This window comes from Callospermophilus lateralis, chromosome 6 (assembly GCF_048772815.1).
Source record: "Callospermophilus lateralis isolate mCalLat2 chromosome 6, mCalLat2.hap1, whole genome shotgun sequence".
Taxonomy (NCBI): Eukaryota; Metazoa; Chordata; class Mammalia; order Rodentia; family Sciuridae; genus Callospermophilus; species Callospermophilus lateralis.
Genome location: NC_135310.1, coordinates 160,588,485 through 160,660,573, shown reverse-complemented (window position 1 = coordinate 160,660,573; position 72,089 = coordinate 160,588,485). Strand labels below are relative to the sequence as shown.

Below are 72,089 nucleotides of genomic sequence, written 5' to 3'. Positions count from 1 at the left end.
TAACTTTCTAAGTTGTTCTTCTGCATCTTACTAGCAGAAGTGCTGGTAGTGAAAGAGCCATCTCACGTGCCCGAGAACATCAGCCCCTTCCTGAGGGGTGGCAGGAAGGAGAATGGAGAGTTGGCTGGGCCCCTGCAGCTCCCAGTGGTCTCAGGGTCAGCTTGGAACTGTCAACAGCTCTGTGGAATGAGGATGTGCCATTGTGTAAATGGGCTTCTCTTACTGGATTTTTAAACACAGCACCACAAACCTAACAGTAATTTCAAACTTGTTTATGGAAAGTACCAATGAAGTAGATATTTTCTCAATGCCTGTTTCTATGACTGAGCACACCGACACTTAGCCAGGTGTCCATCTCTGTGAATCAGCACCAATGGGCTAAGAATTGCATAACCAAGGGTCAGGATTTCTTGAGCAATTTCTGCTATAGAATCATGGTGTATGAAGAAATTTGAATATAAAGAAATAAAACAGTCTGCCCAATAGAAGAAGAGAAAGCAGAGCATCAGAAGGAGGACACTCTTTGCAGCCTTCATCTCAGGGGGTGTTTTGTGGAGGAGCTTGGAGGTCTGAAGGTAGAGCACCTGCTGGTGGTGCTTGTGGAGGAGGAAGACCATGTAGCCACTGGCCCAGCCCATGGCACCCTGGAACACAGCATCTCGAAGGACCATGAGAGTGAGAAAACTCCATCTGATTATCCCACTTCCTGGTAGAAAATAGCAGTAGTTATCATTTGTACTGATTTCTGATGTGTTCATGCTGCTGATATTTTTGATGTAAAATAGTAGGTTCATGCTTATCAAGGAATTGAGAATCCAACAGAAGAGCAACAAGGGAAGCAGGTGCCATGCAGACCTGGGCTGCAGCCTCCCCCACCTGGAGGCTCTGGGGCTGATGGTGATGGCCTGGACCACTGTGAGGAGACTGGTGGTGCTGATGGACAGGCCCCGGGCCACCCTCTCCAGGTAACCCAGTATCTTACAGCCGACATCATACAGAAAATTCATCAAAGCAAAAGCTGCTAATGTCTTTGGCATTCCCTTGGAAAGAAGCATTATGATATGTATAAAAGTCAGATGAATGAGAATAATGTGTATAGACTTCCTGTCAGAGCCCTTCAAAATGCACATATAATTCAAAGAAACAAAGATGTTCCCCACAATGCCCAGGCCTGTTAGAATGACAAAAATTGTTCTCTTGACAAGATTCAAAACCATGACTTATTTCAGTCAGGAAAAAAAAAACTTAGATGCAGTGGACTCCTTTTTGAGGAAAGCCGTAATAACAATCATATGTACTGCAATATCATTTTATATCCTAGCAAATTTCTCCTGTAAACGGGACAGTCAGGAAACATGCCACAGTGCCTACTTTTCCCCAGGGGTATTCCTTTTTCTGTGGCACTCTTAGGGGTAACTCTAGGTAATCATCAGCCCCATCTTGAGTAAAGATATTCAGAAATCTAAATTTCCAACCTAGATTTTGAGACTTCATATTGGCAAAGCCAATCTACTTCAAAAGCTTGCACTTCCATCCTGCGTGAACTAAATCCACACTCCCCACACTGGAAATTCTCTCTGGTTTTCTTTTCATTTATATTCTTATCATCAAATTCCAGAAGATTTGATTTCATGCTTTTGGAAGGAACGGTCTTCCTTCTCCACATCCCACCTAGAGACACAAAAATAGGTTACTTGGAGTTCTTTACCGTCTCATAAACTCAAACATGCCTCCATTCCCTCATTATTGTCTCCTAGCGCATTGACTAATTCTCTCTCTCATTTTGGGGAGCACAACATTCCCAGCTTTACTTTCTGCTTACAAGGTATTTCATCATAGAAACTTAATAGTTTGTAACTTCTAAATTTTAAATTGATTCTGTAATTTCAAAGTTTTCAAATATTGAGGGTTTTTGTAGTCGTCAACATAAGTCAAACTGCGTAACTTCTCTAGACAGCATCCAACACTTAAAGTTGAATCAGCCAAAGACATTTAGGCAATGACTGTCTTTCCCTGAGAAAATCAGGTAACCCAGGGATGCAGCCAGGGAGGGAGCCCAGAGGAACCATGGAACCAGGGAATCTCCCTCTGAGGGTCTTTTGGAGAGCGCTGAGTTCCCACCTTGACCTCAGGCGACTGTCAGGGCAGTCTGCGTCAGCTCTGGATGTGGTGATATTTATCAAAGGAAGATACCTTTGGGTGACCTTGGGCTGCATGTTGTCATGCGATGAGGGCAGTTTACGAACTAGGAATCTCCACTAAAGACGTCTAGCGGCAAAGTAGGTTGGGATATGTTTGACCTGAAAAGAAATCATCCAAGCAGGGATCAGGAGGGCATTTACAGTTGCTGCGAACTTCGGGGAAAACAGATTGTGGTCAAGTCTGCAGCTGGCTTTACCTGTCCCTTTTTTTTTATGCTGGTCAACTATAGGTCCATCCACCCATGATGATTTTTACACGAGCCTGGTGTAAATTTTCTACCAGAAAGGGGATGATGACAAACCATGTCCCTGGATGCCCCGATTCTATTTCTAATAACATTAGTGAAGTTGTGAGAGCAAGGGGCAGAAAAACAGGTCTGGGAAGTCCAGACACATATTACCTCGGAGGACAGTGGCTTCTCCTTATGTACACTGTGAACCAGATTGAGTTAGTGTTATCCAGAGAAAACTGGGTCCTTGCATGTACACCAGGATGTGTTTTTCCCTGTGGCACTTATGCAAACTGAAGGAGCTGATCCTGACACTGTCCCTGCTTCTGCAGCCTCACCTGTGACACTTCTCTAGTGGTCACTGGTGCAAACCAGGGCCAGGGTGAAAGGCACAGGTGACTCACCTGTCTCGCTACCTGAACAGAACTCAGTGGCAGAGAGGGGTCGACTCTCCGAGATGCATCTTGAGGGATGAAGGTGCTATGGGTTTGGCCTGTGACCATGGAAGTCCTTCTGGAGCAGAAATTGATCTCTGGATTCTATGATTCCCACACAAAACCCAGTTCTCAAAGCTGTCTCCAGCACCTTCTTTGCATTCAGTCATGGCCCAGCCCCAGGCCTTGGCACAGCTGAGGTGTGCACGCGACACTAGGTGTGACCTTTTCCCGTGTGAGAGCTCCAGTCTCAGTCTCACCTGAGAACTTAGTCGCGCTGTGGTCAGTTTCCCCAGAAGGGAACAAGCCAGGATGTTGGGAATCAGCACAGGATCCGATGTCCTCTATGTACTGAAAGTGCAATTCTGCAGGCCTCCCCTCCACTTCCTGCTGGTCAGGGCAGGACAGGCCTAGGTCTCTCTGTGCTGAAGGTCTGTGGCAGCATGAAGGGCAGGAACACAGGCCTGTACCCAGGTTTGACCCCAGGCAGACCCTGACTGTAAGAAGAAGAGCAGTTACTGCCTTTTAACTTCCGTTTCCTCTCCTGACAAATGGGGAGGCTGAAGACTGTGCCAAGGCAGGAGGGCACAGCACCACGTGTCCAACTAACACTGCCTTAGGCTCTGGTTGCACTGGGAGGCCAAGCACTTTGAATAATTGTTCAAGGATAAAAATGGACTGGGATTGAGTGTATTAAAAAGGAGGTCTCATGGCAGCTCTCAACGCCCTGATGGGCTAGTCCAGCACTTATCTCTCAGATCTTTCTAATGAATCTCATTTTCCCAGCCCCCGCTCAGCTTCCCAAAGCTCTCCAGCTCTGAATCAGATTCGGGATCAGCTCTGAGAGGCATAATAGCTCACTTTTCTTTCACTCTGACAGGATAAAATCAGGAATGTCAGAGTGTGGGGACAGGTGCATGGAGCACTCCATACATGGCATCCATTAGGGTGTCTGAGTGGCAGGCCACTCCCCTGGGCTAGGCATGTGAGCAGGCTGCTCACCCCATAGGCACACCCTGGGCGTGAGGCCCTGTGTGGCCGTCCCTGTGCTTACTCCACGGCCCACTCCTGGTTTGGTCACTGCAAGGACAGCAGAAATTGCACTGGTGGCTGCCTGTAATCTGCTTGCCTACTGCCGGGTGTATATCCATGGTAACTGCGCAATAAAATCAGACCTGCTTCCTGCTTGGTCTCCAGAGGTCTTGATTAGCAGCTTCGCAGCCACACTCTCCTCTACCCTGTTCTGTGGACCTCCCCAATGGATGACACAGAACCCACACAGTTGTCACCCAAACAGGGACCTGAGGTAAGCCCATAAGACATGGTGTGGCCCCTCACAGAGAGATGAGCAAGGGAAAATGGGGAACCTACCGAGTTCCACCACAGACTCGAAGCTGCAGGTGCTGCCCACTCTCTTAGATTGTAGAGGTTCAGCCCTGAATAAGAGAGAAGTCCACCAGTTCTGGGTTGCTGTGATTGATACCAGTCCATGGATAAGGGCTGCTGATGTATTGGATCCTAGGATGTGGGACAAGATAATGGCAAATGTGCAGCAAGCTGAAGGGAGACAGGGTGTACTTTACCACTTCATTTTTTTCTATTGTGACAACCATTCAACAAAGTTTAGGCGACCCTGCAACAGACCTTGCCTTATAATGATGGCCCTGAGGGAAGATGAGGTGGTGAGAGACAGGGGGGAAAAGTGGGGGCGACCATCTACCTCAAGGCAAGCGACCGCAGCAGGCCCAGGAAAGCCGGGGCGGGAATCTACTTCACAGCAAGCAACCACCAGGGGTGCAGGAGGGAGAGAGGCAGGAAATGGTGCCCCTGACCTTCATGGTGCCGGAAGAGGTGACCACAAATGGCACAGTGTACCTTCTGCTGACAGGCAAAGATGATGTCCTTCTCTGAGTCAATGACCACTGCCTCCTATGAGGAAATGCCAAAGCCAGTAAGGGACTATGACAGCTTAGAGATGACCACGCCACTGAACAGGTCCAGACCATGGTCTCCAGAAACCCATTCCAGGAGGCCAGAGGTCCTTCTGAAGATCTATGTAGGACAGCGATGAGAAGTGGGGTAAGGGAGTACAGGCCTTCCCAGCCAACATGGCCCCACACCACAGCACCCTGCCACTTGGTGTCCACATGCATTGGGTGCCCTGAAGGAGTTAAAGAAGGTGGTCAAAGAGGATGGACCTAGCAGATGTTTTCAGAGCCAATGCTCCAATCCCTCAGTGTTGAACTCAATTGTCCTCAAGGCTGGAAAGCCCTACCAGAGAGGCTCCTGAGCCTGAAACATTTTTGAGGTGGAAGACATTCTTCTATGATGAATGTGAACAGCAGGGGATCCTAACCACACCACAATGTCAACCTCCCACCTGAGTGCCTGCAGGAGAGGGGACCTACAGTTCTTAGTTACAAGCCCAGGCCCAGCACATTATTTTGATCAGGTGCTGCTTTGTGCTCTGAGAGACTGGAGGAAGTTACCAACTGGGGGAAGTACAGTCTCTATACAGGGCTTAAGTCCTCTCCCGAGGACTTGCCACAGTTTATTGACAGGGTAAACAAGGCGGTAGAGGGAAATTGAACTTTGGTCTCTAGGCCACCACCTTTAGCAGTGGCTAATCAGGAAGGGGCTTTACCCAAGCTCTCCTCTAAGAATTCCAACCTTATTGATCCTGAGTTATCCATCTAGGAGGTAACCGTACCCTAGAATACCAGCGTTTCCATACCTACTCTGCCCATTTGTTTCTGCATAGTAGATAATAAAACCTATAATCCAGCCAGCCCCCTCTGTTTTGCTCTTGCCAATGAAACTATTAATAGATAACTATAGGAAGTCACGTGTTGGGCTGTCTCTCACTGACCTTAGAGGTATAGTTAATGCTACCTATAGCCACAGACTCCCCATGGAAAGGCAAGAAATCCTTGCTGCCAACATGCCCAATAATGATTTTTGGAAAGTTGGGCCCTTGGATGATGATAGCATCCCCTGGAATCAGTGTGTCACTGCTGTACCTTATCTCCCAGATAAGGGAAATCTCTCTGGGGAAGAACACATCTATGTGCCTGATGAGTGCAGCTCCCTGGATTGCAGCTGATGTGCCCAGAACCATATGGGCCACTGCAGTACCTGCTACACGGGACAAGCCATTAACAACCAGTGTGCAGGAAATCAGTACAGCATGAGGGATATCACGCCTATATTGCTAGCGGCTAGATCCATCAAATGGGCAGTAGCCAGCTGGATGAATGGGTCTACATTGAGTCCAGACCCTGACCATGGATTTTCCTTTGTGCCAAGTTATATCCATACTCACGATGCACAAGCTTGTGTTTCACCATCCTTTGCCATGCTAGTAATCAATGATACTGGTGGCATAAATATCACTCACACAGAGATCCCTTGTGCAGCCAAGACATCCTCTGACTCACAAATGGTCTAACCCCCGCTGTGAAAGCTAAACATATATTCATCCTCAGAGTTCCCCCAGCAATCTGGCTTCCAGTGCACCTGGCCAGAGAGTGGAGAGTCCATGGGACATGGAGATGAAGAATCTTCTGAAGGAGATCCCCCACTGGACACGGTGTGCACTTAGCCTCATCACCACTGGGATTATTGCCCTGGTGACCGCCATCGCTGTCACAGCCACTGCCGCTGCTTCACTCACTCAGAGCATCCAGACGGCTCAGACTGTAAATGATTTGTTTACTGCCATGGCAGAAGCCTTTCCCATCCAACATGACTTAAATAAACTGCCCTGAGCTGTTTTTATTCATTCAGCAAGACCTAGACCTCCACCAGGAACAACTTGATATTCTGTTTATGTTGCAGAGGCTCACTTGTGACCCTGAATTCCTTAGTATTTGTGTCACCCAATATGCTGTATCTGAAAATGTGACCTTACACTTCTCCAGTTTTTCTCAGTATATTAAGGGAGCTTGGGATGCTAACTATGTTAAGACTGCGCATGACCTTACCAAGGCAATTGTCAAGATCAGTGAGACTAAGGTGTCTATCTTGACAACCTCTTCTTTCTTCCAGGGATGGACTGAATATTGGAAAACCTGTTGGCCAAGTTAACTAATCCTTATAATGCTATTACCCCAGTCCTGTTGTTTATAATAGTGATAATATTTTCTTTTGTTGTGAGATGCTTATGTAACCATGTAAAGGCCACCAAACAAAAAACAGCAATGCTGGGTGACATCCTTGCAGCACGTCTGAGTGGCAGGACACTCCCCTTGTGCTAGGCATGTGAGCACCTGTAGGCACAGCCCTGGGCATGAGGCCATGTGTTGCAGCCCCTGCACTTGCTCCATGGCCCAATCCTTGAGTGGTCACTTCATGGACAGTGTTGCATTAAATATAATCACAAACACTGACATAAACAAACTTCTCACAAGAAATAATAAATATTGTTAATTGATCTTCCAAAAGTCAGATATATAGTGAATGAAGTAGATGTTATCATCCCCGGGTAAAGACTTGATATTATCACATTGTACACTAGGAGCATATAGCATAATGTCACCTCTGGGAATGGGGGAGCCTAGGAATATATGCAGAGAGATATCCTAGTGCAGGAAGATATGGAGGCTGAGCAAAACTGAGTTTTCCTAGAAGCCTGAAAGCCCTTCTATCTTGCTAATTTTGGGACCCACCACAGAACTCAGGTGACTCAGGATCCCGTTCACAGTGACAAATGTGCTCCAGCAGATCTGGAAGGACGTCCACTGTAAATAGGCCCCTTGCCTTCAGAGAGCAGCAGAAGAGTGCCTGAGCTCAGGACTCTCTCAGCACCTGCTTTTCTTGGCCACAGAGAGAGTAAGAGCTGTGCTTCTGAGGAGATGTCCCCAGGGCATGAGAGCAAGTCAGAGCGGCCAGGCCCACGCACCTTGCAGCTGGGGCCACTCAAGCTCTGTGCTGGTCCCTTTGATGAGGGCTGATCCCCAAGTTGGATCTGCACCTTCTGGATCTGCAGCAAGCTCTAGGCTCACGCAGACCACCAAGACTCCAGCTGCAGTGTTGTCACCTGTCAGGGAGTAGCAAACCCCTTGCAGGACCTCAGTCCCTGGAGGATGACTTTCCTCTCCCTCCACAATTAATGCATTTGTTGGGCTCAGAAATTATCTCGAGTTTGATTAGGGGTTTAATCACATTGAATTATGGAAGGATATGTACCACTAGCCACGTTTCTGTCCCTGGTGTTCCCAAATCTCTGGCCTTCTCCTCCTCTGCCCAAATTATCTACATGCTGGTGGCCACAATGGGGACAGCTTCTGAGACACAGAGTGAGTCACTTCCTTCTTCCTCAAGTCCTTCTTTAATCTTGGGAGTAGACTAAAGGATGGCCATCACTGGGGACTCTGCCTTCAGAACAAGTCCCAACCCCAAACTTGTACATCGCAGGAGTCACCTTGTTCTTCATGCGCACAGTGAATTGTAAGAGGTTGGCCCCAAGCTGTTTTTTTATTCCTTGGATATTAACTATGAATTGACCTAAAAACTAGAAGACCACCTCTTTTCAAACACTGAACCTGCTGCACGAACCTTCAAGGGCACTTGATCATGATCCTCTGTCCATCACTCATTCTACAGCCCAGGAGAAGCAGTCTTGCCCCTTTATGCAAAGGAGTGTAAATAGATGAGGGCACGGGGCTGGGACAGGGGCGAGGGCACGGGGCTGGGGCAGGGGCGAGGGCACGGGGCTGGGGCAGGGGCGAGGGCACGGGGCTGGGACAGGGGTGAGGGCACGGGACTGGGACAGGGATGAGGGCCGCTGTGTTCCTTAAACAGAGAGGCCTGGGGCTGTCCTGGGCAGGGCTCCTGGTCTCAGGACTTCCTCCACATCTGGCACAACTGCATCCTCATTACCTAGAGGTGTATGTGGCACACAAAAAGAGGCTAAAATTCTTGTGCCATAAACAAAAGGGTCACCTGTTCTACATTCAGTGACTGGAATGGGGAAATCCAGACACACCTTGAACTGAGCTGAGAAAGCTTCCATTTGATATTGAAACTTAGTTTTGTTATTTCCTTTAAAAACTTTTTAAAAAATTTCTAAGTAATTTTTGTGCTAGTTTGAGATATATATAAATGTTTATAAAAGCTATATCGTGTTCTTGCTAGTTTTAAAAAGCCAGGAAAGTTCCTTCAATGCCCGGGAACTGTCATTAGAAGTGTAGTCATCAAGGAAGACAAGGTCTTATCCTCTTACAATTTATGCCAAAGGGTAGGAATCAACTCTGCTCAGGACTTTCTTCAAGTGAGAATTTTAGTTTTTAATACAGACACCTATAAAAAAAAGTGCAAAGTATTGATTATGTCACAAATGCCAACATCAGGAAAATTTGTAATAAACATTTGTAGAGAAGTATTAGTGTGTAATTTATATTTATTTTTAACAGATCCTGGGACATAGCATCCCTGTTATCAGGAAAGTCATGAGATATTATCACTTTAATGTACTTAGTGCTTACAGTCTGCTGGGCGCTGTTCCTCATGTTGGCACACATGTGGGCTCACCTGAACTTTCCACCACCCACAGGAAATGCGTCTACTACTACAGTGTCCCTTGGACATGAGAAGAAGCAGAATTCTGAACCGTAAAGGCAGCAAGCCTTGCCGTCCTGACTTGGAGACGCCTCACCTCTCCAAGCCTGTGACATAGTTAATACATGAACCTTGACTGCCTTTTACCTCCAAAACGTCTCCACTGGTCTTTCCATTGGTGACATTGTGCTGACTGGATCCGCTGGAGGGAGCACTTCAGGCATCAGGTAAGAGAGACAGGAGGAGAGTAGGGAAGAGTGACTTGTGGTGACCACTCTGCCACATGTCCTGAACGTCCCCCTTTGAGATGTTACGATCATCCTGAGATCCCAGCTCTTTGTGCTTTCTTTAGAAATGAGAAGCCTGAGGCTCCAAGGCTGTGCACCCCTGGCCCATGGTGGCTCATCGGGGAGTGCTGGGTGTGTGGGGGGTGGCACCTCCCACAGGCACTCTGGTGGTTGGTTGTGAACAGTCATCAGCAGTTTTTCACTAGTTCTTGTGAATATGCCATTCGTCTCTTTTAGTTAATCATCTGTTGTGTTCTACATCATCTGAGCCCGTTTCCTGTGGAATTCTTTCGTTGCCTTCTCAGGGATAGATGACGGATGCTTTCCCAATTGTCATGGAGAAAACAGTTCCCTTGGTTTTTATTACCTCCATCTTTGGGGACACCATAGAATCAGTTTGCCGACCATTTACAGCATGGAGGAGAAATGGGATCACAAAGTAACCAAGGATTAGAGGGAACTTCTCTCTACACACTGCCAGATACTGAGCAAAAGGCCAGCACTATTTTTTCAGACGTTCACTAGTCCTCGTAGAGTTACACATTAGCTGTTGTACATTTCGAGAATTATGATTTCCAACATTAACCTAAAAATGCTGGTTTTCCATCCTTCTGTGGAAACCCATTAGTTTCTTCTGTGACCACTGCTCATGGGTTCTACCTATAGACTTATAAGTGCCTTGGTGGGAAAGATAAAAGTGACAACAGGCCATCCTAAAGTTAAACCTCTGTTTCCTCCAAAGAAGCATGTAAGTACACTTTCATGATATAATTGTGGATATGACTAGTGATAGGTTACATTCTCAAAGGAGTTTTACAAAAGAAAGAATTAAGAAAATGAAGTGATCCTACAGAATAGGAGATAATCTTTAGTAGACACTATTCCAAAAGGGTATCACACTCAGAAAAATCAAAAACTCATCAATTAAGAATAGAAAACAGGTAGCCCAATTAATTAAAGGACAAATGATTTTAAGTCAGCATACTACAAAGAGGCAGCCACATCAGTGTTTACAGCAATCAGTGTTCCCAATAGCCAAGCTATGGAACCAAGAGGTGTCCTTTAACAGATTCATGTATTAAAAAACGTGGTGTATATACACAGTGAGATATTACTCAGCCTTAGTGAAGAGTGGCTTTATGGCATCTGCTTGTAAATGGATGGACCTGGAAAATGCCATGCTAAATAAAGTAAGTCAGAACCAAAATGTCAAAGTTTAAATACTTTCTCATACTTGCATGTTTTTCAATACTGAGGCGGTGAAGTGGGGGGTTGGGGGGGCATATATTTCATCAAAATAGATGAAAGAAATGTGGAGTGGATAAAGAGTATTGAGTGGGAGGAAGGATGAAATGGATGAGGGCAGAGTAGAGAAATGAAATTGCCCAACTTTTTTATGTGCTGCATGAATACACCACAGGGACTCTCACCACCATGTGTCTCCAGAAGACACCAACTGTTGGAATGATCACTCTTTTTATTCCACTTCTATATAAAATAATTGTTATTCATATCTATTTTTATTCTCTTGCAGTGTGATGATATATACTATAGGTTTAAATAATGCCATGTTTATAGTATACATAAAGTGATTTCATAAATTTTGTTCCCCAATAATTTTTTCTTCTTTTTCTTCTTTCCCTTTCTCCTCCTCCTGATCTGCTGACTCTACTCTTTTAATTTCTCTTCTACTATTATTATTTCAAAATAGTATATATGTATATATATACATACATACATATATATATTTTATATATATATATATATATGATTCATTGTGACATTTTTATAACAGATGCAGCATAATTTAGTTGATTCCTTACCTCTCTCTTTTAATCCCATCCCTCTGTTGTATTGTTACCCTCTTATTTTGTTAGATCCCTTCTATATTACTTTTCTCCTTCTCCTCCCCCACACCTCTCTCTCCTCCACATGAGAGAAAACATTTGACTCTTGACTTTCTGAGTCTGGCTTATTTCATTTAGCATGGTGTTTCCAGTTCCATCTATTTAACAGCAAATGACACAATTTTATTTTTTTATAGCAGAGTGATGCTCAATCGTGTATCTATACCACATTTTCTTGATCTATTCATCTGTTGAAGGACCCCTAGGCAGGTTCCATAATTTGGATATTGTGAATTGCACTTCTAAAAATACTGATTTGCCTGTTTCACTATATTAATGCAATTTCGGTTGTTTTGTGAATACCAAGGAGTGGGGTAGCTCCGTCATATTGTGGCTTTATTACTCGTATTTTTGGATGTCCATGTGGCTTTTCACAGTGGTTGTACTAATTTTCCATCCCACCAACGATCTATGTTTTCCCTGACATCTTCACCAGTAATTATTATGATTTGTATCCCTGATGTTGTTTATGCTTGAGTCAGATAAAATTACAGAGCAGTTTTTATTTCATTTCCTTAGTTGTTAAGAATGATTGTGGTGAGCTGCTTCTGCAGATTATGGTCGCCATTGCAGGATGGCGCTGGCTCCACTGTGGTCTGTAACAAACAACTCCTTGTTTGGGAGAGTTGGTGCATGGTTTTTCAGCACCCTATGAGAAAGTTCCACGTGGCAGCTTCGCATTGGGGCTTGGGATGCTTTATTAAGGCTGGGAGGGGCATCCGACGAGGAATTAGAAGAAATATCAAGGGCCTGAATAAACTGCTGAAAGAAGATTCCTGAGTTGCGTCTTCCTTGCGGGCAAGGGGTCGCGACAAGTGGTGCTGAAAACCCGGGAACCAGAACTTTCAGCAGTCAGGGGTGGTGCACCGGTTAGTCCCAGGTAAGTGGGACCCGCGGTCAAAGCGGAGGTTAGTCCCAGGTAAGTGGGACCCGCGGTCAAAGCGGGGATTAGTCCCAGGTAAGTGGGACCCGCTATCAAAGCGGCAGCTCCTCTGTAAAGCCAGAGAGAGCATTACATCTTATTGCAGCTGCATTGTGTACTTTCGCTCTTACTTTCACTTTTGTTTTTTGTGTGTCTTTTGTTGTGTCATGGGTGCCGTATCTTCAAGTCCGCTTCTCCTGGCCCTAGATGACCTGTTACGTTCCAAGGGCCTAGAAGTGAAACGTAGTACTTTGCAGAGATTTTTACAGAAGACAGATATTGCTGCACTGTGGTTTGCGTTCTCGGGCAGCCTTACTATACCTAGCTGGGATAAGCTAGGCACAGATCTTGACTTTGCTTCTGAGCAGGGCATATTAGAGGGTGGGGTGATACCCCTTTGGAAGATGATCCGTAGCTGCCTCGCAGATGGCAGATGTCAGGAAGCACTTACTAAAGGACAAGAAGTTTTAGAACAATTACATGAGGAAAGATCAGAAATGGCAGGCAGTGAGGTATTTCAGGAGGGTGGGAGTGTGCGGAGCGAGAAACAGGGGAGGAGGCGATTGTCTCTGGCATGGAGTGAGGTATTTCAGGAGGAAGGGAGTGTGCGGAGCGAGAAACAGGGGAGGAGGCGATTGTCTCTGGCACGGAGTGAGGTATTTCAGGAGGAAGGGAGTGTGCGGAGTGAGAAACGGGGGAGGAAACGCTTGTATCCAGATCTCAGTACACTGCACACACTCCCATGCAAAAGTGGGTCAGAAGAGGAGGAGGATGAGGAGGAGGAGCTCGGGAGACTGTCTCGTCAGCAAGGGAGTCTAACTATAGGAGAAGGGAACAAAAATAAACAGGAGCTCAAGAAAAATGATCCTCCGGATCCACCGCCGTACGGTGGGGGTGTTTCGGGGAGAGCTTTCCATGCCCAAACATGGAGGGCTGTTAACACTGAGATGGGTCTTGCTTATCCAGTTTTCCAGGATGACAATAGGGGAAGATTCCATGAGCCCTTAGATTTCAAAATTGTGAAGACCCTGGTGGAGTCTGTGCGCACTTATGGGGTGGATGCCACCTTCACACTAACTCAGGTGGAGAGTCTGTCTAGATACTGTATGACTCCCTCTGATTGGGCTAGCCTTGTTCGGGCTTGAGTCTCTCCAGGTAAATATTTGGACTGGAGAGCCTTTGTGCTAGAGGGCGCTGTAGAGCAGGCCACCCAAAACTATGCGGCGGGACACCCCCATTGGGACAAGGATATGCTTTTGGGACAAGGCAGATTTGCTAATCAACAGACAGGATTCCCCCCTGAGGCATATGATCAAATTAACAACATTTGCATTCGGGCATGGAAGTCACTTCCAAATAGAGGAGAGGTGTCTGGTAACTTGACTAAGATTCTGCAGGGCCCTACAGAACCCTTTTCAGATTTTGTAGCAAGGATGGTGGATGCCGCTGGAAAGATTTTTGGGGACCCTAATAGACACCTACAGGGGCGTAAGCATCCTGTGCAAGGTCATCAAAAGCTTAACAGGTTTGGTCTGGGTTTTTCCTAGGGGCCACTGGGGCTCAAATACCCATAACATGGCTCACCGAGGAGCCTGTTTGGGTGCCTCAGTGGCCTCTTCCCTCGGCTAAACTGGCAGCAGCCCATGATCTAGTCAAAGAACAACTTGATTTGGGTCACATCCAACCTTCTACTTCTCCATGGAATACTCCCATATTTGTCATTAAGAAAAAATCAGGGAAGTGGCGCCTACTGCATGATCTACGAGCAGTTAATGCTCAGATGCAACTTATGGGGCCCATTCAAAGAGGGCTGCCTCTGCTCTCCTCTGTTCCTCAAGGCTGGCATATAATTGTTATTGACATTAAAGACTGTTTCTTTTCCATTCCTTTGCATCCTAAAGATTCACAACGTTTTGCTTTCACCCTTCCCTCGTGTAATCACGAGGAACCAGATCAAAGGTTTGAGTGGGTGGTGTTGCCGCAGGGGATGGCTAACAGTCCCACGATGTGCCAGATGTATGTGGGGAAGGCACTCGCACCTCTCAGACATAAGTATTCCTCCACCAAGATCATTCATTATATGGATGATGTGTTATTGGCCGCAAAATTAGAACAGACAGTTAATGAGGCTTATAAAGAACTCGTGATGCTGTTGGCTCAACATGGACTGCACATCGCACCTGAAAAGGTTCAAACAGGGGATTCTATCAGGTATTTGGGAGCGACAATTGGGTATGACAAATTAAAACCGCAAAAAATTACCATCAGGACTCAAGATCTCCAAACTCTAAATGACTTTCAAAAATTGCTGGGAGATATTAATTGGATAAGAGGATATTTACATATTCCTAATATTGTGCTCCAGCCTTTGTATGCTACTCTTAAGGGTGATCCAGATCTTGCTTCCCCTCGTAGCCTCACTACTGAGGCTAGAGCGGCCCTTATAAAAGTAGAACAAGCTACACAGCATGCCACTCTATGCAGGCTCCAGAGTGATAAACCTTTCCAGTTATGTGTGCTTGCCACTATGCGGCAGCCTACTGGGGTACTGTGGCAAGATGGGCCTTTACTATGGATCCACCCACATGTATCCCCAGGAAAATCCTTAGAATATTATCCTGATGCTGTTGCAGCGTTGGCACTTAAAGGGATTCAACAAAGCATTCAATTTTTCGGCCAATCACCTTCTTATCTTATCATACCCTACACTAAAGCTCAACTTAATGTTTTATGTGCTACTCTAGACAACTGGGCTATTCTGTGTTGCTCGTTTCAAGGGGGTATTGATAATCACTACCCTTCTCATCCATTACTCCATTTTGTTAAAGAACATCCCATCATTTTCCCTAAGGTAACTTCATCCAGTCCAATTCCGGGGGCTGTTAACATTTTTACTGATGGTTCCAAGTCTGGAATGGGAGCCTATGTAATTAATGACTCTCCCCCTATCCAGCATCAATTTGCTCCTGGAAATCCACAATGGGTAGAACTACAAATTGTTATTGAAGTTTTTAAACAGTGTTCTTTTCCTTTTAATCTTATTTCGGACTCCAGCTATGTGGTACAAGCACTAAAAGTCCTGGAGGCCGTGGGAGCTATTAGTGATGCCCACAATATGTCTGCTTACTTTACTCAGCTTCAACAGCTTATCTCTAACCGCACTGCTTCTTTTTATCCAAGGCACATCCGGGCTCACACCTCTCTTCCTGGTCCGTTATCCCAGGGTAATGCCTGTGCGGACTTAGCCACTAGAGGTCAATTGATATGCTTGGCTTCCTCCTTAGAGGGGGCTAAGTTGTTTCACCAAAACTTCCATGTTAATGCATTAACGCTGCGCAGGCGTTTTTCCACTTCAAGAGCGGATGCTCAGCAGATAGTATTGCAATGTCCCCATTGTGTCACATTTCTTCATCCCCCTAATTATGGAGTAAACCCACAGGGATTGAAGCCATTGATTGTTTGGCAAATGGATGTGACACATATACCTGACTTTGGTAACCTTAAGTATGTGCATGTTTCCATTGATACGTGCTCTGGAATTATCCATGCTTCTGCTTTATCGGGAGAAAAGGCACGTAATGTCATTACTCACTGTTTAGAGGCATGGGCAGCATGGGGTGCACCTGCATCCCTTAAGACTGATAATGGACCTGCTTATACTGGCAGACAATTTACAGCTTTTTGTTCTACTATGGGAGTGCAACTTACTCATGGTTTGCCTTATAATCCTCAAGGACAAGGCATTGTTGAGCATGCTCATCACACCTTAAAGGAAACTTTACAAAAACAAAAAGGGGGAATAGGAGCTGAACACACTCCTAAAGAACGCCTGTCCTTAGCTCTCTTTACCATTAATTTTTTGAATTTGGATATTCATGGTCGCTCTGTGGCCGATAGACATGTGTCCCCTCAGCCCTCTGTGATTGGCTATGTTAAGTGGAAGGATGTTCTTACAGGCCAATGGAACGGCCCTGACCCCGTGCTGACATGGGCACGAGGATCTGTATGTGTTTTTCCCCAGGATCGTACGGAACCGTTGTGGGTCCCTGAACGCTTGACAAGAAGAGTCTCGACATCAACTGACCAGCAACAAGAGATACCACAACAAACCTGTGATGAGGATCTTCATTCTGCTAAGTGCTCTGGCTCTGGTGCTGGTGCCGATGGCACAGGCGACACCAATGCGGTGGTGGGCAGTGGCACGGGCATGGCCAATGCGGATGCCGGTTCATGGTAATTCTAGTGTCCTCCCCACTCTTTTTTCTACCTCATGTGAGATGTCTGCTCCCTGTGCCTCTCCTAGAGGGGACATGGAGAGAATTTTTAATCAATCTCAAGTTAATCTCACAGGAGTTTTTTGTTTCAGCCTTAAAAACGCTAATTGCATTAGCCTTAAGACCAAAAATTTGACTAACTGGGAGGACCCATTGCGGTCCAATCAGGTCTCAGGAAGCATTATCAGTGCTGTATTGAGCAAGGTAGCTTCGGGGAAGCAATCAGGCTCAGAGACCCCCGCAAACAGCAGCTCTGCTCTTAACATAACTACCTTGGCTATTATCTCCGAGGTACTAATCCCAGTGCCTCCTTCTTCTAGTAGTATTTATAATGCCACTCATTTCAAGGCCTCTCCTTACTGTTCCCCTAATCTTGGTTTCCCCCCAACATTTACGCCTTGTCAGGATTATTCTTGGGAGAAACATCAAGTTGCTAAAGGTTTCTCCCTTTCCCCCTCTCTTAAGAGGTATGTTTATAACTTTAACAATAGTGCCAGCTCCTCTACAGGAGTAGGTTGGTCCTGGTTTCAATGGCTGATTTCCAATGAAAAGGGGGCTTCAGCCGATATTTCTGCACTGGCTCAGTTGCTAGGAGCCAAAAGTTGGCTGGCTAATGTTTCTGGTACTGTTAGGGAAAGTGAACGAGGTAATAGACTTACATCTGTTTCATTCAACTCTTTGTTGTATAATGCCACATTGCCTCCTGCAATGGTCTGTGTCCAATCCCCCTTCTTATTCCTTTTGGCTAAGGCCACCTCATCAGGGATGCTGGATTGTTCTCATACTACCTGTCTCTTATCTGAGTGTTGGAATGGTTCCTGGACTGTAGCAATGGTTATGAAAATTCCAACTTTTGTCCCAATCCCGGTCACTGCGGATCCTGATAAATTCCCTATTGTTGAGCTACTTAGAGTCCACAGAGATTTTGGAATCACAGCGGCTATAGTGACAGCCGTGGCGATATCTGCTGCTGCAGCGGTTACGGCCAAAGTGGCTATGGCCAATCAAGTACAAACTGCTGCCACCATTAATCAAGTTGTCCAACAAACTTCCACCATACTTGAATCCCAAAATACAATTAATCAACATATTTTGTCAGGGATTTTAGCTGCCAACCAAAGAATAGATTTACTCCAAGCTCAGGTAGAAGAATTGGCTGACTTAGTGCTTTTGGGTTGTGTTGACCAACGTGCACATTTATGCATAACCTCTGTCAGATTTAATGATTCCAGGAATGCTTCCCGCATCATTGGCGAATATTTGGCTGGAAATTGGTCCATGGAAGCGGAAGACATGATCCAGTCTCAACTAACCCAGATAGCTGTCTTGAATAACACCCGTGTTGATCCCGTGACTTTGGGTCAATTCACCGATTGGATATCTTCTGCTTTTTCCTTTTTTAAAGAGTGGGTGGGGGTAGGCATTTTTGGTGCAATGTGTTGCTTCGGTATGTTTCTCTGTTTGTGGTTTCTCTGTCGCCTCAAGGCCCGCAATGCTCACGATAAGGCTATGATCATCCAAGCTCTTGCAGCTTTAGAAAATGGCAATTCACCTCAAGTCTGGCTTGCGCATCTTAAACAGTAAATCTTTGACATGGTCTTTGCACCCCAAGTTATTATAACATTGCACTGGGATCGACATGTCTTTCCTCGTTATTCTCTTAGTGTTGGAAAGCCCTTGCACTCTGCCGGTCTCGCTGCCATTGCACGCAGGTGGGTTTCCACACTAATGCTTCTCTATCGCCTTAAAGTCCGTGCCTTTCTTTCAGGGTGCTGTCAACTCGTTTGTCGTTGTGTACAGCCACAGTTCAGCCTCAGCTGTCCCCCTTCGTCCACCTTCGTCACGATACAGGATGCGAGGCAAGGCACTGCACTTGAGTGATCCTTGAAGTGGACCTCAAGGAGAGCATGTCCTATTGCATGCGGGTTTGATGTCCACGCCCCGCCCCACGAAAAAAGGCCTCGGCTGATATGGCTTCAGATCTGGGGAAGGGCCCTCCTTAGGACTGAGCCATACTATGCAGCCACTTCTGCACAGTGGGATAGGACCTCTACTCTGGCCTGTATTGTTTTCAGAAAACAAAAGGGGGGAACTGTGGTGAGCCGCTTCTGCAGATTATGGTCGCCATTGCAGGATGGCGCTGGCTCCACTGTGGTCTGTGACAAACAACTCCTTGTTTGGGAGAGTTGGTGCATGGTTTTTCAGCACCCTGTGAGAAAGTTCCACGTGGCAGCTTCGCATTGGGGCTTGGGATGCTTTATTAAGGCTGGGAGGGGCATCCGACGAGGAATTAGAAGAAATATCAAGGGCCTGAATAAACTGCTGAAAGAAGATTCCTGAGTTGCGTCTTCCTTGCGGGCAAGGGGTCGCGACAAATGATGAGCATTTTTTTACATACGTTTGTTAGCTATTAGTATTTTCTCTTTTGAGAAACATTTGTTCATAAATTTTGTCCATTTATTGACTGAGTTAATTTATTTCATTGTGGGTTGTTGAGTCTTTCATTTGATTGGATGTAGTTGTTTGGGGGGTGTTTTTGGATTATGTGTATGTGTGTGTCCAGTTTTATACATTATGGTTATTAATGTTCTGTTGCAGGTGTAAATGGTAAAGATTTTCTCCATACCCTAGGCTCTCTTTTCACATTCTCAATTGTTTTCTTTTCTGTGCCGACATTTGTCATTTGAAGCCACACCACAAATTGATTCTTGGTTTTTTTTTCCTTTGTTTCTTTCTACTTTTGTTTTTCTCTTTTACTTATTTCATTTTATTTTATTTTTACCAAGGCCTGAACCCAGGGTAACTAAACCACTGAGCCTCGTTCTCAGCCCTTTTTGTTTTATATTTTGAGACAAGGTCTCAGTAAGTTGCTTAGGGTCTCACTAAATTTCTGATGCTGGCCTTCAACTTAAGATACTCCTGCCTTGTGATACCCACCACTGGGATTATACGTGTGAACCACTATGCCCTGCTTGCATTTTTTTCTTGAACTTTAGTAGACTTATCAATGGGGTCGGTGCCTAAGTCAATATGTTAATGTTTCCCCTGTGACTCTACCAACAGTTGAAATGCTTAAGGAATCTTTCCTAGTGTCTGGCGCCTTTTAAGTTGATGTTTGTGAAAGGTGAGAAAGAGGCATATAGCACCTTTTGTTTTTGTATGAATAACCCAGGTGCCCAGAAGCCTTAGTTTAAAAAGCTGCCTTTCTTCCAACATACATTTTGCCACCTTTATCAGAAGCCTGTATCTGTGTGTGTCTTCTACTCCATTCTATCGGTCTTCATGACTTTTCATGTCAATACCTTGCTGTTTTGTTACTATAGCTCTGTAAAATAATTTTAGATGCAGTATTAGATGCCCCCAGCCTTCCTCTTCTTGCTCAGGATCACTTTGGCTATTCTGGGTCTTCTCTTCCATATGAATTTTTGGACTATTTTCAATAGTACTGTGAAAAAAAATGTCAATGCTATTTTATAGTGATGGCATGGAACCTATGTATCATTTTTGGTCAATTGGTCAAAGTACCTTCACTATGGGTGACTAGGAGCATTGTAAAACTTATCATTTCATAAATATCTGTTGACCCTCTAGCTCTCTCTATCTATTTCTCTCCTGTGTTTTTGGAAAACAGATTCACAATTAAGCACATGACCAGGCTCCACATAAGTATTAGTAGCTATGGATGAAAATCTATATGATTCACTGTACTCTATTCATATATGTCCATAAGAAAGTTAAGTCAAATCCATTTCACCATCTTTCCCTATCCCATCTCTCCCCCCTTCCTTTCATTTCTCTTTATCTACTCCACTTATCTTTAATATATTCATTTTTAATCTGCTCTCCTTATTTTGGGTTTGTTTACACAAGATCCTGTGAAAACTATAAGTGAACAGTAAAAAAAGACCAGAAGTAAAGAGGGTAGGGAAAGAGAAATTCAGGGGACTCGATTAGAACAAATCACATTCCATGGTTTTATAATTATGTCAAAATCAATCTTATTGTCATAAACAACCAAATTAATAATAACCAAAGGAAAATAAAACAATCCTAAATTCCCTTAGAGAAATAATATTCCGAGGTGACATGATTAGTTTATGTGTAAAAAAAAAAGAAACATGAGTTTCCATAATTGTGCCTCTTTCAGTTTTCTATAATATTGCCAATGGCAGAGATCTTTAGACAAGAACTGCCTCTATCTAGGAAAATTAAGGACAGAAACAATGCCATATCTCTGGAGGAATGCAGAGACTAGTGGCACTGTCTAGGCACTGACAAGATGCAGAGCAGAAAGGATGGTTGCTCATTCAAGCAGCCATGTTTATTTATTTTTATTTTTATTTTTTTAAAGAGAGAGAGAGAATTTTAATATTTATTTTTTAGTTTTTGGCGGACACAACATCTTTGTTTATATGTGGTGCTAAGGATTGAACCCGGGCCCCACGCATGCCAGGCGAGCGCTACTGCTTGAGCCACATCCCCAGCCCCAGCCATGTTTATTTATACCAATAGGTTACATTCGGTCATTAGTGCCATAACTACATTATTGTTTACTGTATCAGTAAGGTTTCTTATTCTGCAGTGATGTTCTACAGTTACAATATGCAGTGTTAGAGCTTTGTGCAGCTCTCAAGAAAGTCCATTGTCTGAAGTCACCATTTGACAGGCAGGTCCAGGCCTTAGGCAGGCAGATCCAGGAGCAACAGAACTTGGTGAAACATTGTAGCTATCTGGCAAGCAAGTTCCTTTGTTCCCAGGAGCTGTGTGCCTGAAATCAAGGTCAAGGCTGATAAGACTCTAGCACAGAGCTTCCTCAACAGCTAGACATTGCACATGTATTAGTTCTCTTACTAGTTCCATGGAGAAACTGTAGAGCATTCTAAGTGTGGGAAACAGGGTGCCTGTTTTGTCCTAGGGGTTTGCTCACCAGAGGAATGCTTCCCTGTATATTTCCATGGTCAGAATCCCTACAGGAGATGCCACAACTATCTATTTGACTCTCTCATCTGGCCTGTGAAAAGGACAGATGGATCTTGAAGAATGATAGTGGACTGTCACAAGTTTTTCCAGGTGGGGATAACAATGGAATATATTTTGCCAGAAACTTAATTGATTTTTCTTTCAAATTAACATTCCCTGTTATCTGGTGTTAATGCAGCTATTAATCTTGTAAAAGTGTTTTTCTCCATCTCTGTGCACAGACACAATAAAAGTAGTTAGCTGATAACTGGCAAGGACAGCATCATATTTCGCTGTCTAGTCTTGGAGATATATTATCTTCACAAGTCAATGTCATAACTTTATTCACAGGGGCTGGGGATGTGGCTCAAGAGGTAGCATGCTCGCCTAGCATGCACGGGTCGCTTGGTTCGATCCTCAGCACGGCAAAAAAAATAAAATAAAATAAAGATGTTGTGTCCACCAAAAACTAAAAAATAAATGAATCCTAGCCCAACAGAACTCTTTGCTCCTATATACCTGAAACTCAGTGTCATTCATCCCTTCCCCACGGTCCCCTTTCCCCAACCCTCTGGAGCTCACCATTCAGCTCTTGACTTCCTGTGATCAACAGTTTCCTATTCTTCCCATGAGTGAGATCTTGTGGTGCTTATCTCTTTGTGCCTGACCTAGTTCGCTTAACATACCGCCTACAGTTCAGTCAAGGTGCTACCAATGACAAGATTTCATTTTATTTAATGGATGGGTGCTTTCCTATCATGTATGTGTTACTCTTTGTTTTTTAATCATATTTCATTTGATGGTCACATAAATTGGCTCTACTTTTGGCTATTTTTGTTGCAATGAGCACAAGATTATAGGCATCTCTTGAACATTCTGATTTAATATCCTTTAGATTTAAAACCAAGATGGGATTGCTGGATCATGTGGTAGTTTTATTGTTAATATTTTTTGGTTTCTCCCCTAGTTTTTATAATATCTGAATTATTTACATCTCACCTACAGTGTGTGAATGTTTCTTTATCACCACATCCCTACCAGAACTTGTTATCTTTTGTCTTCTTGACAGTGGCCATTCTAAAGGAGTTGAGAAAAAAAGCCTAGTTAGATTAAATTTTTCCAGGACCGCTTTATTGAGAAGTCTGTTCTTTCTCTAACAAACCTCCAGCGCGCCTTTGTTGAAAATCAGTTAGCATTGATTGATCCTGAGCTACTTCTAGGCTCTCCATTTTGTTCCTTTAGTGCCACTTTCTGTTGTTATGCCAACACCATGCTGTCAGGAGCAGAGACTGAATTAGAGCCCTTAAGATGTCTTACAACACCTTCCTGGGAACTGTCATATGAAGGTCCTCATGGTAGATGGCCAGTTATTAAGATGACCCCCTGTTCAATAGGAGGCTCTGGGCCAGCCACGGAGCTACTCAGTTCTTGACTTTGAGATCCAGACACCAGCTGCCCGGGAGGCAGAAAGTTATGAGCCCAGTCTGATAATCATAATTGGGCTTCTCATACCTATGGATTTGGTTTTGCTTGTTTTAAAGAAACTTTCTCACAATAGCCCTTTTGATCGTTATATGGGTACAATAAATGTGCTGAGCTTGTTCTGTGTCACTATCTCCCTACCAGGGATCAATGAACCAGGGAGATGCAGCTTTTTCCTACTTATGTGTCTATTTGTCTTTTCTCTATACCATCATTGCCCAGCCCGGTCCTCTAAATTAAGGGCTGTGCAGATCCTGACACCTGGCTTTTTAGATTTCTACAGTTTTGTAGTATGTTTTTTAAAATATTTATTTTTTAGTTGTAGTTTGACACAATACCTTTATTTTTATTTATTTATTTTTATGTAGTGCTAAGGATCGAACCCAGGGTCTTGCACGGGCTAGGTGAGTGCTCTACTGCTGAGCCACAACCCCAGCCCTTTTGTAGTGTGTTTTGAGCTCTGAAGTAGTGTAATGTCTTCTATTTCATTCTTTTTTTACATAAGATAAAATTGGGCTATGCTTTTAATTCTCTTAGGAATATCAAAATATTTTTAATGATGAAAAAGGACCTTTGATCTCAACCACAGTGCACACATACTGCTGCAGTCTGGCTGGGCACAAATAACCGGGAGGTCACGAGCCACTTGTAGGTTCAAATGGGAACTACTTTATTGCCAAACACAACAGGAACTCAACCAGAACTCAACTGGAACTCCTTGAGAACACAACGGGAACTCCACGGGAACTCCGGGAGAACTCAAAAGTAGCAGGCACCCAAGGTAGCAGGAGCCGCCTTATTGCCTGACAGCAGAGGTTTATAAACACAACTGAATACACAGCTTCTTTCAATTTAGCATCATCCAGTTATAGCAATCAGTCATTATCTTAATAATTATACACAGCTTAACTTAATTATCATCATCTTAATGGCTCGCTGGCATTACTTCTCAACCACTCCTTCTGGCAAAATGCCAGGCGCCATCTTGACTTGGTTGTGGCTCTCAACAACATACTAACAGAGCCACTTTTCCTTGATAACACTTATTATTTCTTATCTCCTAGCTAAGAACCAATCTAACAGCTGTGAGGTTCTGTCTTCTGAATTTGATTTGCAGCTTCCTGGTGGCAATGATGTTGGGTGCCTGCTCATACATTTTGTGGACATTTGCACATCTTCTTGGGAAAATATTTTTCAAGTGCCTTGCCAATTTTAACCTCCTTAGGTATGGGGTATTTTTTTTTGGCTATGTACCAATGTTAGTGACTTACATATATTGGACAGTAAACGTTACTAGTCAAGGGTTTCAAATGTGGGTCTCATACCATTGCTGGCTTTTCAATGTGTTGAGTGTCAACTTTGTGTGCAGAATGTATTTGGTTTGAAATAGTGTCACTTGATAATTTCTTCTATTTTTTCTGCTTTGGATGTCATACATAAAAACTCACTAAGTAGCCAAAGTCAAGGAGTTTTTCCCTATATTGCATTTAAGGAATTCTACAATTTCAGTTATATTATGGAATCTTTGCTAAAATTTGAGTAGAGTTTTGTGTATGGTTTAAAGTTAGGGCCCAATATCATATTTTGCATGTGGATATCTAGTTTTACCAACACCATTTGCTGAAGAAATTTATCAGGATAGCTCTGCATCCTAGATGAACTCTGTTGGTTCTTGGCTATCAATTCAACATCAAATTGGGAGGTGCTAGCATTGAACAAGAATCTCTGAACACAAAGGGAACTATCAGATCCCAAGCATACATGTGCCATATGGTGACACTAATTCACCAAGTGACAGTGGCCATGTTTACCATAATAAAAAATAATCAGAACTTTGAGACTCAGAGAAATTTTGGGCATTGATCAACTGATCATGGTGTGTATAAATGGAACATATGGGAGTTCTGCACAATTCTTTCTGGATCTGTAGGAGAAGTCAAAACCTCAACTCTTGTGAGTGGAAATCTGAGTTGAATCTCTAGAACAGGGTTCATGCTCCTCCTATCCTGGAGCCAGTCTGCAGACACAGAGCTCCTGTGTGGATGGAGATGCTCATGAGGAACCTTGCTGCACTGCCAGAGCACACTGAACTCTTCCTCCTACTATTCCCAGCGAGACCTACATTGACCTACATTGATGAGTCATAGAATGACTCATCATAGGAACAAGGGAACCATCAGACATTTCAGCAATTATATGACACTGGTTCAAACTAAGGATAATTGCTGGAGACCCCAATTATTCCTGCATCTGCCAATAAAAGGAGGGATTTAGTACGTTTATGATGAGTGAAGTTTTCTGGGGCCCAAGATCTCTTGTATGAAATCCACGATCAATTAGAAATGGTTGATGACTTAGACCTGATGTATTCTTCTGGTCACTTTCTAGGTATTTTTTGTTCTAATTTTTAGCAAAAACAGGTCTGTGTGTACCCATTGCTGTGTCAATTCCTTGTAATAAGGTCTGCTGGGTTTCTGTATATGCAAGTTTATCTCACAAAATTAGGGGACTACTCAGTCATCTCTACTATAAGCATCTTGTAAGCTTTCTTTCGTTCCACTCTTTACATTTTACTACTTTAATTATGTACATATATTTGAGAAATCAAAGAAAATTGAGGGGCTACCAGTCATGCCAAAGTGCTCCAGTGGCCAGTGTTTCCCATTTCTCTCTCCTATCTCACACTCCACATTTGTGTAACAATGTTAATCATGTGCTTTATTCCTTTCAATTACTTTCTAATTATGATTTCTGACATACTTTTATTTTCTCAACTCAATATCTACATTTTAGAGTGAAGAAGAATTATACTCATGTAGGGAAAATGAAATCCAGGCAAACCCTGACAAAATGATTCCAACAGTCATGAGCCACCTTCTCAATCATTTATATACTGTCTCTTTTCAGTATCAGTCGCCTGATTCCCATGATCCCACCTTTTGTGTTATTTATTCCTGACCACTCTCTAGGATCAGCACCCCTTGCCCTTGAGCCCATGAGCAGTGATCTGTTCAGAAATGACCATGTTGTCTCTTTCTCTAGACTTTAGGGCGCAGCTGTCTCAGGAGAACTGTGGAATGAAGACAGCAGTTCGTCCTTCGTCTTCAAGGACACCCACATTATATGAGGCAGATAAACACTGATGTTGGAATGTGACCTAATAACATCAACACGTTATTTTAAGTTTGTGTTAACACGGTATAAAGAAACCACAAAGAAGTAACACACATAAATATAAACGGGTTTATAAGAAAGACTTGAGGACAATTTGACAAGGGAGGGGAAGACCCTCTAAGTCAATTCTGATGCCTTGAAGGGAATATGATCAATAATCAATAGCATCAGTAATATTTGAAAATGACTTAACCAATACCTTATTGCCAAGCTGGGCACACACCTGTGATCCCAGCTGCTCAGGAAGCTGAGGCAGGAGGAGTTCAAAGCCAGCCTCAGCAACTCAGTGAGACCCTGTCTCTAAAGAAAATGCAGAATAGGGCTGGGGATGTGGCTCAGTGGTCGGGGGCCCCTGACTTGGTACAAGAAAAAAAACCTATTTCCATATCTGTGCATTCTACATGAGAATATGCTTTTATTCCATTTAAGAAAAAGTAAAATTAAGTATACTTCATTATAGCAGAATATCATGTGTATTTCTAAAGATAAGGAGAGAATATCAAGCAGTGTAAACCCCCTAACTAGTACTCCCTTAAAACAAGCCATGATTTTTTATCAAAACAAAATTCTCATTTATTAGAGAAAAATGCATTCAACTTCTGAGTTAGCAAATCAGAAAACATGGAAAGAAAACTAAATCGTTTTCATTATAGCTCCATTTGTTTCTATCAAGTGAGACAACTACACTTTCAGGCCTTTTATTCTTGCAGATTTCATAATGTAGACGAAATCCAATAAAGTATATTATTCCATCCTTATTTTTAAATACTATAGCTCTGTGAAGATAAGTCTATTAATTAAAAACACACATTGGATATCAAGACATATTAACAGAGTTTGATGTTTATAAGAGAATTAAAACATGCAAATCCAGGGTCATAAGAGAGGTAGCAAATCATACTTAACCAGCTTCATATGATGTCTGTCTTAGAATTGTCACAAGCTTATGGTGTGGAAATGTGCCTTTATGTGATTCTGCTACCCTTACCTGATTTTTCATCACATACAGGAACACAAAACAAAGACTGTTTTCAAACCTCCTTACTAAAATGATCAATTAAATAGATATCTTTTCAGTGTCTTTCTCTCTCACTGAGCACGCCAACACTCAGCCAGGTGTCCATCCCTGTGAATCAGCACAAATGGGCTGAGGATTGCATAGCCAAGGTCCAAAAATTCTAGAGCACTTCTTTTTAGGAAATGCTTCTCTAAGGAGAAAGTTACATATAAAGACATAAAGCAACTTGTCCAATAGAAGAAGAGAAAGCAGAGCATCAGAAGGAGGACACTCTTCGCAGCCTTCACCTCAGGGGGGGTTCTGTAGAGGAGCTTGGAGGTCTGAAGGTGGAGCACCTGCTGGTGGTGCTTGTGGAGGAGGAAGACCATGTAGCCACTGGCCCCGCCCATGGCACCCTGGAACACAGCATCTCGAAGGACCATGAGAACAATAAAAATCCATCCAATTGTCCAGTTTTGTAATTGAAAATAACAGTAGTTGTCACTTCTAATAATTTTTGATGTGTTCATGCTGCTTATGTGTTTAATATAAAATGGCAAGTTCATGCTGATCAAGGAATTAAGTATCCAAAAGAAGACTAACAACGGAAAGATGTGCCATGCTGACCTGGGCTTCAGGCTTCCCCAGTTAGAACCTCTGGGGCTGATGGTGATGGCCTGGACCACTGTGAGGAGACTGGTGGTGCTGATGGACAGGCCTCTGGCCACCCTGCTGAGGTAAACCACCACCTTACAGGCTACGTCACCTAGGAGGCTTCTCAACCCAAAACTGAATATTGTCATTGGCATGCCTCTTGTAAGAAGTGTTATGATGTTTGTAAAAGGCAAGTGGATGATAACGAGGTGGATAGATTTTACAGTGCTCCTAAAATAGCACAAATAGTTCACAAGAACACACATGTTAAGCACAGTTCCAAGTCCTGTTAGAAACATGAAGATCATTCCTTTTACATAATTTAAACCCATTTCTTACTTCGTAGGCAGAAAATCCTGTATGTAGCAAATATCTTTTTGAAGCAAACAACAGTAATGATGACATTTACCTGCACAGAAATATTTCTCATGAGCAGTTCCTCGAGTGTAAGAACAATCGGGATATATGTAATGGAACAAATTGTGTCCAAATTTACCTTTTCTGTAATGGTTTGAGGATCATTCTACATTCTTTCAAACACCATCTTGAGGACTATTATTCAAAACTCTAAATTTTCAACTCGGAATTTTTTTTAAGTTCCCTACAATCATTACTAAGTTGTTTGGTCAAATTCTTGATTCCTCATCCATGTTCAACCTCAGCATGGATACACTACACCTGCAATCCCACAGTCAGATTTCTCCCTGTTATTTCTATATCACTCTATATTCTTTTTATGAGGATGCCAAAGTCCAAGATCATGCTTGACTGTTCTTGCCAACACCTAGGACACAAGCATTTGCTTGTGTTGCTCCACTGTCTTTAACAAATGTACATTCAGCTGTATTTCAAATTCCGTGTTCTCTCTTTCTTTGTTCAGTGTTCCCTTCTCTCTCGTTTGGGCCAGCACCACAATTCCAGGCTTGCTTTATGATTAGAGTTTTCCATTTTTCATGAGGAGAGCTTCCCTCTGTGTTTTCCTACTCACCAATAGAAACCTGTGGTTTCACTGCTTACTAATAGTCAGAGAGCCCCTGTAGTCCTCAATGTGACCCTGAACCCCAACCTTCACAAATGGAATCCAACAGGTAAAGCCAAATAATTCTAAGACAGGCAGGAATGAGTCACTAGCTTGAGAAAACCAGATCATGGGCACCGTGGAGCCAGCTATGGCCCAGGGAAGCCATGGGACGCTGCTCTTCCAGGGCCATCAGCAGAGGGCTGAGCTCCCAGTGATGACCTCAGGAGATCTGAAGGGCAGCCTGGGTTTATCCAAGGTTAGGGTGTGAGGGACGATCGCCTGCTCTGTGCTGTCAGGAGACAAAGCAGCACATGAATTAGGAATCCCCAGTAAAGCCTCCTGGTAGATAAGTTGGCTGGGAGGTATTGGCATGAATGAAGTCACTCAAGTATGTTCCTGAGGGAACTGCACAGCCCTCGCAGAGCCTTGGGGGAAACAATGATCTCGGTCAAATCTGCAGCTGCTCTAGTTGTCTTTTTTGCCACATAACCAAAAAATTGGACTTCTGTGATATTTAAACTTCCTGGGGCATTTCCATGCAATCCTGGACAGGATGCTACCTTTTCCTGTCAGATTTCCAATCTCAAATCTCACCCATGAATTTATGTCAATTGTGGTCACTTTCTCCAGAAAAAGGACCTAGGATGTTGAAAAAACATTGTAGGATTTTCATGTATCAATGTGCATGGAATCTCAATTCTACAGTCCTTCCTCCCACCTCCTGCTATTTATTAAAAGATTGCACTAGATTTCTCTTCTGAATGTCCCTAACAACTGAAAGTGCAAGAATACTAGGTACAATGTAGCCCCTGAATTCAGGAAGATTTATGATTGTTTTTCCAACTCCGTTTTCTCTACTAACAAATGGGGAGAATAAAGCCTGCACCAATGCCTTAACGTAAACAGCACAGAATCCTAAGTATGTGCTGTGCACCGCCTTATGGCACAAGCTTCAATGATTCAAAGCAGTTTCGACTAGTAGGTAAAAGACAACAATGAAAGTCAGTGTCCGTGATGGCCCTGAGGACACAGCAAAGATTTTCATATTTCTTATATATTTCTAGTTTTTCTCATTTTTTCAGCCCATTCCCACATTCCCAAAACACACAGCTCTGAATCAAATTTGGGAGGCACTTCTGAGACATAAACTCCCTTCTCTTTCACTCTGGCAGAATAAAATCAAGAATGTCAGAGGAGAGAGTGGTCTTGTCCCATATTGATTTTACAATTATAGAGTGAATGGTTCTAAAAGGAAGGACTTGTATTCAGAGAAATGTATCATCCCCCACCTGGAAATAACAGCAAACAGCTGGGCAGGTTCGTGCATCCATCCTGGGGAAAATGTCCCAAGATGAATTTGGCATTGGTGGTCCTTGCCTCATGATACTGAACTAAACTTAAAAAATTGCTCTGGAATATTAATACCAAGCAAAATAATGAAAACACACTGGAATTTATGATATGAAACTATGATTTTAAATAGTAATTGTTTTACTAGGCACTCCAACAAACAAACAAGTAGAGAATGAATTCGACTCACATGTAGATCTAATGTTACTTGTGAGGACAGTTTCAAGGTGGGGGCAGAAGAAATGCCTTCAAGCTAAACACACTGCACTTAGAGACCCATAAACATAATACAAGGGAAAATTGCATCTCAGAAGCCCAAAAAATACCCCAAAAGTAGGTACAAAAATATTATAAGCTACAAATGCTCATAGAGTCTTAGAAGGAAAACGTGGAGGCTGAAGATACTTTTCTAAAAGCAGAAAAAGCTTCTAGCCTTCTATCCTCAGGACCCACCACAGAGTTCTCTGGTGAATCCTGATCCTGAAAACAGGGTCAAAGATGTTCTGACTTAGCTGAGGGACACCTGCTATCCATGGCCCCTACCTTCCTGGCCCAGGTGCATACCTTCAGATATCAGAAGAAGGGTTAAGATCCTAAGGCCCAGACCCTCCCAGCAACTCCACTACTCAGTCACAGACCAGTGCTGCTAGGAAACGTCACAGGTGCCTGTGATCAGCTCAGACCCTCAGGTGCACTCACCTTGGTGGCATGCTGCAGACAAGCTCTGTGTGGGTCCTTTGAACATGACGCAGCTCTCAAGGTTGTATTTGTACCTTCTGGGTTTGCGGGGCCCTTGCTTGCCATTAACGACCACTGAGACTCCACTTTTCAGCATTGACACCTGTCAAAGAGAAGTGGCCCTCTGCAGAACCTCAGTCCCCCGAGAAGGACTTTCCCTCTCCCTCCACAATTACTGCATTGGTTTGACTCAGAAGTTACCTCAGTCTTAATTGGGGCTTAATTATTTTGATAAAAGTTTGTGCAGTGAGAAGTGAACAACCAGGCACATTTCTGTATCCAAGTTCCCATTTCCTGGCCTTCCCTTCCCCTTCCCAAAGGTCCTCTGCTGAATCAGAATGGGGCCAGGGCCTCAGACCCAGAGTGTCCATTTTCCTCATTTTTCGAGGCCTTTCACATGTAGAGCGATGTGGTACGTGATGACCAGAACTCAGGACTCTGCTTTCAAGCAAGCCCTGGGCAGTTTTTAAGTTTCCATTTCATGTCAAGATGGACTCCTGAACAAAATGAGTCTCTAGGGACCTAACATTTTGCCCTCTGTCTTAGAGTGATAAGGGGCATTGTTCATTCTGCCTTCTTCAAGCTGAACAGGGACAAAGAAGGGTCAGGCCAGAACTTCAGGGAGGGGCTATCCTGGCTCTTAAGACCTGGCTTACAGTCTGATTACTGAGTGCTTTTACTAGATCTTGTAAAAAGAATTTTCAGGCATTTTATTAGATAAGGTCCTAGTAAGAGCACCATGATGAATCTAAGGGGAAGGCCCATCAATGGGGGCATCCAGGGGACAGTTTGTCTCAAAGGTTTAGGGAGATGACTGCTGTCACTCCCAGCAGCATTTCTGGATGCCTTCCTAGAGCTCAGTTATATTTCCTTGGACTATTCCGAATTTGTTGGTGAAATAACAGCATTCCTCTCCTAAAATCACACAAGTGCCCCCCTTCTCTACCATTAGGAAGTCAATGGCTCTCCTATTTTCAGAACTACCTTGGCTAAGGAGGTGACTTGGATTTGAAGAGACTCTAGGGACTCTGCCACCTGCTAAAGTCTCATTCAATTCTTGGGAGAGTGTAGAGTAAACATGGGTGGCTCTCCTATTCCTGCTACCCCCATGCCACCTGCTGCCAACATGCCTGGCACAAGGAGGACTGGGGCTAGGACTGCCCTTTTGCACTTGGAACGTTGAAGTGGAGTCCAGGAGTGGGAGGAAAGGGCCAGTCCAACCTCCCCCTCTGTGGGGACAGGTGCATGGAGTACTGCATGCATGGCACATAAAGGGTGTCTGAGAGGCAAACCACTCCTCACATGCTGGGCGTGTGAGCGGCAAACTGCTTACCCTGTAGGCACACCCTGGACGTGAGGCCGTGTGTTGAGTTCCCTGTGCTTGCTCCACGGCCCACTCCTAGATTGGTCACTGCAGGGACAGTTAGCAGACATTGCACTGGGGGCTGCTGTAATCTGCTTGGCTGCTGCCTGAGTCTATATCCATGGTAACTGTGCAATAAAATCAGACCTGCTTCCTGCTTGGTCTCTGGAGGTCTTGATCAGTGACTCCGCAGCCACACTCTCCTCTGCCTGTTCCATGGACCTCCTCGCTGGACGAGAGCCCACACAGCTGGTAACTGAACAGGGACCTGGGTTAAGCTTATATGTGGCCCTCAGAGAGCAGTGAGGAAGGGGAAATGGGGAACCTACCGAGTTCCACCACAGATGCTCTTAGATTCTAGAGGTTCATCCCTGGGTAAGGGAGAAGTCCACCAGTTCTGGGTTGCTGTGATTGATACCAGTCCATGGATAAGGACTGCTGATGTACTGGATCCTAGGATGTGGGACAAGATAATGGCAAATGTGCAGCAAGCTGAAGGGAGACAGGGTGTACTTTACCACTTCATTTTTTTTCTATGTGACAGCCATTCAGCAAAGTTTAGGGGCCCTGCAACAGACCTTGCCTTATAACGATGGCCCTGAGGAAAGATGAGGTGGTGAGAGACAGGGGGAAAAGTGGGGGCGACCATCTACCTCAAAGCAAGCGACCGCAGCAGGCCCAGGAAAGCCGGGGCGGGAATCTACTTCACAGCAAGCAACCACCAGGGGTGCAGGAGGGAGAGAGGCAGGAAATGGTGCCCCTGACCTTCATGGTGCCGGAAGAGGTGACCACAAATGGCACAGTGTACCTTCTGCTGACAGGCAAAGATGATGTCCTTCTCTGAGTCAATGACCACTGCGTCCTATGAGGAAATGCCAAAGCCAGCAAGGGACTATGACAGCTTAGAGATGACCACGCCACTGGACAGGCCCAAGCCATGCTCCCCAGAAACCCATTCCAGGAGGCCAGAGGTCCTTCTGAAGATCTATGTAGGACAGAGATGAGAAGTGGGGTAGGGAGTACAGGCCTTCCCAGCCAACATGGCCCCACACCACAGCACCCTGCCACTTGGTGTCCACATGTACTGGGTGCCCTGAAGGAGTTAAAGAAGGTAGTAAAAGGGGATAGGCCCAGCGGATGTTTGCAGAGCCAATGCTCGAATCCCTCAGTGTTGAACTCAATTGTCCTCAAGGCTGGAAAGCCCTACCAGAGAGGCTCCTGAGCCCACAACATTTTTGAGGTGGAAGGCATTCTTCTATGATGAATGTGAACAGCAGGGGATCCTAACCACACCACAATGTCAACCTCCCACCTGAGTGCCTGCAGGAGAGGGGACCTACAGTTCTTAGTTACAAGCCCAGGCCCAGCACATTATTTTGATCAGGTGCTGCTTTGTGCTCTGAGAGACTGGAGGAAGTTACCAGCTGGGGAGGTACAGTCTCTATACAGGGCTTAAGGCAGAAAGCCCCGAGGACTTGCCACAGTTTATTGACAGGGTAAACAGGGTGGTAGAGGGGAGGGGTCTCATGAGGAGCCAGGGTGGCCTAAGCCAAGGAGTTGATCTGGGATGGACTAAATAAGGAACATAGAGCAGCAGTGGCACCAGTACACAATGGCACATTGGATGGCTGGATTTTGGCCACTCAGGACATAGGGACACCAGCAGCTCAAGTCTCTCTGCAGCCCTCAGCCATGGCAGCTGCATAAAAGCAGGACTAAGAAGGTTTTCAGGCAGCTAGTCAGAGACTACAAAAATGTCCACCCATTTTTACCATCAGCCCTTTACAACCTGCTGGAGTGAATCCCTGAGAGTTAAAATCTAATGCTTTATTTCAAATGGATGTTGCTCATTATGCACCTTTTTCAAATTCAAAATATATTCATGTAGTCATTGATACCTATTCAGGCTTTGTAATGTCCACAGCCTCCACAGGAGAAACCACAAAATAGTCACCTCCCAGCTAATTAAACGTTTTGGAATTATGATGTTCCCGTGTCTATGAAAACTGACAATGGCCAGCCTGTCCTGGAAGGCACTTCAGGCAGGTTGCAGTGACTGGCACACACAGCACTTAACTGGGACCCTCTATAATCCTCAGGCTCAAGGCATCATGGGAAGAAACGAGGAATTAAAGACCACGCCCCAAAACAGAGGGGGGAAGCTATACCGTGTCCCCTCACAATTCCTTCAATAAAACTTTATTTGCTTTAAATTTTCTTTCAATTTCAAATTTTTCTGCAGAAACAGCAGCCCATAAGCATTGGGCCCCCTCTTGGGCCCTCCCATCTGCCTATGGTCTCATGGAAGGATCCCATAACAAATGCGTGGGATGGTCTGGGACCCCTGCTCTCCACGGGTCAAGGGTCTCCATGTGTTAACAGGAGCCTCACCCCATCTGGGTGCCTACCAGGAAAGTCAAGCCCTGGACCCCGAGAGCTACCAACCAAGAAGATGAAGGACTAACCCTGGAGGGAAAATGCCGCAAGCAAAGGCGTCAACAAAGCAAACGGACCTCACATAAAGTAACCTGGGTGATATTAAAGGTCTTGTTGACCAGCCCACCGGATTGGCCCCTTTGTCTGCTGACAATCCCATCCCTGGGCCTAAGATGGTGGTCCTACTGTGTGCAGCACTCACTGCTAACAGTGAAGCCTCCCATCAGGTAAATTGAGCTTTGGTCACTAGGCCACCACTTTTAGCAGTGGCTAATTGGGAAGGGTCTTTACCCAAGCTCTTCTCTAATAACTCCAACCTTGATCCTGAGTTACCCACCCAGGAGGCACCTGTACCCTGAAATACAAGCATTTCCATACCTACTCTGCCCATTTGGTTCTCTGTAGTAGATAATAAAAGCTATAATCCAGGCTGTCCCCTCTGTTTTGTTCTTGCCAATGAAACTATTGAAGATGACTATAATTAGTCACATGTTGGGCTGTCCCTCACTGACCTTAGAGGTATAGTTAAGACTACCTGTAGCCACAGACTCCCCATAGCAAAGGCAAGAAACTCTTACTGCCAACATGCCCAATGATGCTTTTTGGAAAGCCCCCCTTGGATAATGATAGCATTATCAGTGTGTCACTGCCATACTTTATGTCCTTGATAAGAGAAATTTCTCTGGGAAAGAACAAACTCTATGCACCTGGGCAGGTGCAGCTTCCTAGGATGTAACCGATGTGTCCAAAAACCATATGGGCTACTGCAGTACCTCCCGGGACAAGCTGTTTATCAACCATTACGCAGGAAGTCAGTACATGATGGTATCACGCCAATATTGCTAGCTGCTAGACCCATCAAATGGACAGCAGCCAGCTGGATGAATGGGTCTATATTAAGTCCAGACCCTGACCATGGATTTGCCTTTGTGCCAAATTATAATACCCACTATAAATGAGCTTGTGTTTCACCACCCTTTGCCATGCTAGTAATCAAGGATAGTGATGGCATAAATATCACTCACACAGAGATCCCTTGTGCAGCCAGTACATCCTCTGACTCACAAATGGTCTAACCCCCGCTGTGAAAGTTAAACGTATTCTCATCTTCAGAGTTTCCCCAGCAATCTGGCTTCCAGTGCCCCTGTCCAGAGAGTGGAGAGTTCATGGGACATGGAGATGAAGAGTCTTCTGAAGGAGATCCTGCACTGGACAAGGTGTGCACTTAGCCTCATCATCACTGGGATTATTGCCCTGGTGACCGCCATCATTGTCCCAGCCACTGCCGCTGCTTCACTCACTCAGAGCATCCAGATGGTTCAGATTGTGAACAATGTGTCCACTGCCATAGCAGAAGCCATTCAAAATGACTTAAATAAACTAATCATTCAGCAAGACCTAGACCTCCACCAGGAACAACTTGATATTCTGTTTATGTTGCAGAGGCTCACTTGTGACCCTGAATTCCTTAGTATTAGTGTCACCCAATATGCTGTATCTGAAAATGTAACCCTACACTTCTCCAGTTTTTCTCAGTATATTAAGGGCACTGGGGATGCTAACTATGTTAAGACTGCGCATGACCTTACCAAGGCAATTGTCAAGATCAGTGAGACTAAGGTGCCTATCTTGACAACCTCTTCTTTCTTCCAGGGATGGACTGAACATTGAAAAACCTCATAGCCAAATTAACTAATCCTTTTAATGCTATTCCCCTGAACTTTCTGTTTATAATAGTGATACTTTTTTCTTGTGTTGTGGGATGTTCATGTAACCATATGAAGGCCGCCGAATGAAAAACATCAATGCTGCCTGCAGTCCTTACAGCACGGTCAGAGGAGGGAGATGTGAGGACAGGTGCATGGAGTACTGCATACGTGGCATACGTTCAGGGTGTCTGAGAGGCAAAGCACCCCCTTGTGCTAGGCGTGTGAGCAGCAAACTGCTTACCCCATAGGCACACCCTGGGCTTAAGACCATGTGTTGAAGTCCTGTGCTTGCTCCATGGCCTGCTCCTTGACTGGTCGCTGCAGGGACAGGTGGCAAGAAATTGCACTGGTGGCTGCTGTAATCTGCCAGGTGACTGCCTGAGTCTATATACATGGTAACTGTGGTCTCCAGAGGTCTTGATTAGTGACTCCACAGCCACACTCTCCTCTACCTGTTCCATGGACCTCCTCACTGGATGATAGGGAGCCACACATCCCACAGAGTATATGGTCATATCCAGTGTGAGGAGGACGGGGGGGAGAGGGAGGGAGTAGGGGGTGTCAGGCAGTGAATGGAGTTTCCTCAGAGGAAGAAGATGCCAGGTTGGCTCTGGAGTGGCTAGGTGACATGGTAAGTTGTGTTGAATTTGGAACCATTAGGTAGCATGGTGGAACAGAGGCATGGGGAGGGAGAGGGTGCACCAAAGAGGAGACATTAAAATAAAGAGGTCCCAAGAGATTTCATAAGGAAGTGGTGAACAGGCACTAGATGGAAGTCCATGGAGAGGGACAGGGTTTGTATCAATGAGCTGTGGGTGAGGGACTCAGAGACAGCAGTCAGAAGTGCAGGAGGGACCGGAACTGTGGAGGAGTGTGAGGTTGTGTGGAGCTGTGTGAGCAGAGGGGTCCAGGGGTGGGCTAGCAGTGTTGTGGTCACTGGGCTGTGCTGCTCATGGCTTGCTGACTGGCTGGATGCTGGCCTAATAATCTGGCTATTCCTGCTGGGTCTTAACTGCCCCTCTACGCAGACCCCAGCCTTGATGGTGGAGTCCCAGAGTGGGTCCTGAGGGTCAGGGATGGTGTGTGTGAGGGTCACACTGGCTACTTCCTCAGTTGAGGGGGACACAGTTTGAGAAAGGAACTTCCTGGGTAGTGACATGAATGTGACAGCAAGACAGTGGGGACAATAAGCCTCATCAGAGCTCCTTTTACAAGCTGCCATTGGTTTGTGCTTGAAGCATACGTATCTGTGTTGGAAAACATTCTCAGTCCCAACGAGGGAGTAGCTCCCTGGGATGAGACTTTGTGGCGTGGGGGTTGTACAGACGTCAAATTGGAGAATGACGGGCATGTTGGGTGTGCCCTCCAGCAGGTGGAGTTAAGAAGAGTTGGTGTGCCCCAGATTTTGTGAACCTGGAATTCCAGATAACCTGTTATTTTGAAGCACATAGAAAACAAATAGAGAATAGAATTCAGGAAGAGAAATTGGAAGTCCTCTCCATGGACTTCCATCTAGTGTCTGTTCACCACTTCCTTATGAAATCTCTTGGGACCTCTTTATTTTAATGTCTCCTCTTTGGTGCACCCTCTCCCTCCCATGCCTCTGTTCCACCATGCTACCTAATGGTTCCAAATTCAACACAACTTACCATGTCACCCAGCCACTCCAGAGCCAACCTGGCATCTTCTTCCTCTGAGGAAACTCCATTCTTCCAGAAAGAAGGTGGAGAGGGTGCCTTGTAGGTGGAGGAATGAGATCTGTGCCTGAAATTGGGCCAGGAAAGATATGGCACAAGGGAAGCCTGTTGTTCTACCCACAGGCTGTGAACACAAGACCAGTAATGGCACCAAGAGGGCACGGACTTAAGGTCCCACTGATATCCATGTTAATCTGATTTAGGGGTTAAGCTGCAGGAGTACTTGGGACTGGAAGGAGGGGCCGGTTTAACCTTGCTGAGATGAATCCATGAGGGTCTTCCAACACCCTTGGTGGCTTTGGGGTAGTCAGGAGAACTTGGAATGGTCCTGTCCATTTGGGGGATAAAAGAGAAGGATGAGGGTTCCTGAGATACACCCAGGCCCTGGGACGAGGGTGATAGGCGGGGGGTAGAGAGGAGGGTTGTGGCTGGGTTGTCTACATTTCAAGAAGCAGATGCCTGGTTAGAGAAAGAGTGGAAAAGTGGCCACTGAGGGGACTCAGGAAACAGGGTGGACCCCAGGAGGAAAGGGTGGACATACATAAGTTTAAGGGGCTAATGAAGGAAGGGGAATGAGAGTGGCTCTTAAACCCCTTAGGGCCAAATGCCATAGTCCAGGTTTTTTTGTTTGTTTGTTTTGTTGTTGTTGTTATTGTTTTTAACTCTAGGGACAGGTTAATGAGCTAGGATTAGAGGAGAGAATGGGCTTTTCTACTTTTCCTGAGGACTGTGATGATAGGGAGTGTGTAGGTTCTAGGAAAAGTTCAAGGGTGGACTTGATGGTCATACGGGGAGTGAAGGGGAAGTGTGAGTGGGGGAGGCTGAATCTGAGAATGATCTCCTCCAGAACAACTTTAGTGACTATGGACACCCTCTCTGTAGTTGTAGGAGAAGCCTCTGTTCATCCTGAGAAGTCTACTGGGCAGGGTCCACAGAGCACGTGTGAGGAGGGGAAAGAAGGAGAAGGAGAGGTGGGAGTGAGATGTGATGTGAGGTCAGGAGAAGGGTGACAAAGGACGGGGCCAGGCAGGGAAGACGTCCTCCTATGGAGTGAAGGTGCTCCTGTGAGGGACGAAGCTGTGGCTGGGAGAGGAGAAGGAAAAGCACAGGTGGTGGTCAGAAAAGTGCAGCGGGATTCTGGGGGTCAGAAGAGGGGACTCACTAAGATTGGGAGATGACAGGGTTAAGGGACAGCAAGCAAAGAGGACCTGTGCAGAGGAGCAGGACTGACAGAGGGGGATGAGAGCAAGAAGAGGAAGGTTTGCATATAAGGAATTCTGCCCACTCGCCACAGCAATGACAGAAGTTCCGTAAGTCCTGTACAGTGGCGGGACTGAAAGTCCATTCTCTGGCCAGGAGGAATCATTATTTTTAATTTACACTGGGGCCAGGCTGAGTTAAAATAGAAAATGAGCGTGCAAGGTTTGAGCTCTGGAGACAAAGAGAGATGCCAAAGGTTTTTGAGGAGCCAGCCACTGGGGGAGTTGAGGGAATTTTAGAGTGGGCAGACCCCATGGCTAATGGTACTCAGGAGCCCAGAGAAGGGAAAGGGGAGGGAAGGACATCCCCACAACACCCCTGATTTCCCATGGAGAAGTGGACCGTCAGTGATGGTCATCAAAAAGAACCAATAAAATGATAAAACAGTCCTAAATTCCCTGAAAAAAAGAATACTCAGAGCTGACATGACTAGGTTATGCCATTCCATAATCGTGCTGCCTTCACTCTTCTTCAATATTGACGACAGCAGAGATATTTGGTCAAGGAAGATTACGAGCAGAAGCAATTGCTCATCCCATCCCTGGAGGAACACAGAGACTCCTGGCCCCATGGAGGTCTTGAAAGATGTAAGCCTGCAGGTCCCACGTCTCCATTTGACCCTCCTCTCTGGCCCATGTAAAGTCCGATGGATCTTGAAAAATGACAGTGAATGGTCACAAGTTTTTCAGGTGGGAATCACAATTGAATGCATTGTTCCCAAGAGTTCATTGATATTTATTGATTGATTGGTTGGTTGATTGATTGCAAATGAACATCTTCTTTTATCTGGTGTTAATGCAGCTGTCAATCATGTAAATGTGTTTTTCTCCATCTTTGTCCACAAGACATGTGAAAATTAGGTGCTTAGAGTGGCCAGCACAGCAACATGTCTTCACTATCCAGTCTTGGGATATTTATTATCTCTACCTGTCACTGTCATAATTTTTTTTGCAGGGACACATTGAAACAGCTCAGGTGGGAGGCTAGATTTGGGCAGGTCTTCCCATCTCACAAGCCCTGCAGAATGTCCCTGTGACTATGCTGCACCTCTTGAGCATGTGCCAGCCCTTTTCCTGGGAGCAGAGGTAACAATAATGCCTGTCCACTGTCAGTAGTCACATCTGGGATTCCATGTGACTGATCCTTCCTCCACAGAGAATAATCATGTAAGTTTACTCCCTTTGTCTCTCTCTGAGAGATAGCTGGTGAATTCTTCCTCCTTTGCTGTGATGAAAACTAACCACAAAACTCTGATGCCATGGTTTCTGTAAATATAGAGCTCTGAAGTTGCACACCTGTTATCACTATGACCAACTTAACTGACGAGAATGGGTCAGAGTAGGAAAGTTTTCTGTTTATATTTGTGCTATCTTTTTATTTCTATTTATTTATTGCATTGCTGAGAAATGAAGCCAGGGTTGTACACCACTGAGCCACATTCCTACTTCTTTTTTGATTCTGTTTGGTTTGGTTTGGTCTTGATTTTAAGTGTGGGTCTCACTAAACTGCCCAGGCTTCTGTGAACTAATAGTCCTCCTGCTTCAGCTCCCTAGGTGCTGGGTCACCTGGGCCCTCAGAGGAGGAGAGGTCTACTTGGGCCCATGGTTTCAGAGTTGTACTCCAGGGTCTGACTGCAAGGCAGAAACATCAGGGAGGCAGAGAAAACTGCTCCACTCATAGAATCAGGGAAGGAGACAAAAAAAAAAACCAGGAAGAAACCAAGGTCAGATAGAGTCCCCAGTGCCACACCCCAAGAGACATGGTTCTACTTGCCACACTACACAAGGTCATAGTACATTATAGCACAGTAGCACATTCAAATCTCTATCTATCAAATGGACTGATGCAATGAGAAGAGTCCAGCCCTCATGACCCATCACGGTCTGACTGGGTCTTAACAGGCACAACTCTGAACAGTCCTGCACTGCCTGGCATGAGCTCTAAGCACAAAGCACAGCATTCCAATCCCGGCCCTCTATTGTCGTGCCAATCTCACAGAGCAAAGTTCAGTCCATCTCCAAGAGCCCCATGTCTTTCCCATGAGCACTGCTCCAATGTCCAGCACCTCTAGCACTGAAGACAAACTCTGGGCTGTGAGCCACTGGAAAAATCAAAAGCAAGTTCCATGCATCCTCAGACAATACCACTGAGGGAAAGTTCTCAATTCAAAAAGAAAGAATAGGAACATAGGAAAAAAAGGCTGGACCCAAAGCAAGACCAAGACCCAGCAGGACAAACACCAAGGCCTACAGACCCGGGTCAGACATCCAGAGCACCTGGTGGAGAGAACATTTATGGCATCCCAGAAGCAAATGTGTCACCAAGTAAATGGAAGTTTGAAGAAACTTCTCTCTTCACAGTGTCAGACGTTGATCAAAGCAGGGCACACTGTTCTGGGCGCTCATCAGGTTGAGTGTGCTTGCATGGCAACACTTATATGCTCTGAAACTTTATGGTAGATTCTCACATTAAGGTGATGATGTGCCATCCTTCCTCCTGTCAGTTATGTGACCACAGTTCACAAGTTCTCTCTGAACACCCGTATGTGACTCAAGGGACAAGATCTAGGTAACCTTGCTCATCTTCAACGTTAATCCATTTCAGTGAGATCTGGCAGGTACAGGTGGTCTGACTGTAGTCCTTCTAATCCCTTCCAAATAAAGAAGCACACACCAGAATCTCATAGATTATTGGTGATATAATTAACGATATGCATTACATTAATCATCTTGACAGCTGAATTTCTCAGAGTTTATTGGTTATTTAAATGACGCTAATTCACACATATTTATTGAGTACCATGAGATGTTTGTGTACATATATACATTTAATAATATTCAAATCAAGGCACACAAACACACATGCACACACACACACACAACCTCAAATATTTATATCTACACACACACACACATTTTAATGCTGAAAACAAGGAAACTATCTTCCTCAGCTTTCTGAAATATACACTGCATGACCATTACCCACTAATACTGCAGAATCATATCCCACCTGAACTCCCTGCTCCTATAACCTGGTAAGTTTGAACCATTTATCCTCTTTCCCCATCCTCCCCTTACCCAGTACTCTGATGCTCTCCACTTCTAGGAGGTTAATATTTTCCCATTCCACCTTTGATTGACACCTTGTGGTGCTTGTGTCTTTGTACTATTTTCTGCTGCAGTGAACATAGAATTGCAGGTGTCTCTTTAAAATGATGATTTTATATTCTTTAGATTTAAACCAAATGTGGGATCTCTGGATCATGTGGTAGTTTTATTGTTACTATCTTTTGGATTCTCCCACAGATTTCATAATATCTGTACTTTACTTCCCACCTACAGTGGGAAAGGGCTCCTTTCTTACCACATCACTACCAGAACCTGTTACCCTCTGTCTCTTTGATACTCTTGCCATTCTATGGCATTGAGGCTTGTACGTGCATTACCCTGATAACTACTAAGATTGAACATTTGTAAACTGTCTTCCGGGAAAGGTGTCTATAGGCTAAGTGCCCCTTTTTAATCAGCGCCTTTTGTTGTACTCTTGAATTTGTTTGTGTATTTTGTTATTGATTTTTGATTTTCATGTTTGTTTGCATATCTTGGGATCCAACCCAAAGCATTGTCTACACTGACAAATGGTCTCCCACTGATCTACACCAACAGCTCTTCCTATGGACTCTTCAAGTTTCTTCTGCATGCATTGAATATAAACCCCCTGTGAGATACATACTTTCCAAATATGTTCAATTGTTATGTAGTTAGTCTCTTCCCTATGTTTTATTCTTTTCTTTTCCTGTGCAGAAGTATTTTTAGTATTCTAGTATTTTCTTGGGTTTCTTCTCATTTTGCTGACTTGTACAAAAATCCTTGTGTATTAGAATGTCATAGACTTTCCCCTGGTTTTATTCTACTACTTTAGTGGATTCATACCTTATATTTAATTTTTTAATTCATTTTAATAGATGTTGTAGCTTATAAAAGAAAGAGTCTACAGACATATTTTTCCATGTGAATAGGCAATTTTTCCAGGAGAACCCCATTGAGAAGACTGATTTTTCTGTAATGAACCTTCAGAGAACCCTTGTTGAAACTCAGTTAACTGTAGATGCACGACCTACTTCTAGCCTCCCTATTCCTTTCCATTACAAGTGTCTGTTTTTATGCCAATACCATGCTGCCCCAATTCCTATCACTTTGTAGTATGTTTTGAGCTTTGAAGTACTGTAATGCCTCCTACTTCATTCTTTTTGCCTAAGATGGATTAGGTTGTGTGTTTAGTTTTTGAGGAATATCCATACACTTTTTATACTGGGAAAGAAACGCTGATCTCAACTACAGTGCAGACATAATATCCAGAGTCACTTTTCCATATCCAAAATTGTTTTTCTCCAGTTTCTTACTAACAATGATTATTTCTTCCGTCCTAGTTAAAAAGCAAGCCAGCTGGGCATGGTTGTCCATGACTGGAATCCCAGTGGCTCAGGAGGCGACAGCAGAAGGATCAAGAGTTCAAAGCCAGCCTCAGCAATCGTGAGGCACTAAGCAACACACTGAACCCCTGTCTCTAAAAAACAGAATACAAAAACATAGGACTTAGGATGGTGCTCAATCACTGACTGCCAGTGACTTAAATCCCCGGTACACACACACACACACACACACACACACACACACACACACAGAACCTAATATAACAGGTGTGAAGTTGTGTCTTCTAAATTGGATTTGCAGTTTCCTCATGGTTAGTGATGTTGAGCACCTGCTCATGTACTTTTGGGACATTTGCAGGTCTTCTTTGGGAAAATATTACTGAAGTTTTTTGACCACTTTTAATCTGTTTATTTTTGGTATATTTGATTATCCACCGGTGTCAGTGATTCAAATAATTTGTACAGTAAAACTTGACAAGGTTATCAAATGTGGCTATCATGCCATGGAAGGCTTATCAATGTTTTGAGTCTCTCCTTTTTGTGCAGAATGTATTTACTTTGACATAATCGTGTGGGTAATTTCATATATATTTTTTTCTTCTTCTTTGGAAGTCATATCCAAAAACTCAGTGAAGATACCAAAGTCAAGGAGTGTTTCCATATAGTGCATTTGAGGAGTTCTAAAATTTCAGCTTGATAGCTGAATCTTTGCTGGATTTTCAGTTTTGTGTATGGTTTCAAATTCTGGCCCAATGTCATACTGGCATGTGATTATCTAGTTTTAACAACATTTGCTATTTATGAGGATGGCTCAGCATCCTAGGTAAACAATGTGGGCTCATTGCCCTGAATTCAACATCAAGTTGCTAAGTGCTAGCATTGAACTAGAATCTCTAAACACAAAGGGATCACCAGCTCCCAAGGGCACATGTGCAATGTGATGGCACTGACTCAGCAAGTGACAGTGGCCATGATCACCAAAATGGAAAATAATCAGAACTGTGAGACTCAGAGAGATCTTTGGCATTGATCTATTGATCATGAAATCTGCAGAAATAAAACATGTGGGAGTTCTCAATTCTTTCTGGATCAGTAGATGAGTGAAATCCCACAGTTCTGACTAGAAATCTGACTCCAATCTCTACAACAGGTTTCATGGCTCCTCCATTAACGCCCATCCTGGAGCCAGTCTGCAGACACAGGGCTGCTGTGTGGAGGGAGGGAGCTGCCCATGAGGGACCTTGCTGCCCTGCCAGAGCACACTGACCCCTTCCTCCTCCTCTTCCCCAGTGAGACGGACGTTCACCTAACAGAATGACTGGTCACGGGAACAAGGGAACCACCAGACATTTCAGTGATCAACTGACACTGGGTATGAACTGACCATAATTGCAGGAGACCCAAAATACATCTGAATCCACCAATAAGGATTAATTTACTGTTTGTGATCAATGAAGTTTTCTCTGACCCATATCTTTGTATGAAATCCACTATCAATTAGGAATCTTTTTGATGAATTTTGCTTGATGTATTCTTCTGGATGCTTTCAAAATATTTCTTTGTTTTAATTTTTAGCAATCACAGGTTTGCATATAAACATTACTGTGTCAATTCCTTATAATAAAGTCTTTGGGTTTCTGAATGTGAAAGTTTGTCGCACAAAATTAGGAAAGTATTCAGTCATCTCTACAATAAACCCCATGTATGTTTTCTAAGGCACAACTGATGAAGAGTTCATCTCACTGTTCATATTTTACTACTTGAAAATCCTACTGACATTTGCAAAATCAAAGAAACTCAATGCACTGCCAGTCATGTCAGAGTGTCCCAATGGACATGTTCCCATTCCCCTCCACATGTGTGTAACAATATCAATCAGGGGCTTCATTCTTTTCAATTATTTTCTAATTATGATTTCAGATGTAGTTGTATTTTCTCAACTCAATGCCCACATTTGAAAGTGAAGAACAAACATATTTATGTAGGAAAAATAAAATCCAGGCAAACCTTGATAAGTTGTTCCCAATAGTCATGAGCCATGAGCACCTCTCAGCATATGAGACAAACTCTGTAGGTTCATTGGCATCAACTCAACATCAAATCGGGAAGTGCTAGCATTGAACTAGAATCCCTAAACACGAAGGGGTCCATCGGATCCCAAAGTCACGTGTGTCATGTGGAGGCACTGATTCACCAGGGGACAGTGGCCATGTTTACCATAACGGAAAATAATCAGGATTGTGAGACTCAGAGAGATCATTCACCTAGGTATTTGTCAGTTGTTAATGCTCAGTCGTCTAATCCTGTGATTCCACGTTCACGTGTCATTTCTCCTAACTGCAATTCCAGGATCTGCACTGCTTGCCCTTGAGTCCTTACAAAACGACTGATCAGAGACGGAGCAATTTGTCTGTTCCCTGTGCGAGATTGAAGCGACAGCTGTCGCAGAACTGGAGAGCTGAAACGGTAATGTACCCTTCATTTTCAAGGATGCCAACGTCACACCAAGCAGACAGACTCCTAACTTTGGAGTATGACATAACATTAAAAGATGATTTTAAATCTGTGCCTTCATGGGACAAACAAAGGACAAGAAAAGGCCTTCAGCATATCTTCCTAGAGAATTAAAACATCCAAAATAAACAGTGTCGTAAGAAAGAGGTAGAGGGCGACCTAGATGTGAAGGAGAGGGCTGGCACAGCGACTCTGGTGACTTGGAGGGACCATGATTAATACGTCAACAGCATCAATAATAGTTACATGGTTTAATCAAATACCTATGGCCACATCTGTGCATTCTACATGAATACATGTTTCAGAAACAGAAAATGAAGTTTGATTCATTTTGAATCAGAATATATTGTGGGTTTCTAAAGACGGGGAGAATATCAAGCAACATAGAGATACTAATTAGTACTGTCTTGAGACAAGCCATGAATTGTGATCAACACCAGCTCCTCATTTATTAGAGAAAAATACACTCAAATTCTGAGATAGAACTCAAAAATCACAGAAATAAAGCTGAGTTATTTCCATTATGTATCCATTCATTGTTCTATCAAATGAAACAACTACATTTTAAGTCTCTTTATTCTTACAGATTTCATAATGTAGATAATACACAGGTAAGTACATTACTCCAATCTATTTTTATTTTTTAAAGATGTTTATTTATTTATTTTTTAGTTGTAGTTGCACATAATATCTTTATTTATATGTGGTGCTTAGGATCAAACCCAGGGCCTCGCACGTGCTAGGTGAGCACTCTACCACTGAGCCACAGCCCCAGCCCGCCAATCTATTTTTAAGTATTATGACTCTGAAAATTTTTTCTATTAATCATAAAAACATACCTTATATAGATATATAGAAAAAGCACCCTTAACAAGCTTCCTGTGAAATCTATCATAGGATTGTCACAAGCTTTGTGGTTTGCAAATTTGCCTCTATGTGATTCACCTACCCTGATTTTTCCATCACATACAGCAACATAAATCTAAGAATTACTTCAAACTTACTTACTGAACAGATCAATCTGTTTCTCTATCACTGAGCAGGACAACATTCAGCCAGGTGTCCATCCCTGTGAATCAGCACAAATGGGCTGAGGATTGCATAGCCAAGGTCCACCAATTCTAGAACACTGACTTCTAGGAAATGCTTCTCTACGGAGAAAGTGACATATAAAGTCATAAAGCAATCTGCCCAATAGAAGAAGAGAAAGCAGAGCATCAGAAGGAGGACACTCTTCGCAGCCTTCACCTCAGGGGGGGTTCTGTAGAGGAGCTTGGAGGTCTGAAGGTGGAGCACCTGCTGGTGGTGCTTGTGGAGGAGGAAGACCATGTAGCCACTGGCCCAGCCCATGACCCCCTGGAATAAAGCATCTCGAAGGACCATGAGAGCAATAAAAATCCATCTAATTATCAAGTTTTGTGAGTGGAAATAACAATAGTTGTAACCGCTAATAATTTGTGATGTGTTCAAATTGTTGATATTTTTTATGGAAAACGGTAAGTTCATGCTTATCAAGGAATTCAGTAACCAAAAGAAGAGGAACAAGGGAAGCAGGTGCCATGCAGACCTGGGCTGCAGCCTCCTCCACCTGGAGGCTCTGGGGCTGATGGTGATGGCCTGGACCACTGTGAGGAGACTGGTGGTGCAGATGGACAGGCCCCGGGCCACCCTACCAAAATAAACCACAATCTTACAGGCTGTGTCACCTACAAGGCTTCTCAACCCAAAACTGGTAATTGTCCTTGGCATTACTTTTGAAAAAAGTGTTATCATATTTGTAAAAGCCAAATGAATGAGAATGAGGTGGATAGATTTCATGGTGCTTCTAAACAAGCCCATATAGTTCACAAGAACAAAGATGTTCCCCAAAACCCCAAGTCCTATTAGAATCACGAAGATTATCCCCTTGACAAGATGCAAAATCATTTCTTACTTCATACATTTCCTCATATTTTCAGCTTCTTGCCATCTTCCCAAACTACACAGCTCTGGGTCACATTTGGGAGGCTCTTCTGAGTCATATAACTCACTTCTCTTTAATTCTGACTGAATAAAAAGAAGAATGTCAGAAGATAAAATGGCATTATCCCAGATGGGTTTTACAATTATACAGTAAACAGTTCAAAAAAAAAAAAGAAAAGGTGGTGCATTCAAAGAGATGTAAAACCCCCACCTGGGAACAAATCCTAACACCTAAAGGAGGTACATGCATCCATTCTGGAGAGAATTTGCCAAGATAAATATAAGAGAGGTGTTGCTTGCTGCATGGTTCTGAACCAAAATCAAAGAAATTTTTTTGAAAGTTTAATATCAAGCAAATAGATGAAATCATACTGAAATGCAATATGAGACACTACAATTTTGAATGCTTATTGTTTTAATAGGCACTCTGACAAGCAGACATATAAAGAATGAATGTGACTGTCATGTATGGTCTAATGTTACATGTGAGGACAGAGAGTTTCAGGTTGGTTGGAGACAGAATGGCTTCTCATTAAACACACTGCACTTAGGAGAAACAAAATGTAAGGGAAAAATTGTATCTTGGAACCAAATAATACACCAGAAACTAGGCGCAGAATATCATATAACCTAAGAATGCAGAGAGAGTCACAGCAGGACAACATGGAGTTTGAAGAAACTGAACATTTCTAAAAGCAGAAAAAGCTTCCAACTTTCTATCCTCAGGACCCACCACAGAGCTCTCTGCTGAACTCAGATCTTGCACACAGGGTCACAGTGGCTCCGGCATAGCTGAGGGGCACCTGCTGTAAAAGACCCCTTCATCTTCCTGGCCAAGGTCATACCTTTAAATACCAGAAGAAGAGGGAAGGTCCTAAGGCTCAGACCCTGTCAGCCACCCCCTTGCTCAGTCACAGAGAAAGACCTTGACTGCTGAGGGCATGTCACCTGGGCCTGTGAGCAAGTCAGATCCTAGGGTCCACTCACCTGGGTGGCTGTGCTGCAGACAAGCTCTGGGTTGTCTTTTAGACAAGATGCAGCTTTCAAGGTCGCATTTGTACCTTCTGGGTTTGTGAAGTTTTTCCGTGCAATTAACTACCACAGAGGCTCCAGTGTTGAGAGCTGACACCTGTCAGGGAGAAGCTAACCCCTGTGGACACCAGTCCCTGCAGCATGGCTCTCCCTCTCCCTCCACAGTTACTAAGTTTGTGAGGCTCAGACCTCATCTCAGTTTTAATTGGAGCTTAATTATTTTACAAGAAGTTTTCATAATAAGAAAGTGAATCGCCAGCCAAGTCTCTGTATCTGAGTTTCCCATTTCTTGGCCCTCCCTGCACTTTTCCAAAGTCCCACAGCTGAAATAGATTGGTGCCCACTTCTGGGACACAGATGTCACTTCCCCTCATGTCCAAGGCCTACTCCATGCACAGGGATGTGGTACTTGAGGACCAGCACTGGGGACTCTGCCTTCAAAGCAAGTCTCAACCAGGCACCTTGGAAGAACAGGAATCACTTTTCTCTACCTCTGTACATTGGCAGTTCAAGGATGTTGCTGTAAGTGGTTTCTTTGTTACTTCTATATTGAACAAAAACTTGAATTCAATAGCTAAATGCCCACATGGCCTCCCCCTCAAAAAATCAATGTGCCATCACAGAAATGCAAATCAAAATTACAGTGAGATTTCCCCTTACCCCGTTTAGAATGGCATTCATCAATCATACAAATACTGAGATAAGCCCCCCTGGGCCTGGCTCACAGTAGGCGGGATCCACCCTTTCATCTACAGGGCAGACAGCTGCCAGAGCCCAGCCTCTGGCACAGGACCGCCTCTTCCAAACAGCAGACTCCACGGGAGCTGAGGCCCAGCCCAGACCCACCCACACCAGCCCGTGTGGGACCCAGGCTCACAGTAGGCCCAGGTCCACTCCTCCACCAGCAGGGCAGATACCTGCCAGAGCCTAGCCTCTGACACAGGACCACCCCTTCTGACCAGCAGACAAGGCAGCTGTTCAGCCCGACAGCCCAGATCCACCCACACTGGCCTGTGTGGGACCCAGGCACACAGTAGGCCCAGGTCCACCCATCCACTGGCTGGCACCCACAGGAGGCCAGCCTCTGGCACAGGACCACTTCTTCAACCACCAGAGGGAGCCTAGGCCCAGCACAGATTCGTCCACACAAACTTGCGACTTGCACAGGACCTATGTCCAGGATAGGTCTGAGTTTGGCTCTCCCCACCTGGGAGCATAAGCCTAAATTATACAGGCGAAAGAAATTAAAGGGGTACATATCGGAAAATAAAAACTTAAATTAGCACCATTTGCTGATGATATGATTCTGTACCTAGAAGACCCAAAAAACTCCATCAGAAAACTTCTAGAACCAGTAAATGAATTCAGCAAAGTAGCAGAATATAAAATCAACACCTACATTCATTAGAGACATTGGTCTTTAGTTTTCTTTTGCTGATGTGTCTTTGTCTGATTGTGGGACCAGGATGATACTGTACTCATAGAATGAGTTTGAAAGTGTTCCTTTTTTTCTATGTTACAAAATAATTTGAAGAGTATTGTATTTGTTCTTCTTTAAAGGTTTTGTAGGACTCAGCTGAGTATCGATCCAGTCCTGGGCTTTTCTTGGTTGGTAGGCTTTTGATAGTGTCTTCCATTTCATTGCTTGAAATTTATCTGTTTAAATTGTGTATATCATCCTGATTCAACTTGGGTAAATTATATGACTGTAGAAATTTGTCGATGCCTTTGATATTATCTGTTTTCTTGGAGTACAAATTTTCAAAATAATTTTTAATTATCTTCTATATTTCTGTGGTGTCTGTTGTGATATTTTCTTTTTCATTATGTATGATAGTAATTTGAGATTTCTCTCTTCTTCTCTTCTTTATCTTGACTAAGGGTTTATCAATTTTATTTATGTTTTCAAAGAACCAACTTTTTGTTTTGTCAATTTTTTCAATTGTTTCTTTTGTTTCAATTTTATTGACTTCAGTTCTGATTTTAATTATTTTCTGTCTTTTACTGCTTTTGGTGTTGATTTGTTCTTTTTTAGGACTTTGAGATGTAATGTGAGGTCATTTATTTGTTGACTTTTTCTTCTTTGAAGGAATGAACTCCATGCAGTGAACTTTCCTCTTAGAACTGCCTTCATAGTGTCCCAGAGATTTTGATATGTTGTATCGGTGTTCTTATTTACCTCTAAGAATTTTTTAATCTCCTCCTTGATATCTTTTGCAACCCATTGTTCATTCAATAGTATATTACTTAGCCTCCAGGTGTTAAAGTAGCTTTTATTTTTTATTTTATCATTGATTTCTAATTTCATTCTATTGTGGTCTGATAGAATGCAAGATATATCTCTACTTTTTTTTGTGTTTTCCAAGAGTTGCTTTGTTGCATAATATATGGTCAATTTTAGAGAAGGATTCATGTCCTGCTGAGAAGAAATTATATTCTCTCATTGATGGATAATATACTCTATATATGTCAGTTAAGTCTAAGTTATTGATTGTATTATTGAGTTCTATCGTTTCTTTGTTCAGCTTTTGTTTGGAAGATCTATCCAGTAGTGAGAGAGGTGTGTTAAAGCCACAGAATTATTGTGTTGTGCTCTATTTGACTCTTGAACTTGAGAAGAATTTGTTTGATGAACACAAATGCTCCAATGTTTGGGGCATATTTATAATTGTTATGTCTTCTTGTAATGATTCCCTTGAGCAGTATAAAATGTCCTTTTTATCACTTTTGATTAACTTTAGCTTAAGTCTACTTTATTTGATATGAAGATGGAAGTCCCTGCTTGTTTGCACGGTCCATGTGAGTGGTATAATTTTTTCCCAACTTTTCACCTTCAGTCTGTGACATTTTTTTCCTCTGAGATGTGTCTCTTGGAGGCAGCATATTATCATTCTTTTTCCAATCTGCCAGTCTATGTCTTTTGATTGGTGAATTTAGTCCACTAACATTCAGGATTATTATTGAGACATGATTTGTATTCCAGTCAATTTTGTTTATTCTTGGTATTTAACTTCACTTGGTTTCTCCTTTTATTAGTTTTTCCTTTAGTGTAATACTTCCCTCTGCTGATTTTCATTGTTGTTTTTCATTTTTTCCAAATGGAATATTTTGCCAAGGATGTTCTGTAATGCAGGCTTACTAGTTGTAAATTCTTTTAACTTTTGTTTATTTTGGCAGGTTTTTATTTCATCATCAAATCTAAAGCTTAGTTTTGCTGGATATAAGCTTCTTAGTTGACATCCAATTTCTTTCAAAGCTTGATATATCTTGTTCCAGGATCTTCTAGCTTTCAGGGTCTCGGTTGAAAAATCTGTTGTTATTCTAATTGGTTCCCCCCAATTCCTTTCTCTTGTGGCTTTTAAAATTCTCTCCTTATTCTGTATGCTAGGCATTTTTATTATAATATGCCTTGGTGTGGATCTGTTGTGATTTTGTACATTAGTCATCCTGTAAGCCTCTTGAATTTGGTTTTCCAATTCATTCTTCATGTTTGGAAATTTTTTCTGATATTATTTCATTGAATAGATTGCTCATTCCTTTGATTTGGAACTCTATGGCTTCTCTATCCCAATAACTCTAAAATTTGGTCTTTTTATGTTGTCCCATTTTTCTTGAATGATCTGCTCCTAGTTTCTAACCATTGGCACTGTGTGGTCAACATTCTTTTTGAGATTATATATTTTGTCTTCATTGTCTGAGGTCCTGCCTTCCAAGTGATCTAATCTGTTGGTAATGCTTTCAATTGAGCTTTTAATTTGGTTTATTGTTTCTTTAATTTCAAGAATTTTTGTTTGTTTGTTTTTCAGAACTTCCATCTTTTTATTGAAGTAATCTTTTGCTTACTGTGCTTGATTGTATAGCTCTTTATCAAAATGATCTTTTCCTGTCTATATTTGCTCTCATATCATTCTTTAATTTACAGAACATTTTAATTATGTACATCCTGAACTCCTTCTCTGTAATTTCTTCTGTTCTAATGGCCATAGATTCTAATAATGTGGTATCTTGATTGGTTGGGGGCACTTCTCTCTTGTTTTTTCATATTGTTCGTGTGTCTTTCCTTCTAGGACTGCAGAGTACAGTTTTTACCCTGTAGGCTTATAGTTCCCCTGCAGGATTCCAATACCCCTCCTTTGAAGGGAAGATCAATGTTAACAGACCTCAGTACAAACAATATACAACCTTAAACCAAATAGTTGCTTTTAAGACACTTGCAGCTTTTCACAATATATAGAAATGGTACTTCAATGATTATCTACAATATAAACAGTAGGTTTACAAAAGGGTTTACATTTTTGATGGTGGACAAAGAACCAGGAGTGAGGTGTAGGATGAGATGTTGAGGGGATAGGAGGTGAGGATATGGGGTTATTAGATCTTAGGAAGTACGAAAGAGGAATCTAAAGAAGATGGTTAGTAGCAGGAGAAGAGAGAGGAAGTGATTTGGGGTAGACAAGTGGTAAGACAGTAGATTACCTAAAACAGACATAAATATAAGAAAAATAAAAATGTAAAAATGGAGAAAAAAGAATATACAACACAACTGTAATACACTATGCAGACACCCCAGTCCTCAGTAGCCTAGTTCATGCAAAGTCCTTGGTTTCACAAATGTTGGGGATGAGAGGGTGGGAGAAGAGAGAGGGAGAAACAAGGGTTCTTTTGGTTGGAAGTCAGTATATTTCTGCTTCCCTTCTCATCCAGTAGGTGGGTTGTCTGTTGTTTGCTGGCATTTCCACCCTCAGGATGGTGAAGGTTACCAGGGTGGAATGGTTGGTCTTGGGTGAAGGGCACCTGGAGTGGGGTATGGCACTTGCCAGTCCCCAGTTGAAGACTGCACCCCAAGGATCTCCTTTGGGGCCCACTTGTGTGATGTGGGTGCCTGTCTTATCTCCTTATGTCGCCTGTCAACCCCACAGTTCCTGGTCTCTAGTTTAGTCTCTAAACTGTATCTCACTCACCCCCTGCCCTTTCTACTTCCCAATGGGGGACTTTCCCTGGAGACTGTGCGCCCGTCTTGGAGACCTATTTTGTATTGGGCAGTCACTGTGCCAGGTTAGTGGTTGGCAGGGAGAGGGGGGCATTGGGAACTGTCAGTACCTGACCAGAGGGTGTTCCAAATTGGGAGTTGTCCCAACTAAAAATGGTGATGAAGGTGACCCAAGAAGGAGGCCGCTGCTTTCAGGGAGGGAGTGGAGGGGCCAGGCCATGATATGGTCGATGTGTTCAGAGGTGCAGCTCTGTGGTGTGCAGTGTTGTGGCTGCCGGCTGTCTTCAGAATCTGTGTAATGTCCCAAGGTACAGGCTGCAGTGTGTAGGGGACTATGGCAGTGGCCTCAGAGTCTCAAGAAGAAGGTGACCGGGGGTCCCAGGTTGGTAGATGGGGGTCCACACAGCAGTGGCTGCTGAAGTTCCTGTGCATAGGTAGTGGCTGGGTGTCCTTCGTGGAAGTGGTGGCCAGAATTTCCGTGCAGGTGGGCAATCAGGAGTCCTGCATGGGTGATGATGTCGGTGGAACTGTTCAAGCATCCAGAGCCCTTGTGGGTGAGTATTCAGGAGTCCTGCTCAGACGCTGAGAACCAGAGCCCTGTGTGGGCATGGCAGCCATGATTCCTGTGTGGGAGCAACTGTGAGGGGTCCTCTGTCACTCACAGACAGCAGTATTCCCACTACTTGAATCTCAGGTCATGGAGCAACACAGCCCGTCATTTTGGATCCCTTTTTTCACACTCTTGTTTCTTTTGCTGTGCAAAATTTCTCATCTAATGCCACACCACTTATTAGTTCTTGATTTTCTGCCTTTGTTTCTTTCTTCTTTTTTATTTATTTTATTTTTTTAACCAGGGATTGAGCCCAGGGGAGCTCAATCAATGAGCTTCATCCCCTGCCCTTTTTATTTCATATTTTGAGACAGGGTCTCAATAAGTTGCTAAGGACCTCACTAAATTGATGCTTGCTTTCCACTTGAGCTCCTCCTGCCTCAGCCTCCCCACCCACTGGGATTATAAGCATGCACCACTATGCCCTGCTTGTTTCTTTAAATTTTGTTTTTGTTTTTGTTCTTATTTGTTTGTTTTTTGAGGTTGTAGATGGACAGAATGCCTTTATTTTATTTGTTTATTTTTATGTGGTGCTGAAGATCGAACCCAGGCCTCACACATGCTAGGCAAGCGCTCTGCCGCTGAGCTACAGCCCCAAACCCCCCCTGCTTTTTTTTTGAGCTTTAGGAGACTTATGAAGCAGGTGAGTGCTTATGTCAGTGTGTGGATGTTTCTCAGTGTCTCTGAAAGCAGTTGAGGTGCTTCGGGTGCCATTCCTAGTTTTCTAGTAGCTTTCAAATTGGTGTTTCTGCAGGGTGAGAAATGGGCACGCAGCACTTTCCTCCTGTCTGAATATCCAGTATGCACAGCACTGCCTTTCCTCCACAGACATGTGTGGCACCTTTGTCAGAGGTCAGGTGTCTGCTCCTGTGTGGGCTGTCCCTGTCGTCTGTTTATTCTATTGGCCTTCCTTTGTCAATACCAGCTGCCATGTTGCTATAGCTCTGTAAAATAGTTTGAGATGTGATCTTGATGCCTCTTGTTGCAAAGGATCATGTTGGCTGTTCTGGTCTTCTCCTCTTCCATATGGATTTTGGGCTATTTCACTAGCACTGTGAAGAACGTCATTGCTATTTCATAGTGATGGCATTGAACCTTGTAGGTCACTTTTGCTCATATTGGTCAAAGTACTTTCATCATAGGTGTTTATGAGCATTGTCAGACTTGTCATTTCATACATATTGGTTGCCTCTGAATCTCTCCACACATGTATCTCTCTCCTATCTTTATGGAAAATAGATCCACAATTAAGTTCAAGGAAGAGCTTTGTATAAATATTAATGTACGGATGTTTGCAGCTGTGAAATGAAAACTCCACAGGACTCACTGTGTCATATTATATATGTCCCTGGGAAAGGTAGGCCCAGTTCATCCCACTGTCTCTCCCTATTCCGTCCCCCTTCCCTTTCCTTCACTTTCCTTTGTTCACTTCATTGATATTTTTCTATTTATTTTTCATCCCCTGACCTAATTTTGGATTAGCTTACATAAGGTGCTAATTTGAAAAAATAACTATAGATAAATTGCAGAAAGATCACAAGATGAGAAAGAACAAACATGGAGGTATTGGGGATTCAAATAGAAGAAATTATATGTCGTGTTGTTATGATTATGTAAAAATGAATCTTATTATATCATAAATGACAAAAAAGAACCAATAAAAAAGAAAACAGTACTAAATTCCCCCCCCAAAAAATATTCAGAGCCAATGTTAAAAAAAAAGGAAACAAACAAAACATCTACATGAGTTTCTGTAATTGTGCCTCTTTCAATTTTCTGATGAATGGTTGATGACTTTTACTTGAGGTATTCTTATGGTTGCTTTTATTATATTTTTGTTTTAATTTTTAGCAACTACAGGTCTGTGTATAAACATTGCTATGTGAATTCAATACAATAAGGTCCTCTGAGTTTCTGAATGTGGAGGTGTATTTCACAAAATTAGGGGAATATTCCGTCATCACAACTACAAACATCATGTAAATTCTCTAAGGTGCAATTGATGCAGAATTCATCTCACTATTTATATTTTACTGCTTTGAAAAACATACAGGTATTTGAGAAATAAAAAAAAAAACTAGATGTGCTACCAGTCATGTCAATGTGTTCCAATGACCAGTGTTTCCCATTTCTCTCTCCTCTCTCCCATTCCACATGTGTGTAACAAACTTAATCATGCACCTCATTCTTTTCGATTATTTTCTAATTAAGCATTCAGATGTACTTGTATTTTCTCCACTCAATGCCCACATTTTATAGTAAAGAAGAATCATACTTATGTAGAAAAAAATAAAGTCCGGGTGGATCTTGACAAATTGTTTCCAACGGCCATGAGCCATCTTCTTATTCATCCGGATATCTCTCTGTCGTTGGTGCTCAGTCATCTAATAATTATGGGGCACATGTCATTCATTCCTGACTGCAGTTCTGGGATTTTCACTCCTTGCTCTTGAGCCCGAGTGAAGACCTGTTCAGGGGTGGCTCACCTTGTCTTGTTCTCTATGCTAGATTTCAGGCGACAGCTGTCTCAAGAGAACTGTGGAACTAAGCAAGTAGCACACCCTTTATCTTCAAGGACGCCACTCTTATATCAAGCAGATGACTCTAATTTTGGAGCAGGATGTAATAGCATTAGTAAATTACTTTAAATACGAGTTAATATAGTAAAAAACAAACCACAAAGGAAAGGCTTTCACCACTTCCTATCAAAGAAGTAAAACATCCAAAGTGATCAAGGTCATAGAAAGATACACAGGACAACTTGACAATGGAGGGGAATCCTCAGTTCTGATGTCTCGCAGGGAATATGATGAATACATCTGTTGATGCATCAAAAATATTTCCAAATGCCTTAGTCAAAGGCCTTATTACCAGATCTGTGCACTCTACATGAGTATGTGTTTTGGTTCCATTTAGGAAAAAGGGAAATTAAGTTCACTTCATTACAAATCTGAATATGATTTGGATTTCTGAAAACAGGGGGATAATATCAAGCAGGATAAAGACTCTAACTAGCACTTTCTTGAAACAAGCCACAAATTGTGATCACCACCAAATTCTCATTTATTGTAGTAAATACATTCAACTTGTGATTTGGACATCATAAAACATCCAAATAACAGTAAATTAATTTCATTATACCTCCATACAGCTTTCTATGAAATGAGACAACTACACCTTTAGTCTCTGTAGTCTTGCATATTTCATAATGTAAATCACAGCTAATTATGCATATTACTCCACTCTATTTTTAATTACTATGACCATCAAAATATTTTCTGTTAATCATAAATAAATAAACCTTAGATATAATACACATCAACAAAGTTTGAGGTTTACAAGGGAAGTAAAACCTGCAAATATATAAAGAGACATAAAGAGGCACAGAGGAAGCACCATTAACCAGTTACCCTTACTTTGTGTTTCCATCACATATAGCAAATATATATAAATATATACACACACACACACATGCACATATATATATATATATATATGAATTGTTTTAAAAAACTTACTAAAAAGATCATTAAAATACAAGTTCTCTCAATCTATCTCTCACTGAGTGGGCCAACATTCAGCCAGGTGTCCATCCTTGTGAATCAGCACAAATGGGCTGAGGATTGCATATCCAAGATCCACAAATTTTAGAACACTTACTTCTATGAAATTCTTCTTTAAAGAAAAAGTTACATATAAAGCCATAAAACAATCTGTCCAATAGAAGAAGAGAAAGCAGAGCATCAGAAGGAGAACACTCTTTGCAGCCTTCACCTCAGGGGGGGTTCTGTAGAGGAGCTTGGAGGTCTGAAGGTAGAGCACCTGCTGGTGGTGCTTGTGGAGGAGGAAGACCATGTAGCCACTGGCCCCGCCCATGACACCCTGGAACACAGCATCCCTTGAGACCAGGAAAACAATAAAAATCCATCTAATTATCCAGTTTTGTGATTGGAAAGAACAATAATTGTAATGGCTAATAATTTGTGATGTGTTCATTCTGCTGGTATTTTTTATGTAAAATGGTAAGTTCATGCTTATCAAGGAATTGAGAATCCAAAAGAAGAGCAACAAGGGAAGCAGGTGCCATGCAGACCTGGGCTGCAGCCTCCTCCACCTGGAGGCTCTGGGACTGATGGTGATGGCCTGGACCACTGTGAGGAGACTGGTGGTGCTGATGGACAGGCCCCGGGCCACCCTGCTGAGGTAAACCACAATTTTACAGGTTATATCATCTATGAGGTCTCTCAACCCAAAAGTGGATATTGTCCTTGGCATACCTCCTGTTAGAAGTGTTATGATGTTTGTAAAAGCCAAATGAATGAGAATGAGGTGGATAGATTTCATAGTGCTTCTAAACAAGCCCATATAGTTCACAAGAACAAAGGTGTTCCCCACAACACCAAGTCCTGTTAGAAACATGAACATTATTCCCTTAACAAGGTGCAAAATCATTTCTTACTACATATGCAGAAAAAAATTGCTTGTACCAAACACCTTTTTCAAGAAAGCATCAGTAATGATGATATTTATCTCAAAGAAATATTACACAACAGCAATTTCTAGAGTGTTAAAACAATCAGGACATATGTAGTGGTGGAGATTGTGTACAGAGGATTATTTCACTTTATTTAGCAATTTAAGAATGACATACATTTTAATGCCATCTTGAGGAATATTATTCAAAAATCTAAATTTTCAACTCTGAAGTTTTCCAAACTCCATACACTTAATACCAGGCCGCTTCATTTAATCCTTGATTTCCCATCTGAGTTCAACCTCAGCATGGATACATTAAACCTGCACTTACCCAATCAGATTTCTCTCTGTCCTTTTTAGTTCATTCTATCATATGCTCAGTAATGAATTGCAAATGTCCAGAGTCATCTTGGCCTCTCTTCTTCCTGCACGAGCATTTGTAAAGTCCAGTAACTTTGATGTATTTAACAAATGTAAATTCAGCCATAGTTCAACTTCCATATTGTCCCTTCCTTTGTTCAATGTTTGTTTCTCTCTCATGACTTATAATACAAGCTTTCATGATCCAGGCAAAGTAGATTCAGCTAATAAATCAAAGATAAAAATGACAGTAGTCAGGAATATTATGGCCCAGAGGACTTATCAAACATTTTCATGTTTCTTGTATATTTCTAGTTATTGTCATATTTTTTGCCAACTCCTGCCTTCCCAAACTATCACAATGGACATGCCTGAAATACAGAAGATAATTAGAAATTGTTTTGAAAATTTATATTCCAATAAAATATAAAATATTCAATGACATCGATAAATTTCTAGAGACATATGACCTACCCAAACTGAATGAAGAGGTTATACATGATTCAAACAGATTAATTTCAAGTTATGAAATAGAACATGTCACCAAAAGCCTACCAACCAAGAAAAGCCCAGGGCCAGATGGATTCTCAGCTGAGTTCTACAAGACTTTCAAAGAAGAATTAACACCAATACTCCTCAAAGTATTCCATAAAATAGAAAAGGAGAGAAGTCTTCCAAACAGGCTAATATGACCCTGATACCAAAACCAGACAAAGACACATCAAGGAAAGAAACTTCAGACCAATACCCTGATGAACATAGATGTCAAAATTCTCAATAAAATTCTGGCAAAAATCACATTCAAAAACATATTAAAAAGATAGTGCACCACATCAAGTGGGGTTCATCCCAGGGATATAGGGTTGGTTCAACATATGGAAATCAATACAAGTAATTAATCACATTAATAGACTCACAAATAAGAATCATATGATCATCTCAAGAGATGCAGAAAAAACATGTGACAAAATGCTTCATGTTCAAAACACAAGAAAAACTAGGGATCATAGGAACATCTCTGAACATTGTAAAAACTATATATGCTGAACCCAAGGCCAGCACATCTAAATGGAGAAAAATTGAAAGCATTCCCTCTAAAATCTGGAAAAAGATGAGGATGTCTTCTTTCACCACTTCAATTCAACATCATCCTGAAACTCTAGCCAGAGCAATTAGACAAAAGAAGAAAATTAAAGGGATACAAATAGGCAAAGAAGAACTCAAACTATCACTATTTGGTGATGACATGATTCTATATCTAGAAGATCCAAAAATTCTACCAGAAAACTTTTAGAACTAATAAATGAATTCAGTAAAGTAACAGGATATAAAATCAACACCCTTAAATCAAATGCATTCCTATACATCAGCGATGAATCCACTGAAAGAGCAATTAGAAAAACTACTCCATTCACAATAGCCTAACAAAATATCTGGGAATCAATCTAACAAAAGAGGTGGAATATCTCTACAATGAAAATTACAGAACACTAAAGAGAGAAACTGAAGAAGACCTCAGAAGATGGAAAGATCTCCCATGATCCTAGATAGGCAGAATTAATAGTGTCAAAATGGCCATACTATCAAAAGCGTTATACAGATTTAATGCAATTTCTATTAAAATCCCTATGACATTATTCATAGAAGTAGAAAAGGCAATCATAAAATTTATTTGGAAAATAAGAGACCTAGAATAGCTAAAGCAACCCTTAGCAGGCAGAGTGAAGCAGGAGGCATCACAATACCAGACCTTAAACTATACTACAGAGCTATAGTAACAAAAATGGCACAGTATTGGCACAACATAGACTTGTAGATCAATGGTACAGAATAGAGGACACAGACATAAACCTACATAAATACGGTTATCTCATACTAGACAAAGGTGCCAAAAACACTCAATGGAGAAAAGGTAGCTTATTCAACAAATGGTGCTGGCAAAACTGGAAATCCATATGTAGTAAAATGAAATTAAACCTCTATCTCTCACCCTGCACAAAAATCAACTCAAAGTGAATCAAGGACTAGATTCTATTTGCCTAATAGAAGAAAAAGTAGACCCAAATCTTAATCGTGTTGGCCTATAATCTGACTTCTTTAACAAGACTCCTAAAGCACAATAATGAATCAATAAGTGGGATGGATTAAAATCAAAAAGCCTCTTCTCAGCAAAGGAAACAATCAATAATGTGAGGAGAGCACCTACAGAATGGGATAAAAGCTTCACAATATGCACCTCTGATAAAGAATTAATCTCTAGGATATATAAATAATTCAAAAAACACCAAAAAACAAATAACTCAATCAATAAATGGGCTAAGGAACGGAACAGACACTTCACAGAAGAAGAAATAGAATCATTCAACAAATATATTTTTAAAAGTGCTCAACTTCTCTAGCAATTAGAGAAATTCAAATCAAAATTACACAAAGATTTCAGCTCACTCCTGTCAGAATGGCAATCATCAAGAACACAGGCAACAATACATGTTGGTGAGGATGTGGGGAAAAGGTACACTCACACGTTGTTGGTGGGACTGCAAAATTGGTGCAACCACTATGGAAAGCAGTGGGAGATTCCTCAGAAAACTGGGAATGAATCCAGCTATCCCACTCCTCAGTTTATACCCAAAGGACTTAAAATCAGCATACCACAGTAAGGCAGCCACGTCAATGCTTATAGAAGCTCAATCCACAATAGCTAAACTATGGAACCAACCTAGGTGTCTCTCAATAGATGGATGGATAAAGAAAATGTGGTATTTATATTCAATGGAATATTACTCAGCTTTAAAGAGGAAAATGGATGGACTTGGAGAATACCATGCTAAGCAAAATAAGCCATTCCCCCCAAACCAAACGCTGAATGTTTTCTCTCATATGCGGATTCTAGTTCATAAGAAGGCAGGGGCACTAGAGAATAGCATGACTGTAGCCCCCATCCCGCACAGGCTCCTGAACAGGATCACTCAGGTGACTTTGGGGTGTCATGAAATGACCAGCAGACACTGGGCTTCAGGAGGGCTTCCCAGGCTCCCAGCCTCAAGCTCCCACAAGGGGGGGGGGGTGGACAAGAGAAAAACAGGAGGGCTGGCGAGAGAGAGGGCACGTTCTGAGGCTTGACTTTTAGTACTGGGGGGAGCTGTTCCATGGAACATTCTATCCAAAAAAAGGGCAAAGAGTAGGGTTACAACAATCAGGTGGGTGTGATTCAACCCTTTCAGTGACGTCCACTCCCAGAGCTGCGCCTCTTTTATCCGAGCAGAGGCGAGTCCACACACAGTGCAGGGCCCAATACCAGTCCAGGACCTCTTCACTCAGGACTTGAAGGGGTGAGCAAGCTGCTGTTCAGGGCAGCCCCGACACACTACCTTAGGTTAGGCGGAGGGACGTGAAGGGGGTCAGGGGACAGGATGTGGGGATAGGAAAGACAGCCAGACAAAACAGACACGATTACTGTATGTGTATATGGGACTGCATGACCAATGGGATCCTGCAACATGTGCACTCGGGAAATGAGAAATTACACCCCATCTATGAATGATATATCAAAGTGCATAAAGGCATTCTACTGCCATGTATAACTAATTAAGACAGATAAAAATTAAAATAGTTTAAAAAAACTCTGAGACTTTATCTCACACCAGTCAGAATGGCAGTTATCAAGAATACAAACACAATAAGTGTTGACGAGGATGTGGGGAAAATGCACACTTATACCTTGCTGCAAATTGGTGCAACCAATCTGGAAAGCACTATGGAGATTCCTTGAAAACTTGGAATGGAACCACCATTTGACCCAGCTATCCACTCCTCAGTTTATACCCAAAGGACTTAAAAACAGCATACTACAGGGACACAGCCACATCAATGTTTATAGCAGCTCAATTCACAATAGCTGAACTATGGAACCAACCTAGCTACCCTTCAGTAGATGAATGGATAAAGAAAATGTGGCATATATACACAATGGAATACTACTCAGCATTAAAAGAGAATAAAATTATGGAATTTGCAGGTAAATGGATGGAGTTGGAGAATATCATGCTGAGTGAAGTAAGCCAATCCCAAAAAATTAAAGGCCAAATGTTCTCTCTGAGAAGTGGATGCTGATCCATAATGGTGGGGTAGGGGCATGGGAAAAATGAACTGTGATTGAGCAAAGGGGAGGGAGGTGAAGGAAGGGAGGGGCTAAGAGGGCAGGAAAGCTGGTGGAATGAGATGGACATCATTACCCTAAGTACATGTGTAACTGCACATATGTTGTGATGCTACATGGTGTACAACCAGAGAAATGAAAAGTTGTGCTGCAACTGTGTACAATGAGTCAAAGTGCATTCTGCTGTCATATATACCTGAAAACAGCTTTATCCATTCTCCTGCAAATGATGTGATTTCTCAGGTCCAGGATTTCTTGTGAGAAATCCTCTACCATTTAGGAATCATGTTGAGTTTTAGGTAAAGCATTCTTCTAGGTTTTTTTTCAATTTTTTTTATCTTTGTCTTAATATTTATCAAGTTGTTTGTGATGAGTCAGTATCAACATTGCTAGGCTGATTTCATGTAGTTTCTTTAATTTTTTTTTTAACTTAGAAGTTTATCTCTGTCACCAATATTGCTATTATTGAGCAATCTTTAATTATCATGAACACTTTCAAAGGCAAACAGAGGCACAGCTCACCTGACTACTTCCACTTTATTGTGGAAAACAAAACCACAAACACATGAAATACCAAAGCTGGTTGATGTGCCCTGTTGATGTGCTCTACCGACCAACACTTCTAGTTTATCTCCTAACCACTCCATTAGATGTGTAATATTTTAATCAAGTCCTCCTCTTTCTCAATAATTTCTGCCAATAATTCTAAATGTATCTATGTAAGTTTTCTCAACTCAACCCCAGCTTTTTGGATGGAGATAGAATAACATTGAAGAAAACTAAGATTCAGGCAAACCTTGACTAGCTTGACTGACTGGGAGTCCCAAGCCTTCCTCTTGTTCAGCTGAAGACTTTCTATAAGCCTCATGCTCAGGGCCTGTTCTTCAAGATCTGGCCTTTCCCTGACATTCCTCCCTGCAAGTCGGGACTCCTCCCCTTGAGTCCAGGACCAGTGCCTATTCAGGGAGGGTTCACATGGTCTGCTTCTCTATGCTGTCATAGAGAAGATGTCACAGATGTCAGGCTGTCACAGGAAAGCTGTGGAGCTAAGATGATTCACTCCCTGTCTTCAAGCAAGCAGCCATACATAAGGAAGATAAGGTCCTGGATGTGTTAGAATATGGCATAATAAGGTTACTAAGCTACTTAAAATCTCCATTGACATGGCACAAAGTGGAAAGCGCAAGCATTCACCACTGCCTACGAGAGAAGACACCCAAAGGCAGGACCACAGAGACACAGAAGGGCCTCCTTCACGCGGGAACACATCTGTGTCTCCTCCATTTAATCCTTTGTCCGTGATTAAACAAACCAGCATCACAGGCTGTTCAGAATGGCTTCACCAAACCCCTTATTGTCAGAACTGTGCATTCCACACCCACATGCAATTTTGTTCTGGCTTAAGAAAAGGACAAAGCAAATGTCCCTTAATTGAGAGCCATAATACTGTGTGGGTCTCTAAAGCTAGGAAAGGTGAAGCACTGGGGCTACCAAAAGGCACTAAGCCCAATGGCTTGAAGCAGGACACAGATTATTTTCAACACGGATTTTCTATTCATTTGTTTAAAAGTGCATTCAAATATTTAGAAGATCAAAAAGAAAAAAGTGAACTCCGCTTAATACACCTGCACTAAACTCATTTCTCAAAAGAGGCAACCTCTCTTTGTCTGTTAGCTGTGCAGATGTCCACATGCAGGGAAACCCAATGGCATGTTGTATTCCTTTTTAAAACACTATGAAACTGCATGATCTTTAAAGTCTGCACATATGAAGCCGGCTTGAACTCACCCTTCCTTTAACAAGTTCAAATAACATCCAATTGGGTGGATGGATGTTTAGGAATATCCATAAATAACAACCAAAATTGCCCCACGCCTGGTCATTGAGATCTGTATTCAAAATAGCACTGCCATCTAAAAGTTTTTCCATATTGTATGTCTGTTTTTTATTTTATTTATTTATTCATTTTGAGTACCCAAGATGGAACCCAAGGTTGCTTAATGACTGAGCCACATTACCCAGTCCTTTTTCACATGTTATTTAGAGATGGAGTCTTGCTAATTTGCTTTAGGCCTCACCAAGTTGCTGAGGCTGGTCTTAAATTTGTGATCCTCTTCCCTTAGACTCCCAAGCCCCTGGGATTACAGGGGTGTGCCAACATGCCCAGCTGTATATCTTACATGAAGATGTTTATCAGCAACATTGGGTCCTAGAAGTGAAATTACTATTTCAAGGAATATATAGGTTCCTCTGATACAATTCACCAAAATGACTTTCTGCACCTTACTAGCAGAATTGGTGGTGTGAAAGAGCCATCTCACGGGCATGAGAATGCCAGCCCTTCCTGGAAGGGGGGGAAGGAGATTCTGCATCACACGCAACAACACAACTAACAGTGACCTCAAAGTTGATTATTGAAAGGATCAGTGAAGTAGACATTTTTCTAACAAAAATTAAGTGAGTTAATTTTATAAAAGTCTATGATGCTGATGAAGTCATAATGCAGAGGAAATCGGAGGCTAAAGAAAAAAAACTTTCATAGAAACTTGGAAAGCTGTTATATCTTTGTGATTTCTTAAAAAAAAAATCAAGGGGGAATTTTATGCACAGATGTGCCCCAGAGCTTTGTGATGTTACCAGACCCTGAACCCAGGGACAGAGACACCTCTGTATGTCTGAAGGGATCTCTGCTGAAATGGTCCCGTTTCTCCTCAGGGTCTCAGGTCCTAGCCTAAAGATCGGAACAGTGAAGGTCCTGCGGCCCCGACCCTCTCAGCAACCCCCTGCTCAGCCACAGAGAGTAAGCTCCGTGCTGCAGAGGAAATGTCACTTGTGCCTGTGAGGAAACCAGAACCTCAGGCCCACTCACCTGGTGGCTGTGCTGCAGACAAGCTCTGCGTTGGTCCTTCTGACAAGGGCAGCTTCCCAGGTCCTATTTGTCCCTTCTGGATTTATGGAGCTTTTGCCTATGAAAAACTACCACCAAGAGCCCACTTGTCACAGTTGTCACCTGTCAGGGAGAAGCAAACCCTCTGCAGAACCTCAGTCCCTGAAGGATGGCTTTCCCTCTCCCTCTACGATTACTGCATTGGTTTGACTCGGAAATTACCCCCAGGCTTAATTAGGCTCAATTATTTTAACAGAAGTTTGTGCAGTGAGAAAGTGAACAACCAGCCAAGTTTCTGTATCTGAGTTCCCATTTCTTGGTCTTCCCTTCCCCTTCCCAAAGGTCCACAGCTGAATCAGAATGGGGCCAGGGTCTGAGACCCAGAGTGCCACTTTTTCTCATTTTCAAGGCCTTGTCCGTGCAGAGATGTGGCATGTGATGGCCAGCACTGGGGACTCTACTCTCAGAGTAAGCCCCAACAAGGGCCTGGGCAGAACAGGAGCCACTGTGCTGCATCTTTATATGCTGAAGTCCAAGTTGCCACCCTGACTGCTTGTGTTATTCCTCTTCTGTGAAACAGCAACTGAGGCTGGGAATTCAGAAGGATCCACCTGCCCATCCTTTAAAATCCAACTCTGCCACATTTAATTTGATCTTGGTTTCCACTTAGTTAGCTGCTCTTCTAGAGAGCTGCTTCTATGTTGTAGCTTGGGGTTTGGTTGTCAGACCTTCCGTGGGCAGTATTTTTTAAGTATTCTTTGTAGTGCTGGCTTATTTTAGTATACCCTTACTATGGGTGAAAAGTTTTTATTTCTCCATCAATTCTAAAGATAGCTTTGCTGAATATAGCAAATGAATATAGAACAATGAATATTAGCAAAGGGAGGTATTGCACTAAAGGAAATACTCATCAAAGGAGAAACCAAATCAGTTAAATACCCAAAGTAAACAAAAATGTCTGGGAATACAAATCATGTCTCAATAATAACCCTAAACATCAGAGGCATAATCTCAAAGACCAAAACACATAGACTGAAAGATTGGATTTTTAAAAAGACCCAATAAAATGCTGCCTCCAAGAGGCAACTCTCTTGTGAAAAGACATCCACAGACTGAAGGTGAAAGGGTGGGAAAATCATAGCACTCACATTGACTGTGGAGACAAGCAGGGGTGTCCATCCTCATATCAAATGAAGTGAACTTCAAGTCAAAGTTGATCAAAAGGGATAAAGAAGGAGACCTCATACTGCTCAAGGGAACCATACACCAACAGGACATAACAATTATAAATATATTTGCCCCAAACAGTGGATTATCTACATTCATCAACCAACTCTTGTCAAGTTCAAGACCTAAACAGAACACAACACAATAATTCTGGGTAACTTTAACACACCTCTCTCACCACTGGATAGATTTTCCAACAAAAGCTGAACAAAGAAACCAGAGAACTCAATAACACAATCAATAACTTAGACTTAACTGACATATATAGAATATTTTCATCCTTCAACAAGCCAATATACCTTTTTCTCAGCAGCACATGGATCCATCTCTAAAATAGACCATATATTATGCTGCAAACCAACTCTTGGCAAATACCAATAAAGTAGAATACTACCCTGGATTCTATCATATCATAATGGAATGAAATTAGACATCAATGATAAAAGAAAAATAAAAGCTATTTCAACACCTGGAGTCTAAATAATATGCTATTGAATGAACAATGAGTTGTAAAAGACATGAAAGAAGAGATTAAAAACTTCTTAGAGGTAAATGAGAGCAGTGATACAACGTGCCAAAATCTGTGGACACTGTGAAGGCAGCTCTAAGAGGAAAGTTCATCGCATGGAGTTCTTTCCTTAGAAGAAGAAAAAGTCAACAAATAAATGACCTCACTCTACATCTCAAAGCCCTAGAAAAAGGAGAACAAATTAACAGCAAAAGCAGCAGAAGACAGAAAATAATTAAAATTAGATCTGAAATCAATGAAATTGAAACAAAAGAAACAAAGAAAAACTTGACAAAATAAAAAGTTGTTTTTTTGAAAATAATAACTAAAATTGATCAACCTTTAGTCAAGCTAGTAAAGAGAAGGAGAGAGGCACTCAAATTACTAACACACCCAATGAAAAAGGAAATATCACAACAGATACTACAGAAATACAGAAGATAATCAGAAATATTTTTGAAAACGTGTACTCCAATAAAATAGAAAACACAGAAGGCAGTCACAAATTTCTAGAGTTACATGATTTGCCCAAACTGAACCATGATGATATACATGATTTACACAGAACAATTTCAAACAATGAAATAGAAGACACCATCAGCAGACTACTAACCAAGGAAATCCCAGGACCGAATGGATACACAACTGAGTCTACAAGACCTTTAAAGAAGAACTAGTACCAATACTCCTCAAATTATGTCATGAAATAGAAAAAGAGGGAGCACTTCCAAACTCATTCTATGAGGCCAATATTACCCTGATTCCAAAACCAGGCAAAGACACATCAAAGAAAGAAAACTTTAGATTAATATCTCTAATAAACATAGACACATAAATTCTCAATAAATTTGTGGCAAACTGATACAAAAAGATATCAAAAAGTTAGTGCACCACGATCAAGTGGGATTCATCCCAGGGATGCAAGGTAGGCTCAACATCTGGAAATCAATAAATGTAATTCATCACATCAATAGACTTAAAGATAAGAATGATATGATCCTCTCAATAGATGCAGATAAAACATTTGCACAAATCAGCACCTTTTCATGTTCAAAACACTAGAAAAACTAGGGATAACAGGAACATACCTCAACATCATAAAGGCTATCTATACTAAGCCCAGGAAACATCATTCTAAATGGAGAAAAATTGAAAGCTTTCCCTCTAAAAACTGGAACAAGACAGGGAAGTCCTCTTTCACCACTTCTATTTAACATAGTTCTTGAAACACTAACCAAAGCAATTAGACAGATGAAAGAAATTAAAGGGATGTGGATACAAAAAGAAGAACTCAAATTCACATCATTTGCTGATAATATGATTCTATACCTAGAAGACAAAAAAAACATGCCACAAAAAACTTCTAGAAATAGTGAATGAATTCTGCAAGGTAGCAGGATTATAAAATCAACACCCATAAATCAAAAGCATTTCTGTATAACTGTGACAAATCCTCTGAAAGAGAAATGAGAATCTTTTCCCCATTTACAATAGCCTCAAAATAAAATAAAATAAAATAAAAAACCTGGGAATAAACTTAATGGAAGTGTGAAAGACCTGTACAGTGAAAACTACAGAATACTAAGAAAGAAATTAATGAAGACCTTTGAAGATGGAAAGATCTCCCTTGTTCTTGGATAGGCAGAATTCATATTGTCAAAATGATAACTACAAAAAGGACTATACAGATTTAGTTAAATTTCAATAAAAATCCCAATGACATTCCTCATAGAAATAGAAAAAGGAGTCAAAATTCATCTGGAAAAATAAGAGACCCAGAATAGCTAAAGCAATCCTTAGCAAGAAGAGTGAAGAATGTGCCATCTCCATACATGTTCTTGAACTATACTATTGAGCAATAGTAACAAAACCAGCATGGTATTGGCACCAAATAGACTGGTAGACCAATGGTACAGAATAGAGGACACAGAGACTAACCCACATAAATACAGTTATATTAGACAAAGGCGCCATAAACACACATTGGAGAAAAGATAGCTTCTTCAACAAATGATGCTGGGAAAACTGGAAATCCATAGGCAACAAAATGAAATCAAACCCCTATCTCTCACCATGCATAAAACTTGACTTAAAGTGAATCAAGGACCTAGGAATTAAACCAAGACCCTGAATCTAATAGAAGCAAAAGTAGATCCAAACCTCCATCATGTCAGATTAGGCCCTGACATCCATAATAAGACTCATATAGCACAAGAATTAAAATCAAGAATCAATAAGTGGGATGAATTCAAACTCAAAACTTCTTTTCAGCAAAAGAAACAATCAGCGAAATGAATAGAGAGCCTACATCTTGGGTGCAAATTTTTACCCCTCACACATCAGGTAGAGCACTAATCTCTAGGGTATATAAAAAACTCAAAAAGCAAAACACCAAAAAATAAACAAAACCAACAACAACAAACTCCTAAATATCCCAATAAATACATAGGCCAAGGAACAGAATAGACACTTCTCAGAAGAGGATGTGCAATCAATCAACAAATATATGAAAGATGTTCAACATCTCTAGCAACTAGAGCAATGCAAATCAAAACTACTGTAAGATTTCTCTCACTTTAGTCACTTAATAGGCTGCTATTAAGAACACAAACAAGAATAAATGTTGGCGAGAGTGTGGGTAAAGGCACACTCATGCATTGCTGGTGGGACTGTAAATTGGAGCAGCCAATCTGGAAAGCAGTGTGGAGATTCTTTGGAAAACTGGGAATGGAAGCACCATTTGACCCAGCTATCCCACTCCTCAGTTTATACCCAAAGGTCTTAAAAACAGCATACTACAGGGACACAGCCACACCAATGTTCATAGCAGCACAATTCACAATAGCTAAACTGTGGAACCAACCTAGATGCCCTTCAGTAGATGAATGGGTAAAGGAAATGTGGAATATGTACACCATGGAACATTACTCAGCAATAAAAGAGAATAAAATCATGGCACTTGCAGGTAAATGGATGGAGTTGGAGAATAAAATGCTAAGTGAAGTTAGCAAATCCCCAAAAACAAATGCCAATGTTTCCTCTCGTATAAGGAGGCGGATTCATAGTGGGTTGGGACTGGGAGCATGGGAGGATGAGACAGACTCTAGATAGGGCAAAGGGCTGGGAGCGGAAGGAGGTGGGAATGGGGTAAAAACGATGCTGGGATGAGATGGTCATCAGTACCCTAGTACAGATATGAAGACGCGAAGGGTGCAAATATGCTTCCTATACAACCAGAGATAGGAAAAGTTGTGCTCCATTGCCGCAGTCTCTGGCTGA

At 42.6% G+C, this 72,089-nt stretch overlaps 4 protein-coding genes across 4 annotated transcripts; all 4 read right to left on the bottom strand.

Moving 5' to 3' along the window:
• Positions 1 to 317: 317 nt before the first annotated feature.
• Positions 318 to 1,223, bottom strand: LOC143402225 (putative vomeronasal receptor-like protein 4). The gene has a single exon (XM_076859621.2). It carries the CDS (start codon positions 1,215 to 1,217, stop codon positions 318 to 320), a length of 900 nt encoding a protein of 299 aa, XP_076715736.2. The 5' UTR covers positions 1,218 to 1,223.
• Positions 1,224 to 27,517: 26,294 nt separating this feature from the next.
• LOC143401001 (putative vomeronasal receptor-like protein 4) lies at positions 27,518 to 28,411 on the bottom strand. The gene has a single exon (XM_076857977.2). It carries the CDS (start codon positions 28,409 to 28,411, stop codon positions 27,518 to 27,520), a length of 894 nt encoding a protein of 297 aa, XP_076714092.2.
• Positions 28,412 to 47,631: 19,220 nt separating this feature from the next.
• On the bottom strand, positions 47,632 to 48,525 carry LOC143401000 (vomeronasal type-1 receptor 4-like). The gene has a single exon (XM_076857976.1). It carries the CDS (start codon positions 48,523 to 48,525, stop codon positions 47,632 to 47,634), a length of 894 nt encoding a protein of 297 aa, XP_076714091.1.
• A 10,226-nt stretch (positions 48,526 to 58,751) lies between these two features.
• LOC143400999 (vomeronasal type-1 receptor 4-like) lies at positions 58,752 to 59,645 on the bottom strand. The gene has a single exon (XM_076857975.1). It carries the CDS (start codon positions 59,643 to 59,645, stop codon positions 58,752 to 58,754), a length of 894 nt encoding a protein of 297 aa, XP_076714090.1.
• Between the last annotated feature and the right edge of the window lie 12,444 nt (positions 59,646 to 72,089).

Excerpts from the sequence above, each read along its gene's own strand:
- LOC143401001 (XM_076857977.2), bottom strand. The coding sequence starts at position 28,411 with ATGGGTTTAAATTATGTAAAAGGAATGATCTTCATGTTTCTAACAGGA.
- LOC143401000 (XM_076857976.1), bottom strand. The coding sequence starts at position 48,525 with ATGATTTTGCATCTTGTCAAGGGGATAATCTTCGTGATTCTAATAGGA.
- LOC143400999 (XM_076857975.1), bottom strand. The coding sequence starts at position 59,645 with ATGATTTTGCACCTTGTTAAGGGAATAATGTTCATGTTTCTAACAGGA.
- LOC143402225 (XM_076859621.2), bottom strand. The coding sequence starts at position 1,217 with ATGGTTTTGAATCTTGTCAAGAGAACAATTTTTGTCATTCTAACAGGC.